At 39.0% G+C, this 71,845-nt stretch overlaps 5 protein-coding genes, 1 long non-coding RNA gene and 2 pseudogenes across 7 annotated transcripts; 4 read left to right on the plus strand and 4 right to left on the minus strand.

Moving 5' to 3' along the window:
* The first annotated feature begins 17,890 nt into the window (after positions 1-17,890).
* LOC122055239 (glutathione S-transferase T3-like) lies at positions 17,891-18,550 on the plus strand. The gene has a single exon (XM_042616609.1). It carries the CDS (start codon positions 17,891-17,893, stop codon positions 18,548-18,550), a length of 660 nt encoding a protein of 219 aa, XP_042472543.1.
* Positions 18,551-20,996: 2,446 nt separating this feature from the next.
* Positions 20,997-24,671, plus strand: LOC121967758 (protein trichome birefringence-like 11). The gene is made up of 4 exons (XM_042518179.1): positions 20,997-21,612; positions 21,730-22,119; positions 23,133-23,291; positions 23,475-24,671. The coding sequence occupies exons 1-4, from the start codon at positions 21,167-21,169 to the stop codon at positions 23,848-23,850; spliced, it is 1,371 nt and encodes a 456-aa protein (XP_042374113.1). The 5' UTR covers positions 20,997-21,166; the 3' UTR covers positions 23,851-24,671.
* Positions 24,672-24,899: 228 nt separating this feature from the next.
* On the minus strand, positions 24,900-29,361 carry LOC122055241 (annotated as a pseudogene).
* A 122-nt stretch (positions 29,362-29,483) lies between these two features.
* Positions 29,484-32,393, plus strand: LOC121967760. The gene is made up of 3 exons (XR_006107838.1): positions 29,484-29,848; positions 30,980-31,360; positions 31,434-32,393. It is a non-coding gene; the product is annotated as an uncharacterized LOC121967760 (long non-coding RNA).
* Positions 30,893-33,710, minus strand: LOC121967759 (ABC transporter G family member 12-like). The gene is made up of 8 exons (XM_042518180.1): positions 33,416-33,710; positions 33,244-33,323; positions 32,696-33,160; positions 32,508-32,633; positions 32,285-32,416; positions 31,639-32,196; positions 31,443-31,550; positions 30,893-31,347 (listed from the first exon to the last, which is right to left on the minus strand). Exons 1-8 carry the CDS (start codon positions 33,651-33,653, stop codon positions 30,991-30,993), a joined length of 2,064 nt encoding a protein of 687 aa, XP_042374114.1. The 5' UTR covers positions 33,654-33,710; the 3' UTR covers positions 30,893-30,990.
* A 21,508-nt stretch (positions 33,711-55,218) lies between these two features.
* LOC122055242 lies at positions 55,219-56,186 on the minus strand (annotated as a pseudogene).
* On the plus strand, positions 56,185-59,785 carry LOC122055243 (cell division control protein 48 homolog B-like). Its single transcript, XM_042616610.1, has 8 exons — positions 56,185-56,223; positions 56,344-56,394; positions 56,486-56,607; positions 57,006-57,135; positions 57,224-57,339; positions 59,006-59,099; positions 59,189-59,410; positions 59,669-59,785. Exons 1-8 carry the CDS (start codon positions 56,185-56,187, stop codon positions 59,783-59,785), a joined length of 891 nt encoding a protein of 296 aa, XP_042472544.1.
* Positions 59,786-64,937: 5,152 nt separating this feature from the next.
* Positions 64,938-68,616, minus strand: LOC121967761. 2 transcript variants are annotated; one of them, XM_042518181.1, is made up of 6 exons: positions 68,531-68,616; positions 67,928-68,206; positions 66,779-67,430; positions 66,483-66,682; positions 66,172-66,416; positions 64,938-66,088 (listed from the first exon to the last, which is right to left on the minus strand). In XM_042518181.1, exons 2-6 carry the CDS (start codon positions 68,197-68,199, stop codon positions 65,196-65,198), a joined length of 2,262 nt encoding a protein of 753 aa, XP_042374115.1. In that variant the 5' UTR covers positions 68,200-68,206; positions 68,531-68,616; the 3' UTR covers positions 64,938-65,195. The 2 variants fall into 2 exon arrangements, with proteins under 2 accessions (XP_042374115.1, XP_042374116.1); XM_042518182.1 differs by having other exon boundaries at positions 68,399-68,541.
* Between the last annotated feature and the right edge of the window lie 3,229 nt (positions 68,617-71,845).

The raw sequence follows: 71,845 nt of genomic DNA on the forward strand, positions 1-71,845 counted from the left end.
TCCTAATACCAGATGTCCGATCATCCTTGATCCATCTGGATTTTCCCTTGCCTGGCTTCACTCACCAGGACTTTCACCTAGTTTCACTCACTAGGGTTTTCCATCTGCCTAGCTTCACTCACTAGGACTTTCCATCTGCCTAGCTTCACTCACTAGGACTTTCCATCTGCTTAGCTACACTCACTAGGACTTTCCAGTCAAGTATCCGGTCACTCCCTTGACCTACTTGACTCTTCTTCAATCAATATCTTATTGTCAAACATCTAAACTCAAACCAAGACTCAGCTTGGTCAACCAGGTCAACCTTGACCTGAGGGATGTTGCACCAACACCATCGACACCAGACATGTGCTGCCAGAAGATCGTACGATGGAAGCTTCCATTGTCACTTCAGAGATATGCTCGGTCCGTTAAGGTATTGTGTCAGGGATACTTTGCTGACAAGTCTTTTCAGGGAAAGGTTTGAGAAGCGTGCTCGCCTTGGGGAACATGCACACGCGCTACCGGAGTTCTATATAAAGGGGGTCCAAATATCAACGGAGGTATGCAATATTCACTGTTTGTGCTACAGTTCTTGTTGCTCCGCTTCATTCCTCATCGCCGGTGACTGACTTGAGCGTCGGAGGGACAATGCTGGGGACCCCTTCCTTGGCTCAGCACTGATGTAGTCTGTGTTGCAGGTCCGCGCGGAGTCCACAGGAGGTCATGGTGAATTGGCCATCCTCAGCTTTCCGTCTATTCAACTTTCGGACAGGATCATATTTGGCGCCGTCTATGGGAACGTCACTTGCATCCGAGCCGAAAAAATGGAGAACGCTAAACGACTTACCACCGTGACGCTCACTCACGAGGAGCTTGAGATGCTTGTTTAAGCCCGAGCAGTAAAAATGATCGAGTAACAACAACAACAAACGCTAGCCGATCAGTAAGCGCCGCAACCTGCAACATCGGCAGCCGACAGACGAGCTGGGCCGGAAGATCGAGCGGAGTAAATCTCCGTATGGGGACAAAATCGAAGGCCGACAGGCACACAGGGGGAAGCGTTGCCCATGCCGATCCCCTTCCATCGAGCTTTGTTCGAAACCCCATCGGAGATAGCCCAAGCGCATCAGGAGCAGGGATCATCTTCAGATAATGCTCCCATTCGGGATGCACGGAAAGGCAAGGCGTCACGAAGCAACGCATCTCCCGAACGGATCAACCGACAATTCTCAGAGGAGATCTTACAAGACCCTCTGCCTAGACACTACACTCCGCTGGCAATCGGGACGTACAACGGATTGACCGATCCAGATGATCATCTGGATCGGTTTGACAACGAGGCCACGCTACACCAGTATATTGACGGGGTGAAGTGCAGAATCTTTCTCACTACGCTCTTCGAATCGGCACAGTGTTGGTTCTGAAGATTGCCGGACAGCTCGATACGAAATTTCAAAGATTTTCGAGCCGTATTCCAGCATCATTTCTCCAGCAGCCGACACTGCCAGAAAACGAGCGTCAACCTCTTTGCCCTAAAGCAAGGGCCCAAAGAAGCGCTCTGAGTGTACATCCAGCGGTTCAACCAAGTTGTCATGGACATCCCTCGATCTCATCCGAGACCATGATAAACGCCTTCACCCAGGGGCTCGTCGAGGGAGATTTCTTTCTATCGCTCATCAGGAAGCCACTCAGGGACTTCGAGCATATGCTTAAGAAGACCAACAAGTATATAAACGTGGAAGAAGCCCAAGAGGCTAGAAGAAAAGAGACGTCGACCGAACACTCGGCACCGACTGAGCGACGACCATCAAGCAGCCACCAACCGCCCAAAGGGCCGAGGGCCGAAGGAACGCGACCATACCAGGAAACCAGGGCACATGCCGCACAACATGTAGTGTCCGATCGGCTGAAGGTGTCAAAAGGTAAAGTATGGACGTCGATGTTTTGCTCTTTCCACCATTCGGCGACCCACAATACGCGCGATTGCCGCGGTCTGACATCGATCGTCGGTTGATCGACTTCGTGTAGATACAGCCGTCAATCCCCCTCTCCTAATCGGCGTCAAAGGCACCGATCCGTTGAGCGACGGGAGGACGACAGAAGGACGCCCGAGCGGCACCACCAGCATTAGCGGAGGAATGACATTGATCTCTCCCGAGTCTTGGCCGAGCGAAATAGTGTTGGTTGCTACTGGGAATATCGTACCAATTCCCCTGTATACAATTTTTGTACAAGTCCTGAACCATTCCTAACAATCTATCGTGTTCTTTAGAAATTAAATTTGGAATCGCAAACAGAACTTAACATTATTAATTCCAAATTCAACTTATCTGTTCTTAGTGGTTTAGACTTGGATCGCAAACGATGCTTAACATTATTGATCCAAATCCACCCATGTTACAAATTTAATTAAATATTAATTCCAGAGATCGACTTCCAGGTTAAACATGGCGAGGCACTGTGCCTTATTGGGTATGAGAGCATCCACCACTTTCTAAACAAAGTCTTTCAACGAAATTCAATATTTAATTTCCTTATAGTAACCCTAGGTTTAACAAAAAAAAACAATCGAATCACAAGTTCGAAAAGCAAAAGAAACACAAAATCGAAAATATAAATTCGATAACCTAGATTCATTAGCCTTTTGTGTTTGATATTTCAAGATCTAAATAAAAGGATGAACTAGTTATGATGCGGAAACTAATAACCAGTTATACCTTTTATAGCTTATAGATCTCACGATCTTCTGTCGTATTCCTCTTTTTATCTCAGACGTCGTGTGGACGACGATCTACCGAGACGAGAATCCACCTAAGTTTCCTTCTTCTCCTTGCAAGTTTCGGCCAATCAACAAGCTCCTTGAGATGAAGAACTTCGGCCACCAACCAAGCTCCAAGGGATGCTAATAAACAAAGCCTCTTATCTCTCCTTCCTCTAGCAAAATCCGGCCACCACCAAGCTCCTTGAGATGAAGATGCCGCTGGCCAAAGAAGAAGAAAAGGAGGAGAGGATGAGGGCCGACCACACCAAGGAAGAGAGGAATAATAGAAGATAGGTTGTGTTAAGGTGAGACATCTCTACCCTCTCTTTTATATTCCTTGGTCTTGACAAATAAGGAAAGTTTAATTAAAACTTCCTTAATTTCCTTGCAAATGAAAGGAAAATTTAATTAAAATTTCCTTTTCTTGTTTCTATTGGCCGGCCACCTTAAATCCTCCAAACAAGGAAAGTTTTAAACACAAAATTAAAACTTCCTAATTTATTTCCGGAAAATTTTAAAATAAAATTTCTCTTTAAAAAATCCTCTCATGGTTGGTTATAAAAGGAAACTTTTATAAATTTAAATCTCTCTATTAAAACATGTGGATGATTATAATAAGAAAAGTTTTCTCCAAAATTAAAATCTTCCTTTCAATCTACAAATAAGGAAAGATTTCAATCCTTTCTTTTAATATTTTGTAGAAACTATAAAAGGAAAATTTTAATTTTAAAACTCTCTTTTAAATCATGGCTTACATATAAGGAAAGATTTTAAAAAATAAAATCCTTTTAATTTTATTGTGGCCGGCCACCAACTTGATCCATCAAGGCTTGAACTTGGCCAGCCCCTTGCTTAGGCTCCAAGTTTGACTTGGCCGACCACCTTAAGATGGGTAAGAAGGTAGGTATGGGTGGGTATAACACTTTATAAATAAAAGGCTACGACAGGGACCGATAGGAGGAATTGATTTTGGTCTCCCGATGAACTTGAGCTTCCCGTGTTCGCCCCGAACACCCAACTCGAGTTCATCAATAATAACTCATATCACTAAAGAGTTATTATTGAATTACCACACCAATCCCATATTACTATATGAGCTCCTTCTTATCATGAGTGTGTTAGTCTCCCTATGTTTAAGATTAAATGCTCACTAATTAAATGAGTTACTGACAACTCACTTTAATTAATATCTAGCTCCAAGAGTAGTATCACTCAACTTTATCGTCATGTCGGACTAAGTCCACCTGCAGGGTTTACATGACAATCCTTATGAGCTCCTCTTGGGGACATCATCAACCTAGATTCCTAGGACACAATTTCCTTCTATAATCAACAACACACACTATAAATAATATTATTTCCCAACTTATCGGGCCTATTGATTTATTGAACTAAATCGCACCATTTGATAAATTAAAGAAATAAATATTAAGTATATGTGCTTGTTATTATATTACAATTAAGAGCACACACTTCCATAATAACAGATCTTGTTTTTTTATTTAGTCAGTATAAAAAGAAGCTACCTCAAATGGTCCTGCTCAATACACTCATAGTGTACTAGTGTAATTTTATAGTTAAGATAAACTAATACCAAATTACACTACGGTTATTTCAATAGTTTGTTGCTATCCATCTTAGTCATGAGCTATTATTTATAATTTATAAAGAACTGATAACATGATCTTCTGTGTGTGACACCACACACCATGTTATCTACAATATAAATTAATTAAACAACTACACTTAACATATAAATGTAGACATTTGACCAATGTGATTCTTTTATTTCAAAAATAAATGTTTATAAAAAGTTAGATTTTTAGTATACACTCTAACAAATAGACCATCGGCTCGGGAAGAAGAAATAGGAACAACGCTTCCCGAGGAGAGATAGACATGATCGTCGGAGGGTCGACCAACGACGACTCCAACAGAGCCAGGAGGTAGTACGCTCGATGGTTGGAGATCCATGCCATGAGATCCAGCAAAGAGAAGGCCAAAGAGCCCCAGATCAGCTTCGGCCCCAACGACTTGGAAGGAGTAGAGATCCCTCATGATGACACGCTGATCATTCGAGCGGTAATTGTTAGCTACACAATTCACTGAACTTTTGTTGATACAGGGAGTTTGGTGAATATGATCTTCAAGAAGGCGTTCAATCAGTTACAAATTGATCGAAGTGAGTTGCTGCCCATGAGGACCCCGATGTACGACTTCATGGGCAATGAAGTACTGCCGCTCAGACAGACTCGATTAGCAATCTCACTCGGGGAAGAGCCACTGAGGAGAATCAAGACCACCAACTTCATCGTGGTGAACGCGTCGTCGACCTACAATGTCATACTGGGCCGACCCGCCCTCAACGAATTCCGGGCAGTAGTATCTACTTACTGCCAGAAAATCAAATTCATGGTGGACGACCGGGTGGGAGAAGTCAAGAGTGATCAACTGGCCACTCGGCAATGCTACGTCGAGATGGTCAAGTCCGAGGCTAGGAGCGCTCGAAAGACTCCTCGACTAGAAGTAAACGCGATCACTGAAAAACCCCCTACCTTGGTATACAAAGAAAAGGAGGAGGTCCAGATCCACCCCAACTGAGCGGAGGCAACAACCTTCATCGTCGCCGACCTGGAGGAGGAGAAGAAGGCATAACTGGTCGCCTGCCTTAAACAAAATCACGATGTGTTCGCCTGGTCGACCCATGAGCTTCCTGGTATCTCCCCGAGCGTGGCTCAGCACGAGCTTCATGTCCGACCGGACGCTCGGCCGGTGAAGCAAAGAAAACGAGACTTCAACACGAAGCAAAATATGATCATCTGGTGGAGAAAGAGAAACTACTGGAGGCTAGCCATATTAGGAAAGTTTAATTCCCGAGTTGGCTAGCCAATGTTGTGTTAGTCTTCAAGCTGAGAAACAAATAGCGGGTTTGCATCGACTTCCGCGATCTGAACAAGACTTGCCCGAAGGACTTCTATCCCTTGCCCAGGATAGACCAGATGGTGGACTCGACGGTGGGCTCCGAGCTGATCTGCATGCTCGACGCGTACCAAGGATACCACCAAGTACCGCTTGCCCGAGAAGACCAGGAGAAGGTCAACTTCATTATGACCGACGGGACGTACTGCTACAATGTCATGTCGTTTGGACTCAAGAACGCCGAAGCCACTTGCCAAAGGCTGATGAATAAGGTGTTTCGACGAAAGATCAACCGTAATATGGAGGTATACATCGACAACATATTAATTAAATCCCTCCGAGCTGATGACCTATGCACAGATATCAACGAGACTTGCCGAACGCTGAGGACTTATGGGATCAAACTGAACCCTGGCAAGTATCTATTCGGCGCGAAGAGCAGCCGCTTCCTGAGCTATATCGTCACCGAGCGGGGCATTAAAGCCAATCCGAGCAAGGTCAAAGCTTTGCAAGACATGCCTCCGCCTTGGAATTTAAAGGAAGCTCAACAGTTGAGCGGTTGGATCATAACGCTGTCCAGATTCATATCCAAGTCACCCGATCGAAGCCTGTCATTCTTCAAAGTGATGCGCCGAGCTACGAAATTTCAATGGGACACCGAGTGCGACCGGGCACTGGAAGAGCTGAAGGAATATCTGAACTCACTGCCTGTATTAACCAAACCAGTTGTTAGTGAGCCACTTTGGATTTACCTATTATCCAACGAACATGTCATTGGATCAGCTTTGGTTAGGCAGAACGACCAAGAGCAGCATCCTGTATATTTTTGGAGCCATATATTGAAGGATGCAGAATCTTGCTATACCGGTCTCGAAAAACTAGCGTACGCTTTGATTCTCACCGCTTGAAGGCTTCGTCCGTACCTCTTAGCACATACAATCATCGTGCTAACTAACAGTTCCCTAGGACGAGTCCTTCTCGACCCGGTAGCGTAAGGAAGGCTAAGCGAATTCAACATTCAATATCAACCTCGAGCGGCGATCAAGGCTCAAGTCTTGACGGATTTCGTTATAGAAGTACAGAGTGACGAGCCGGCGACGACATGGAAGACATATGTGGATGGCTCGTCCACTCAGCAAGACAGCGAAATCGACATATTACTTATCTCACCTCAGTTGGACTGGATGCAGCTATCCGTTAGGCTGGACTATATAGCCACTAATAACGAAGCAGAGTATGAGGCACCGATAGACGGCCTACAGGCAGCTCGACATGTTGGAGCAGTTAAAGTCCTCATCCACTCGGACTCACAGCTACATTCGAGATAAGTAACGCTCGGCTAAGGCTCTATGCGGAGGCTTTCGAGAAGTTGAAGGTCAACTTCCAGGAGATCATTATACAGAAGATCCCCCGATCGGAGAACCAGGCGACAAATGAGTTAGCAAAACTAGCTAGCCAGTTCATTGATGCTGATCGTCATAGGTCAACCGATCGAACAAGTTTCGTTGGTGGTGCATATCGACCGAATGGAAGGAATAACCTTCCCGAATGACTGGAGGACAACTTTGGTAGAGTTTCTGCGTTCGGGAGTTACACCTATCGATCCGAAAGAAGCTCGCTTATTGAAGAAGAGGGTCAGACGGTTCACCTTGATTGGGGACCAGCTTTACAAGAGAGCCTTCTCCAGGACCCTCCTTAAGTGCGTCGGATCGGAAGACATCGAGTACATTATGAAGGAGGTGCACCAAGGCTCTTGCGGAGGTCATCCGGGCGACCGTGCATTAGCCCGAAAGATACTCTTGGTCGGATATTTTTGGCCGACCCTCTAGGAAGATGCTGCTCGGACGGTGGCCACCTGCCTGTCCTGCCAGAAGTATCACAACATGTCGTACCGATCAACCGAGGAAATGAAAGTGTTCACGGTATCATGCCCGTTCGACCAATGGGGCATGAATATCGTTGGACCTTTCCCCATGGAGACCGGTCAGCGAAAATGTTTGCTTGTCGCGGTCGACTATTTCTCTAAGTGGGTGGAAGTCGAGCCACTGACAAGAATCACCAAGCAGATGATCATTAAATTTATTTGACAGAACATCATTTGCTAGTTCGGCATCTCACGCCGACTCGTATCCGACAATGGGAGACAGTTTGCCGGCCAAAAGCTCAGAGAATGGTGTTAGGGCTATGGTATCCAGCAAGCCTTCACCTTGGTGGCCTACCCTCAAGGCAATGGGCAAGCCGAAATCACCAATTGGGAGATCCTCAGAGTTTTACGCGCTCAGCTCGACCACGTGGGAGGCAGCTGGATCGACGAACTCTCCGGCGTGTTATGGGCCCTCCGTATGATCCCGAAGGAGGTGACCGGTGTAACCCCCTTCCATTTGGTATACGGCGACGAGGCAGTCGTCCCTATGGATGTCGAAGTAGAATTCGATCGGGTGCAGCATTATGACGAGGGAAACGCTGAACGGAGGTTTATGGAGCTCGACTTGGTGAACGAAACGCGGGCAAAGGCAATGGAGCGGCTAACGGTATACCGACAACGAATGAAACAGACTACAATCAGAGGGTGATCCCGAGATCCTTCCAAGTCGGCGATCTTGTTTGGAAGAAAGTTAAGCCAGTCGGTGACGTCACCAAGCTAGAGGCCACATGGGCAGGGCCTTTCAAGGTCGTGCAGAAGCTTCGTTCAGGCGCTTACTATCTGGAGGATGAAGAGGGAAGATAGCTCGAGAGGCCATGGAGCGCGAATCACCTTCAACCCTACAGGGTTGGATGAAAGGTGCGCGAGTGAATACTGTACTTGTATTTTTTTTGTATGTATCCCAAACGCAAGGCGAAATTTGAATAAAAAGTGAAGGTCTCTTCAAGTGCATCTCCCTAACAGTCGAGCGACAACCTTAAACCCGAGTTTACACAATGGTCGAGCGACGAGCTTAAATCCGAGTGAACGTCAATAGTCGAGCGACGACCTTAAACTCGGGTCTACATCGAGTTTACATCAACGGTCGAGCGACGACCCTAAACACATGTCTCCATCAACGGTCGAGCAGCAACCCTAAACGTGTGTCTCTATCAACGGTCGAGTGGCGACCTTAAACGTGAGTCTCTGTCAATTGTCGAGCGGCGACCTTAAACGCGTGTCTCCATCGACGGTTGAGCGGTGACCTTAAACCCGAGATCACATTAACGGTCGAGCGACGACCTTAAACGCGTGTCTCCACCAATGGTCGAGCGATGACCTTAAACTTGGGTCTATCGAGTTTACATCAATGGTCGAGCAGCTACTTTAAACGTGTGTGCCCACCAAAGATCGAGCGGCGACTTTAAACACGCGTCTCCATCGACGGTCAAGCGGCGACCTTAAACCCTTATCTCCATCGACGACCGAGCGGTGACCTTAAACGCATGTCTCCATCAAGGTCGATCGACGACCTTAAACTCGAGTCGTCATCATTGGTCGAGCGGCGACCTTAAACTCTTGTCTCCATCGACGATTGAACGACGACCTTAAACCCGAGATCACATTAATGGTCGAGTGACGACCTTAAACCGAGGTCTACACTCTTCACTGGTCTCGAACCAGCATATTGGCTCTCCTATCTCCCTCGTTCGGGGTCGAGTAATCTTCACTAGTTTCTGGCTAGCATATCGGATCTCATATCTCTCCCGTTCGAGATCGAGCAATCTTAGCTAGTTTCAGACCAGCATATCAGATCCCGTATCTCCCCCATTCAGAGTCGAGCGGTCTTCAAAAAGCTTAAGTCTTTTAAATATAGTGATCGTTCGACACTATTCTTCGAAATGCTCCTAAGGTCGATCGGAAGTCTGCAGAATCATAATGGAACCCCGGATACACGAGGAGCGGTTGACTGAATAGACTAATTACGGATGATCGGAGTAACAGGGCTATGAGTTTGCACAATGCTCGAGGAAAAGGGGAGTCGAAGAAACATTCAAAGAGATAAAACTCGTCTGAGCGGACGAGCATTCATTAAGACTTCAAAAGTTTTACATTTTACAGGAACGCTCAACCTTACTCAAGATAGTCCAAGACATCGTCAGGCAGCGCGGCAGTGAGCTTATCCTGGCTGATGACGCTGCTGGTCAGAGCAGCCGACAGGTGGCCTCCCTCGCGGAGCTGATCGATAGTTCCATCGATGGCCAGGTCAAATAGGCGCAGAGCCCAATTGACGACCTTCTCATTAAAAACATCTGAACGGAGGTAATTTTTCTTCATGGCCTCAAAACGACTCTGCTCAGCTTCTTGGTAGGTAGTCAGGGCCGCTCGGGAGGCTTCCAGCTCACCCTTGGTGGTGGTTAGCGCATCGTCCTTGGAGGCGAGTTGGCTGCGGAGGGCAGCTTCTTCTGCCGACCGGCTTATCCGCTTGGCGACCAGGAAGTCCTTAGCTTCCTTGAGTTTTTGGGCAAGGGCCCAAGCCTCCTTATTCTTCTTCTTAAGGTCTGCGATGACCCGGTTCTTCCGCGCGTTGGTTGACTCGATCTTATTGTCAAAAGTGGTGACCTGCTCTAGCATCGTGGCTTGCTCGACGCTCTTGGCCCGTTCGGCCTCAAGCAGTTTGTTGTTCTTCTCCAGAGTAGCTCAAAGTTTGGCCACCTCGGCGCTTGTTTGTTCTTGAGCGGCGGAAGATTGGCCGCTCGACGCCTTTAGTTGCTTTACTTCCTCCTCCAAAAAAGCGAGCCTTTAGCACATGGCCAGACTCTCCACCCAGTACTACAAACAAAGCGAATATAAGCGCTGATCAGAAGCAAACTATGCAAAAGTAAGAGTTACCCCAGTGGACATTTGGGTGTGGCTATCCGCGAGTGCCCCCGGAGGCATCACCGCTGCACGAGCCCGGGCATCCTCCCATATCTTGGCGAGCGACCCTTGGATGATGATCTGGTGCTCCGGAGCTTGGGACTTGGCGCTAGATTCGCATCACTCCTTGGTCGGAAGATGCAAAATTGCCGTAATGTGACATTGGCCGCTCGGGGCTAACTGTGCAGAAGTGGCCCGCCCGGACGACCGTGATGAAGAAGCCGATCGAATGTCCAACTTCTTAGTCTTCGGCTTAGGTGGCAGGAAGGCCACCGGCGGCGCACAGACTGTCCCTGAGGCAGATCAGATAGAGAGGGCGCCTGATCCAACGACTCAAGGGCAATGGACTCTGGGGCTGGACCAAGGGTCGATGTCTCCACTCGTTCGGTAGAATGTACCCCGGAAGTGGCAGAGCACAAGGAAGACTCCGCCCGACACCTCTTGCGCCTGGTCAATGGCTCGTCCGAGGAAGCTGAGCCCGAATCCCCCTCAACTGGAATGATCGGACGCCGTTCAGAAGGGGGTTAGGAGTCATCGGTCGCCCCGCCACTTGCCAGGGCAGGAGCTGCCTCGCTCTCATCCTGAGGCTCCTCTTGTGAGCCGACCAGCTGTAGGACTCGGCTCCCCAGTTCTTCGACAAAAACCACATTGATCGCGACATCTGCGAGCTTCGCCTTGTCGGCCAGACGTGCATGCAACATGACTTCGCTGCACGAAAGGAAGAAAAATCAGTTAGAATCAAAGAAAGAAGTAAAGTGATCACATACCTAGGTTGAACGAGAGTCGGGTGCGGATCGGACTCAAGCCGAAGATGTACAGAACACTCTCCAACAGCAGCTTGTGGATGCCATATTTCTGACCGGTCAACATCGAAACTACTTTGAGGTAGTCCGATCGGCTCTTGTACTTCTTCGATGGAGGCTGGGCCGCCACATCGAGCTGCCACTGTGTTGGGAAATCTGACCGCTCGGGAAAGCACACAAAGAAGAAGTAATTCTTCCAGTGTTTGTTGGAAGTCGACATTTTATTAAAGAAAACCAAGCCTACTCGGACTTGGAAAAAGTCCCCGGCTCGGATGACTTGGGATAATAAAAATAATGGAAGAGCCGGAGAGTGAGTGGAATGTCGTGCAAGCGAAAAAGGACAACCACCCTGCATAACAACTGAAAGGAGTTCGACACTAGCTGATGGAGGGAGACTCGGAAATATTTACACACGGAAGAAAAGAAGAGGTGGATGGGAAACCACAGACCGGCGGTAAAATGGTCCCGATAGAAGATGATACAACCGGGTGACGAAGAATCCGACCGATCGGAAGGAGAAGGCAGGATGATTTCATAATCAGGAGGAAGCTCAAAAGCGGCTTTCAGACTCTCAGCATCGCCGGCGTCGAATCAGGACTCGGTAGAAGTATACCAAAGCCCCGGGATGTCGGTGGGAGGCTGCGATGAACTTGCCATTGCAAAACAAGAAAGCAAGAGAAGGAACTTGCCGACGGAATGGTCGCCGAAACACATAGGCGCCGAAAAAGATGAAGACGAAGAAACACAGAAGCCGGAAGATGCCAAAGCAAGAGATTGACGGAGGGAGTTTACTGAAAATGGGTCGCTGGTGAAACGACGAAGGAAGAAAAAAGCGTCGGAGAATAGTGGAGGAGAAAGATCGTCGGAGCACAAAGAGTTTGGCATCGAGGAGCACAAAGACGGAGTGTGCAAGTGTAGTGACACGCACGGGCTTATAAGTCTGGGGGTCGCCCGATCGGAGCCATCTGATCTAGGTTGCAGAAACCCAGGCAAAGATCGAATCGTTGAATTCAAATCGTCAAATGTCACATCAATACCTTGTCACGTCAGGCGTGCGGCGACAGCGGGCAGGACACATAGCGCCTCGCTACGGGTTGACATTTAATGACGGCATGGGAGCGCGCTCAGCCTTAATGTACAGAGATTTACATGATTTCCTAGAAATCTGGATGACATCAACCTGGCTCGCGCTCGCCCAAGACAGCCCAAGGAAAGATTTCACAAGTGCAAACCTTCGTCATACCGATCGGATCGAGGGAGCACACCTACGCCCGTACGACAAGCTTCAACAGGCCGGTCGACGAGGATCCATCTTATCTTAATCAGAAACCACACAGTGTAGGAGGCCGATCGGGAGGAAATTTACTCAGACAATTGTCCAATCAGTCGGACTTACAACCTCCTTCGACTAGACTTGAGGGGAAGGCTTGTGATGCGGTGATGATGAAGGCCCCACCCCGTTGCCACGGTGGAGGTCAAACGAGGTCAAAGTCAAGGCGTAGATGGCATCGGTCGGTCGGGCGAAGCATTCCCCGACCGGGAATAAGGCTCCGACCCGCCTTCGCCTTCAACACGGGGAGTAATCAAACAACCAACGTTCAAGAGAGACAATGTACAGAAGCCGAGCCGAGCATCTACCCCGCTCGGACAGACAGCAGAGCTTGATGTGTGCAGAGGCCAACTTCAGCCGAGCGGCTATCTCGCTCGGCCTGGTAACAGGTTTCGGCCGAGCGGCTACCCCGCTTGACCTAGCAGCAGGTTTCGACAATAACAAAGTGGACCTTCGGTCGAGCAGACACACTGAGGTACAGCGAGGTTCCGGTCGGCCAGACAGGGCACTAGGGCGGCGGAGTTCAGGCCGAGCAGCCAATCCGCTCGGCCTAGTAGTACACTCCTGATTATATCTAGCGACATCCTTTTGGGAGTTGGTGCCACCGACACCAGGCATGGGCTGCCAGAAGATCGTATAACGAAAGCTTCCACTGTCACTTCAGAGATATGCTCAGCCCGTTAAGGTACTGTGTCAGAGACACTTTACTGACAAGTCTTTTCAGGGAAAGCTTTGAGAAGCGTGCTTGTCTTGGAAAGCATGCACGTGCGCTACCGGAGCTCTATATAAAAGGGGGGGGGGGGTTCAAACATCAGCGGAGGTATGCAATATTCACTGTTTGTGCTACAGTTCTTGTTGCTCCGCTTCATTCCTCATCGCCGGTGACTGACTTGAGTGTCGGAGGGCCAATGCCGGGGGACCCCTTCCCTTGCTCGGCACTGACGTAGTATGTGTTGTAGGTTCGCGTGGAGTCCATAAGAGGTCAGCGTGAGCGCCACATCCCTAGCTTTCCGTCTCTTTGATTTTCAGATTGGATCATACACAAATCATTATTTTAGATACATAAATAATGAGTGACATCTAGCAATGCATAATTGCTACCAAACTGACGAAAATATCGAGATCCGACTTAACCTTTCTGTGTCTATCATTTTGTATAACTTAATTCTTCTATCCTTGATATCTAGATTGGTCAATGAGACATAGATTGTGTCATTCTCTTATCAATTTTTGTGTTTCATGATTTCAGAGTAGACAACACTCAAACAAATAAGTTCAATATCTCATATTGACTCATTTGAGTATGATCATGCATTCTTGTGTCATACTAATCAAGGGGCCTACAAATATCGCTTCCGTCATATGAAAGGAATATATATCTCATCTACATCACTCACATCCCTTCACACAATTTATTGCATACCCCGTGATCGACTTTATAGTCCACTTTGTTATAGGTGACATTTGTCGATACTAAAATATACAACTCCTTATGTAGGGAACCGTAGTGACTTCAAGTCTAAGGACTATTCACACTAATAGTTACTATGAGAATATTTATGACACTCATATAACGATCCATGAAACATTTTCATGACGGGTCATTCAATACATATTTTCTAATATATATCCATGTGTCAACCTGATATCTCATATCTATGACTTGTGAGATTAAATCATCCATTGCCCTACATACTAGTCTTAACACATTAATATTGTACTTATATATTAATGCTTGATTATTACTATTTAAAAGTAGTATCTATATATATCTATATCTCCCACTATCAATTCAACCAATTGATATATTGTACACTAGAACCTACTACCCTAGGACATTATTATATTGATTCATTTGACACAGATTTGAAGTACATATAATAATCATTGCCTTTTTATTAATAAAATATCATACAATATGTCCTAAGTCAATCAACTCATGATTGACTCTTAGGGTTACATTAATAATTTCCTTATGTCACTAGTGTTAATCACTGAAATATCTAATATCCATTGACCTAATGTGGTCATTATGCTTCCTCAGTGCCAAAGTCTTGGTCAAATGATCCATAATATTAACATCAATTGGTACTCTGCATATCCTTACATCTCCTCTATTGATGATCTCTCGAATGAGATAGAACTGTTGTAGTATCTGATCACTCGAATGAGATGAAACCACTATAGTATCTAATAACCAACACCACCATGTAAGTAAAATATATACCTTGACAGCAATTTGGAATCATCCTTGTCAGTTTGGAAGCTTACATCCTTGTAAACCTTTACAACGAGCTCTTCATCACCTCCAAATATCAAGAAATATTCTTTCGTTCATCTTAAGTATGTAAGAATATTCTTGACTATTGTCCAGTAACCTTCACCTGGATCTGACTGGTATTTTCTCATCATGCTTAATGCATACGAGACATAAGGATGAGTTTAAAGCATGACATATATGATAGACCCTATAGCAGATGCATAAGGAATTTGATTCATGCGGTTCATTTCTTCTTTAGAAGAGGGGGATTGAGTCTTCGAAAGGCTCAACCATGTGACATTGACAGAAATTTCTTCTTAGAATTCTATATAGCAAATCAATTAAGCATCCTGTCAACATATGCACTCTGACTTAGGTCAAACAATCTCTTAGATCTATCTCTAAAGATCTTGATGCCTAAAATGTAGGCTGCTTCACTTAAGTCTTTCATTGAAAAATAATTCCTAAGCCAAATTTTCACAAACTACAGTGTAGGGATATCATTTTCAATGAGAAACATGTCATCTACATACAATATGAAAAAGGTGATTGCACTCTCATTAACCCTTTTGTAGACACAAGGTTCATCTTCATTCTTGATGAAACCAAAAGCTTTGATTGCATTATTGAATCGAAGATTCTAACTTCTAGAAACTTGCTTTAATCCATAAATGGATTTTTGCAACTTAGATACCTTTTCAGCATCCTTTGGATATACAAAACCCTCAGGTCGTGTCATGTACACATCCTCGAATAGATTTCCATTCAAAAATGTAGTTTTGTCATCTATCTGCTAGATTTCATAATCATGGTAAGCAGCAATAACAAGTATAATCCGAATAGACTTAAGCATTACAACTAGTGAAAAGGTTTCATCATAGCCTATATCATGAATCTGCTTAAATCCTTTAGCAACCAATCACCCCTTATAGGTATGCATAAGACTATCCATGTCAGTCTTCACTTTGAAGACCTAGCTATACCCAATGGGCTTGATCCCTTCAAGTGGATCAACCAAAGTTCATACTGGTTAGTGTATATGAATTCCATTTCGGATCTCATGGCCTCTAACCATTTATCAGAATCTGGACCATGTACAACTTCTTGATAAGATGTAGGCTTATTGAAACTAGCAAGCATTATATCATCGTTGTCATACAAGAAAAAAGAATATCTCTTAGGTTGACGATGAGTCCTATCAGATCTGCATAGAGCTTGTTCTACTTGAACATATTGTTGCTCCACAACTTCTTGTGTTGTAATAAAATTATGATTCATAACATCTTGTGGTACAGGTTTAATTTCCATTAAGGCTTCGGTGCTAGTTTATGTATTTTAAATTTCTTCAAGATCGACTTTACTCCCATTAATTTTTCTAGAAATAAATTCTCTTTTTAGAAAGACACTATTTCTGGCAACAAACACTTTGCCTTATGTGGGATTATAAAAGTAATATCCCTCTGTTTCCTTGGGATATCCTACAAAATAGCACTTGTCTGATTTAAGTCGTAGTTTATCTGAGATTTATCGTCAAGCGTAAGTCTCATAACCCAAATCTTCATGAAATACATCTTGGGACTCTTCCCGGTCCATATCGTATATAGTGTCTTTATGACGACCTTAAATGGAACGCGATTCAGTATGAAAGCGACCGTCTCGAGAGCATGTTCCCAGAAGGAAGTAGGAAGATCTGTTTGACTCATCATCGATCGTACCATATCTAATAAAGTACGATTCCTTCTTTTTGATACACCATCCCACTATAGAGTTCTAGGTGGAGTAAGTTGAGATATGATCTCACACTCAACGAGATGGTTATGAAACTCTTGGCTAAGGTATTCCTTACCTCGATCTGATCGAAGCATCTTAATACGTTTTCCAAGTTGATTTTGTACTTCATTCTTGAATTCTTTGAACTTTCAAAAGATTCATACTTGTGTTTCATGAGATACACATGGTCATATTTATTGATATCACCAGTAAAAGTAATGAAGTAATGATAGTCTCCTCTAGTTGTTATTTTGAAAGGGTCACAAACATCAATATGTATGAGTTCTAACAAATCATTAGCTCTTTCGCTATGTCCACTAAATGAAATCTTTGTCATCTTGCCTTATAGGCAAGATTCACATACCTCATATGATTTAAAATCAAATGAGTCCAAAAGTTGAGTTGAGATTTCTAGGGCACCCTTGTGTTAAGAAATTGAGCAAATCTATGATTCTGGTGTTAAGAAATTGTAGGGTTATATCTGGTCCCTACAATGCAACTGTTCCCCTTGTGTTAGAGCATCTACAACGCGGCGTTAAACGTCGCGTTATAATGCTACTGTGCATTAACGCCGCGTTGCAGAATGCCAACGTGGCGTTCAAAAGCTTGAACGCGTTCAAGTGTTTGTGGGGTGGGCCAGGGCGAGCCCACCCCATGTGCAAAATTTTTTTTTTATTTTTTTTTACCAACGGCACATGCAACGGCTTGTTAATTTTTTTTTACCAACGACACATGCAACGCCATTTTTAAATATAAGTTTTTAAATAATGATTTTTTTAAATAACAAATTTACATTTAAAAATTAAAAATTAAATAACGGCTAGTTATTTAACGGTTACTTTTTAACAGCTAGTTAACGGCTAATTTGAAATTTCGACTATAAATATCCATTCATATGTGAACATATTTTCATTCCCACTCACTACTCTTTCAATTTTACTCTCTAAATTCTCTCCTCATCTACTTTTTCAAGTTCCTACCATCTTATTTTCTATCCGAAATAGATGAAAATAATAGGACATTTTTTACAAATTTCTTGAATTCTACAAACATGTTGCAAGAATATTCATCTTCCTAAAATCCACAAATTCCATCAAATTATCAATACCCACATCCATTTCCCAATATGCCGTTTCCTCCACAAAATCTTCAAAATGTCCAAGGTTTTGGAAATTCTATGAATCATCTGAATTATGCCCCTTGAGGTCCATATCAACTGCTTCCAACTGAATATTGGCAAAACATGAGCCATTCATATTTCACGCCGTCGGTTGTTCATGGATATGGTACCCCGCACACAACTGGTATGTCTTTCACTCTTTCGATGTCGAATGAACCTGCAACTCCGACTTTTGTCCCGGAGACTCAACTTTCCGACCGTGAATCCCCAATTGAGGTGGTCAATTTAGAAAAGACGATTTCAAATGCCGAGGGTACAAGAAAGCGTTCAAGTTGGACAAAGGTTGAAGATGAGGTCCTAGCGAGAAGTTTTGTCACTATCAGTGATGATCCAATAATCGACAATGATCAAAAGGCGGATGCTTTTTGGGAACGGGTTGCAAGCTACTACAATGAGAATCTTCCCCTAGGTTCAAACACCAGAAGTGCAAATGTTATACGGTCACATTGGCACAATACAATCCAAAAGAAGGTATATCGATTCAACGCAAATTACAATAGTATTTATAGTTCATATCGAAGTGGTCACAATGATGAAGATATATTGAGGTTTGCGTACGAAAAATATCTATCCAAAAATAATGGTGTTACATTCAATCTCGAACATGTGTGGAGAATTGTCAAAGACCGTCCAATGTTTACTCCACAGTCCGCTGATCACTTTGTGGCCACAAAGAAGACGAGGACCTCAGAGTCGGGAGCAAGCAACACCTCCTCCAACTAAGATGTGAGTATAGACCTGGATTATGAAGATACTCGTCCAATGGGGCAAAAGACAACAAAAAGAAAGGGAAAAGCCAAAGTAAAATCGAACATGGAGGATCTGACAGTAAACTACAACAATATTATCACAAAGTTCACTGAGTACACAAGCGTGAAGAAGTCCGAAGCCGATTTGAAACAAAAACAACTTGAAGTAGAGGAGATTAAGGCAAAAGCTGCATTGTTCAAATCTGAAGCTAAGAATCGTCGCTTGAAGTTGAAGGAGTACGAAATATTGAACAAAAACACCTCGTAGATGACAAAGGAACAGCTTATCATACATGAATGTCGATGCAAGAATATTAAGTCAAGATGAAATATCTGAATTGTTACTTAACGTTCATTTTCTAGTATTATTATATTTTTGAATGATTGTAATGTTTAATTATATTATCTGAATTGTTTACTTAACATTGTAATTTCGTTTTTCTCACAAACATCTATTTTATTTAATAAATATATTTTAAAAATTAATATTATTTTTGAAAAATAATAATAATAATTTAAAATATTTTATTATAATTAATAATAAAATAAGATTATTAAACGTTTATTTTTTGAACAAACGTAAGATTATTATTTAAAATAATAATAATAATTTAAATATTTTAAAACATATATAAAACATATTTATTTAATATGCTATAATGTTAAAATGAGTGAGTGGATGGTGGGACCCATGAATAATGAGTATTAACGTTAAAAGGATTGTGGATGAAAGAAGTATATTGTTATAACGAGTATATGACAGTTGACCCCATGTTTTTTTGATGAAGTGGTAGGTGTTATAACGTTAGAGCATTGTGGATGCTCTTAAGAAATTTGGCCCTGCCTTGGTTCATGCTGCAAGGAGGAAGGCATAGGTGTAACTATTCGGCTATGTATCTTCTCTCCCTCCCCTACTTCTCGTTCTATTGTAGATGTATACGGACCTCCCTAGCATATCACCACGAAAACTTGCCCTGATCATTTGGTTGCAGAGGGTGGTATTTGGTTCCAGAAAATGGTTAAACACTAGAGATGCATAGGATATGTTCCCAGATATAATGCAGCAGGAGAGAAGTTTCGTGATGAGTACATTTTTGTAGAAGAAGCCATTAACAACCAATTTTGCATGCAACCGACTAAGTTGTTGCATGCTCTTGCAATGTTGAAGTCTGTAGGTCCTCGAGTATGGTTTAGAAGATCGTAGGGCAGGCAAGTAGAGCATCTCATTTGAAAAGTACTCCTTGGACATTTAAACATTGATATTTTCTGTTCTGCTATGCAATATGCCTTCAAGGAAATGACTTCGCGAAACAACTCAAAACTGTACAAGTCAATGTGTTTAATCTAGTATATTCTACTTGAAGAGTTATTACCGGGCGGCGGGCAATACAAAATTGATGTTGGGAAATTCTCATTGCTGGATGTTACTATCTATGTGTGCCACCAGATCAACAAACAAACTGGGCAGTGCGGCCTTTTTGGAACCTGAAGCAGGTAAATTTGCAGTAGGAACAAGCAAAAGGACAGTAACTAGGCGAATAGGAACAAGCAAACAGTAACAATGGTTCTAGTTTCAAGCTCCAGTCATTGAGCATAATAAAATCACAAACAGACGCAAGGCAATCAGTTCCAAGAACAGGCGATGACTAGTCGCTCTAAAAATTTTAGGAGCACATAACAAAATGGCTGACTTGATTCGCGAGGAAAGCAAATAACTTGACGGAGAGATCACCTGACGGCGAAAATCGACGAAAACGCCGACTGTTCCTATCAGTCCATGGAATCCCCTTGAAAAACTGACGAAAGAGGTAGATGAAACGGAATACAAGCGGCCAGCCGTGCTCAAATGAACGGTCATGATTCTGGCGCTGCTTCTTCAACAGACAGATTTCATCGAAGAAACCCTACTCCATTCAGGGAAGTGATATGGATTAGGGCTTCTGCTCGGCTACATATTTACATATTCGGCAATTTATCAAAAAAAAAAACGAAAAATTAATTTTTCTTCTGGTTTAATTTATGATGGTAATGGAAGAAAAACAAAATTAGGAGAAAGAAAGAGATTATCGACGAGGGATTCACTAAAAATATATATTTTTTCGTATATAGTATGTATGTATAAAAATCATATTAATTTAATATTAATACATTATATTAAAATTTTTTAATATAAATATTATATTAATATTAATATCAAAAAATTTAATACGATATATCATATATATTTTTTTTAATATACTAAAATAAACTCAGTACCCTGTTACCTTAATTTCTATAGATCCAGACATCCAGTAGATGGAAAATTCAACGACACTTACCGTCCCTACTCGAGAACTAGCACTTGTTTCACTACCACCGCCTCGCCGCTAGCTTCGCTGCCCGACAAAAGCGACAAAACCCTGCCTTTCTGGCAGCCACAAAGTCTCTTTGTAAGGCAACACAGTCCACACAGCTAAATTAATACAGTGAAGAAGCGAGCTTTTATTTTCAGAGCGGAGCAGCGAGAAGACGTAACCCCCCTTCCCTTTGTTCCACTGGCAGATTGCGAGCTCTGCCTCATCTACTGGGGCTATTCTCGCTCTTTTTCCCCATGTCCTCTCCCAGGTGGAGGGCCGGGGATGGCGGAGGCGCCGTCGAACCGGCTGAGGAAGGCATGGAGTCACTTCGGCGGCTGGTGAGACGAGTGAAGCCCTTCGAGCACGTCGGCCTTCTAGTTTTCTTTCTCTTAACCGCCCTCCTGTTCGTTTTTCTGCTCTGCTTCGTCCATTTGGAATACGGCTGGTGGTGGAGCGGCCGGGATGGGAGTGGAGCGTGGAGATCGGTGAAGGTGGTTGCCAACGGGCAGAGAGGGAGGAGCCTCGACGGCCGGGAATGCGATTGGTTCGAGGGGGAGTGGGTGTGGGACGAGAGGTACCCGCTGTACGAGTCCAGGGATTGCGGTTTCATGGACGTGGGTTTCCGTTGCTCCGAGAACGGCAGGCCCGATCAGTTCTACACCAAGTGGCGGTGGCAGCCCGCCCGCTGCAATCTCCTCAGGTTTTTCCAATTTCTGTCTTTGTTTTCCTTTTATCATCATCTTCTTCTTCTCATTCTTCGTTTGTTCAGATGTTGCGAAGATTTTATTGGTTCATACTGATCTTCGATCGCATTTAGGTTTGATCCCAAGAAGATGCTAAAGTGGTTAAGGAACAGAAGGTTGGCGTTTGTTGGTGATTCCATTGGGAGGAACCAGTGGGAGTCCCTCCTCTGTATGCTTTCCATGGCAGTTTCCAACAAGACCTCGATTTATGAAGTTAATGGCAACCCAATTACAAAGCATATGGGCTTCTTAGTGTTTAAATTTGAAGAGTACAATTGCACGGTTGAGTATTATAGGGCACCATTTCTGGTTCTCCAGAGCCGCGCTCCGCCGGGTTTACCAAAGCAAATTAAGACTACACTCAGATTAGATGCCCTCGATTGGACGTCTTCTCGGTGGAGAGATGCCGATGTGCTTGTTTTTAATACTGGGCACTGGTGGAACTACGAGAAGACTCTCAGAAGGTAAAGGTCATGTTATGTGTATTTTCTTCTTGCTTGAATAGTCCTCTCTAGGGTTTAGGGTTTTAGAGTTTCAGATTTTAAGCTGTAAAATATATGAAATTTAAGTTTAACAATATTAGACATAATAATATAATTCTTAAGATAGGAGATAAACAAGTTATTTGGAACTAGGAGCTTTAAGTATTAGGATCTTTTTTGCAGAAGGATGGAGGAATTGAAAGATGTCTTATATAGAATACAAGCAAGTTGGTTGAAATGGAAGAGATCGTGGAATGTTCTATGTGATTGCTAAACTTAAAGGGAAGTTTTACAAAATGACGTTTAGATCTGTTATATTATATGAAGTTGAATGTTGGACTATGATTTGAGCACATGAGCAAAATATGAGAGTTATATAAATAAGGATGTTAAGGTGGATGTGTGGATATACAAAATAAGAAAAGAAAATATTAATGAGACAGTCGGGATTGATGTGAAATAATGACAAATATGCACATCAGAGACCCAAAAAAAAGACGTATTAACAATAATAAAATAAGATAAAATTTATTTAAATATAGATGATGATATAGTAGGGAGATAGAATCCAATGGCATAGAAGGATCTATATAGCCGACCCCATCTAATGGGATAAGGCTTGGTTGTTGTTATTGTTAAATAATTCTCTCTAGGTTCTAGAGTAATTATAGTGATTTTAGTCTACATAGAACTAAATTGTTAAAAGGAATTTACTATGTTGTCTGTATCTTTTCTTTTCTTATAACTTAGAAGAAAAATGAAGCCAATTAAGTTAAGTCCTTAAACCTATCTACCATTCATCAATTTATTTGTCTTTTTTCTTGAAAACAAAGGACGGCACCTTATAAATCAATCTATTTACTTATTTAGTTCAAGGTTTTTAAATTTTTGTGAATAAAAGAATACTAGAATAGCATTTATTATATCTTTCCTGAGATTATTAACTGTGAATACTCAAATATTATTTCACTTAATTACCTGCTCTTCTTGTTTAGTGGTTGCTATTTCCAAGAAGGGAATGATGTAAGGATGGAAATTAGTGTCGACGATGCATATCGGAGATCAATACAGACATTGTTTGAATGGATTCATAAAGAAATTGATAGGAGCAAGACTCATGTTATCTTTCGCACTTATGCTCCTGTTCATTTCAGGTTTGTGCAGATCTACTATTTTTCTTAGGATCAGTTTCCTACTCCAGCCCTCTTATGTATCGTACCAGATAACAATTGATGAAAAATGGAGGTTCTAGAGGTTCTTTACCTTGTATTTATTATATATAACAATTATCTACTCGATGTGAAGGTTCTAAGTAGTCTTAATGTGGATGATTGTAGAGGCGGCGACTGGAGAAATGGAGGGAATTGCCACTCAGAAACATTTCCTGATCTAGTTTCACCTATGATCCCAGAAGCAGCATGGGCACATTTGTTGGAACCATTCAAAAACTTTCCATTGAAAAATTCATACCCAACTCAGGATTTTGAGTTGGATCTGCTGAATGTAACTCAGATGACTGCTCGAAGAAAAGATGGCCATCTTTCCGTATTTTATTACGGCCCCTCGAGGACTGCCCCTCGCTACAAACAAGATTGCAGCCATTGGTGCCTGCCAGGTGTTCCAGACACATGGAACGAGCTACTCTTTACGCTCATCCTGAAACGGGATTCTACACTTGGTCGAAATACCACTGCTTTCAGCACGGCTGCCTAACTTGGTTGTTATTCATCCAGGAAAGGTAAAGCTCTGCCATTCTGTTTTGTAGGTCCAAACATGGTTAGATACTCGCGCCATCGGCTACATAACCAACTGGCTTGCAATACAAAGGGCTTGCTGATTAACTAACTAGCTATGACTTCATCATTCTACAACCTATTTTGTAACTGTGATTGCCGTTCTGATTGTAAGGCAACAACACTACATTATACAGATGGACATAATACAAATTAGGTTATATTCTTAGCAAAAGGGCAAATTGGAAAGACATTGAAGTTCCTCTTTGTGACAACACTGCCAGATGTTGTCGATGGATCTACTACGATCCACAAGCTGTTTCTGAGGCTTCTGATTTCATTTAGAAAGAATAAGGATGCTGGATTAGATGATGAGGAAGATAGATGCACCAGCATCTCCTTGGAGACAAATCTCAACATGGAAACTGAAGCTGAAAGTGAATGCATGCCTCAAGATGAAAAGAGTCTCTGGTGCTGGGGGTGAAATTTCAGTGTCATTTTACAGATGAAACGAGTAAAATCATGCAATCAAAATTAGAGATGGATGAGCCAGTGCCTTTACCTACAACATCAAAGTATTTATTTGTGCTAGTGTTAGCAGAGCAGAATGTTGGAACTATATGACACTAATCTTCTGAACAAAGTTAACCAGAGATCTACGAGTTTTGTGTTTTTCTGATAAGATCTCAACATTCGTGTACTTTGTATCCATGCTTTAAAGCATTCCTTTTGTACCAGATACATAAAAAACAAGCTCGAGACATTAGTAGAATTTCCTATTCGCAATCTGTATTTAACAAACTACATTGCTGGTACACCAAAACAAATATCTAACAACTGGTTTTTTCCTCGTGACACAAGGCATTGTGAAAGGACGCCAGCATTTTGTAAACCAAAACACCCAATTTTGATTTGATAATTTGATTCATTCAAAACAAGCTATACAATCTAGTTACCGCAAATACTATGGCACAAGGGATGGCAGAGTTCACTGGAAATTTATCTTTTCATTCTTCCTTTCTTTACTGAAAAATGATTTCAATCCTTTGAATCCATCATCTCCATTTTCCACATAAACCAACAAATGCCTAATCACACGAGTTGACAAGGATGATGAAATTAATAAAATATAACTATCGTTCGAACATGCAACAACATCAACCCAATTTTCCACTAATGTTAAATCAATGAATCAATCTCAATGATGGCTTGGAGTTGTTTTCCAAGACGTGAATCAGAAACCAAAACAAGAGTGTGCTCGTCGAATGGTCGAACAGTCATCGTTGAATGGGCAAGTCGTGAATGATAGGCAGGGATGATCTGTTCGATAAACTGAGATATCATTTTGACCCCCTAGGGCATCGACTAGCCATGCTTGAGTTTTTTCTTCATTTTCCTTTGTCTTTCCCGCTTTTCTTCTTCTTCAATTTGGCGAAGCTGCTCTTCATCTTCCTTTTTAGCAATCTTGGAGCTGTAGACATTGTCGAAAGGGATTGTTGGCAAATCAGTGGGATAAGCATGACCTGCACTAATCCAAATGAAGAGTAAGGAAATGTATACCTTCTTTGCTCTTCTTTTTGTATCATATCGAAACCAACTTCCATATCACTGTCATCTTCATCATCCCCTGCATACCTGTCAGGGTTATACCTGCATAAAAAATGAGAATAGAGTTATTGCACAGCCAGAGAACTCGATACTGCTTCTCAATTAGCAAGTAGCAGACTAAAGAAAACAACAACCACATCCTGCAGCAACACAATAAAGCAGCAAAAGTACTTGATTTTTTTTTTCCAATTATTTACCTAAACATTCCCCTGATGAGACTTCGATAATCAAGCTCTTCATCGTTGCTTAAACTCCTTGGTGCAGGTCTCTTTTTTGGGCGTTTATCATAGTTGCCATGAGACAAGTTTTGTTTAGCATGCTGCATCAAATCAAAAATGCCGCCAGGAATGAACAAGCACACAACAAAGCCAAAATACATCATTAAAAGTTATAAGTCCGCATGTATTTATTGTCAAGAGGGCATGAGAAGCCAATTATGAGACTGTCGATAAGGAAGACTTGTGCCCTTTCACATTTTGTGCTAATTGAAGTGGTCAAAGAGAATAGAACCTGAGGTCTTGGATGAGGCATTGGCCGCTTCACTATTTTTCCAACTTGATCAGTTCCTTGTGTAGGTCTTCTCTGTTCAGGATGATGCTTTTGGGATGGAAGTTGTTGCTTTACAGTTGAAATGCCCTTCTTTAATCTTGGATCATTTGCTACCTTGCTAGGGGGCCTATTTGAACCTACAACTTGTGCAAGCCTATTTGAACCTACAACTTGTGCAAGCCTATTTGAACCTACAACTTGCGCAAGCCTATTTGAACTGACAACCTCTGCAGACCTATTTGAACCGACAACCTGCATGGCAACCTTACGCTGCATCATATTATTCCCTACAGACTTGCCAGAAGCATTTCTGACTGTGCCTGTCTTAGATTCTGCTGAATCTGGCTCTGCTGGAGCTGGATTTGGTCGGTTGCTGGAGCTTCCCTTGTCGGCCAAGTTTTTCTTTGCATAATCTGTTTGCTTGGATCTGCTTTCCTCAATCCATTGGAAATGGAGGCTGAGTTAGCAGATTTGTATATTGGCAACTTGCTCTGCACTGGTGGCAGTCGTTCAACAGACTGGCTATCTGCCATTGAAACAGAATGCATTGAGTACACATCATTCACCAATGAAAGTGCTCCTCCATAAGTCGACCTAAACAGTGTTCATACTAGCTTTTGGAGCTGAACTCCTAGGTCTAATCTCCTCTTTTGCATCAGGAAGATCAGCATCATGAGACAAAAGAAAATAGTAATCACGCATGTCTTTTAGCACTTGTGCTTTCCTTTTGATCTGCAAAATAGATGTTTTAGCATATATAACGAGAACTTGTTGGTGATACATATAGCATACAACAAGGTTAAGTCAAATTGCTGCTACCTCATTTACAACTTTTGGTTGTTGGCAATGTTGATGATTTGATATAGTTGCCGCTGAGGACAGGCCTTCTCTTTTCGGCTGCAGAAACAAGGATCATATTAATCTTTTACTGATACTATTAGTCCTTATTCTACTTAAAGCAAACTAATGCCTTGACAGTCAGATGGAAAGAAGAGAACAAAAAAAATAAGGTCGCAACTTACAATAACAGAACTTGACCTATTCGCAACAATATGCTTTGTCTCTCTAATGGACTTGCTTTCCTCAATAACTCTTGAAGCAATAACAGGCCACGAAGGGTCAAAGAAGGAGCCAGATCTAGAGAAATATGACATTGACAAAAATAATAATAATGTCAAAACTATTCAATTTCATAATAGACTAGATTCTAATGACTAAAGTGGAAATAAATAAGCATGGAAGATTAAAACTTAGATGTTAACAGAAAAGTATTTTCCAGATCAAATTACAGAGGTCAGGTATTACAATATGCATAAGAATGAATTTTCTTAAGTCTAAAACATAAATTATGTAAGACGTACTTGATCAAGAATAAATATGGAATTACTCACTTGTTATCATCAGTTGTTCTTTTATTCTGTTGACTTTGAGATGACCACCAGATGCACTTGTATTTTGTTGTTTCAGTTTTTTTCTAATCTGGTCCTTCAGTTGTTCTCTCAATTTAAGAAAATTTTGTTCCTCCTTGGTGGGTTTCCGAGGTTTGGGCTCTTCTTCTCTTTCGTGTTCTGATGTTTCCTCATATTCATCGTAGTCTTCTTCATACTCATCATACCTTTCACTCCTATGATGAAAATGCTGCCAAATCATCAAGCGAATTAAAGAATTAGCAAATATCCAGTTCTGCATGAACACTATAAGGTAAACACTTGAGAGAAGCAATCAGCAAAGCAAAGCATTTTTCACAATTTTTTTTGAAGATTTAATAATGCTTTATAATTTGGTACACAATGATGGAACTTTAGGATTATTGGGGAATGTTTCTTTTCACCTGACCAAATTTTTGTCTTACTATTTTATTGAGAATCTAAACTTTTTACTAACTAACTCTCAATTAATTTAGTGAAACCCAAAATTAAATTATATAAATGTCCTTTTTCTTTTTTACACTGAAAATAATTTTAAGATTGTTAATAATTTTTACAAACGTATCAATCAGGGATTTAGAGCTCAAAACTCAACTGCGGTGTATTATTGAAAATTTTTCTTATTAATCAATTAGTCATCTAGAGTTTGAGACACAGTTGCGACGTATTATTAAGAATTTTTCTAATTAATCAATCAGGTATCTAGAGTTCGAAACTTAGCGACATATTATTGAAAATTTTTCTCATTAAAAATATATACTGTCATGGTTCTCTTTAGTCCCACATGTTAAGATTGACAACACTGCGAGCAGAGAAATTTCTAGAAAAATCTTAGGCCGGCGACGCTAGAAAACATAATTTTCTTGACTTTTTGATTAAGATCAAATATAATATTAAATTAATTTTTTATAAGGGAGAGAGTCTCTTAATGTAAATGCATACTCGAGAACCTAAATAATTTGGATTTTCAAAGAGACAGATACTTTAGTATTCATTAGTGTGTGCACGATAAAGTTAAAGTATTGAAAAATAACCAGAGATCGAATACAAAACTAAAAGACATCTTACCATAACAAAAGAGAGAGAGAATAGAATAGAAAACATTAGAAGAAAGACTCTACTAAGAATCACATCAAACAAAACAAAGTTTCTTACATCAAACATTAGTGTGTGCACCGGGAATTATATTTAGTAACACAGACATTATCACATGCTAAGACGAATCATGATATAAACATCAAATATACTCTGCAAGGGATGTGGTAGCATATTAAGAATTGTATAGTTTCTTACTCGCAATTTCTTCATATTTTTGTATTTCAACCATTATCATTTCTTAATTTTAACCAGGTGATACGTTTAACTATATTCTTCCTATAATCTCTTAACAAAATTGGAGACAAAATTTTTCCTTTTTCAAGTGTTTTTTAATATTTCATTTAGTGTCCCTTCGCACGCATCCTCTAAAATTTCAGAGAAATGTTACATCCATTTTGATAAAGATCAAGTTCATATTCCAGAAGGGGCCTAATCGTTCTATAACATGAAACGCCCAATTTTCTCAACAAAAACTTTCAATATTTAGCAATAAGCACAAGATCACGCATTAACAACGAGTTCAACCCTATCAATTCTACGAAAAATCGAATTGATCAAGAGAGCAGACCTGAAACGGAAAAGGGAAATTCCTAACCTGTTCCCTAGGCGCCGATCTATACATCGTCGAAGCAGAAGCGGAGTCCTACCGGAGGAAGAACTGGAGAAGGAAGGAGGCGATCGAGGGGAGGAGATCACGATTTACCGGAGCGAGGCGAGCAGTGGTCGAGGAACGCAGAGAAAGAAGAACAGGAAAGAGGCCAAGGTTCGCGTGGAAAGAGCTGTCAGATGTCAACGGACGGCCAGGATTTCTACTTACAGCAATGAGACGGTTAAGATATTGAAACGTGGAGGTTCAAATTAGTGCCCGACTTAACTAAAAAAGGGAAAATAGTTTGGTTGATTAATAATTATAATATTAAATGTAACATTATACTTTAATTTTAAATGCCCGCTTGCTTCTTCGTCGATCGCTCACTCCATCGAATCGATCACGGAGAGGAAACGAAGTGAGCGAAGAATCCGATCGAGAACGAGGAGCATGTAATCGAGATCGAACGGCGGCGATGCTGTTGATGGCTGGGCTGGCGGAGGCCGGCGACCACAACGGCGTTTTCGGCCCGTGCGACGACGCGATGGTCCGGCCGCAGGAGGGATTCACCCTTGGGATTCCCTTCTCCGACATCAGCAGGTTCTACCTCAACCAGTAATGGACCTTGCAGCTCTCCCCCTGCGATCTTCCGCCCAATGGTCGACGAGATCTCACTCTTCACCGTCAACAACACCACCAACCCTTCCGTAAGAACTCTAGTGTCCTCCCGCAGTTCAATTTTGTTCCGAGATTTCGCTAGGGATTTTACTTGGTTGGTAGCGTTTTGGATTGCCGGCATCCCTGATTAGTCAATAATTTCAACTTTAGGGTTTTACTTGCTTTCTACTTTCTGTGCTTGCGGCGTAGTTGAACCTTCATTCTGGGACATACTGTAGGAATCAGCGTGCTTTCTTTTGAGCTTCCCCTGCAAATTAGTACCTTGATGCCTTGGCTGTAGTAGCTAAACCAAGCAATTGACTTACCCTACACTAAATTGTATGTTGAATAATAGCTTTTGGTAAGGCAAGCTATATGAATGGCGTGAAGTTCAGAGGACCCTTTTTTGTGATTTGTAGCAGTCAACACAAGGACTACCCCTTTGCTCAAGAATCTGAGTCAGTCAGTGATGTTTGTTGCATTTGTAGCTGAGTAATATCCCTATAGATTAAGCACCAATAAGGAGAGTACGGCAGCAATGCAATGGAAAATAGTTGTACTAAAACATATTTCAAGTTGGTTGGAAATACATACCATTCCACTTGGAAGCCATTGAGGAGTTAAATTTTGAAGCACCAAAGCTCCTCATCATATGTTTGAGGTGGATGCAGCATATAGGTAGACATTGTTCCTCTTGTTGATGGAAGTCGTGAAAACAGTGAGTGTGTATTGTGCAGAAACTTTATAAGCTACATACGGTTATGCTTTTGGGGAATCAAAATCATTCATCCGGGGAAAAAGAAATGGCTTACCATGAGTTTATATGTGTAATGCTAATTTAAACTTTGTGATCTGCGTTACATGTGTTCTCGATGATACCGTGAACCAAAAAAAAAAAAAACAAGGATATGGAAGATTTTGTTAGACTGACTTGTTACAACTAATTTCAAAGAGACATTGGGAGTGTATGTGGATAAACAAGGATATCGATGTTTGTTGTAATGTTTGTTTCATAAACAGAAACCAAGACCCATATGACTACGTTGAACAACTTTGCTCAGACAATTAAATTGCATGACCTTGAAAGTTTATGATAATATATAAGAGTTGCACATTGAAAGTAATCGTATCATTCAGTCTGTTTCATACAATTTGATTATAGTGTCTTACATTTGTTTTAGTTATCAACTTATCATGGCAGAGGAGAGCTGAGACCTTCCTGTAAAGCCATGGGATGCTGTGGTTGGTACCTTGATGACACTGAACTCAGCCTCTTCCTTAAGGAAGGTTTCTTTATCACCTGCTTTACAGTAGCTCTTGCATACATCATCTGAAAGAGTGGAGATGCCTTCTCTCTCAGCTTCAGAATGAGAAAGAAGATGGTTCTGTATGAAATGAGCAGCACAAACAAAGCCATCAAATCTAGCCACTTGGAATGCTTCAAACTGACCCCGAGCATGTGTTCGATTATGTATGTTCCTCTCAGTTTGGGGCTTCCAGGTACTAACGGGTCAAACTCGAGTCCGATCAGATCATTCTTGAGGTTTCCCTACGCACAGAAGGTTAGATGAATGTGGTGAGTACATGAACCTGCAGACTCTTCCACTCTAAGCACTAACTATAATACAATGGCAGGTTTCTCACTTGCAATGCCCATGATCCGTAGCTGAAAATTGAAACAGGATATCGCCAAACAATCTTGGGAAGCTCCGGCAGTAATCGAAAAAAGCCTGCAGTCATCATCATAATTCCCTGAAATTTAGAATGCAAAATCAAAGTGGTTACACAATGTGCATAAATATATGATCCTTCCCCAAATGCCTGTAAAAGAGTTGCTTACAATGAGGCCAGCTCCAGTTATGATACCCATCAAATAATTAGGCACAAGTGATGCCACAATCATCATTAGGCTCTCTATGTCAGCAATGCCAGCATAGAGAGTGAGAGTATAGTAAGCAAAGTGAGAGAAGCCCGTCCTAAACTTCACCATGTAGTATGTTATTGAACCACTGGAGAGAGCTATGGCCCCCAAGAAAGGTGCTGAAGACAGAAAATTGGAGAGTGTGTACACTGCAACTCCATAATGGCCATTGCGCCTTTCACGTTTGAAGACCTTCATCTCTTCAATGAAGGATGGGAAGCCGCCGATGGACATGAATGTGAGGAAGCCTGAAACGAAGCCCCCGCAAGAAGATCTTGCTAGAATGGCTGTGTAGCTCGTGCCAACATCAAAGAAAATGGTGCCCACGCACACAGAGACCAGCATATAAACGATGATCCTTAGCCAATAGTATCCAATGTCCCTGGACATGTTCACAGAGGATCTCTTTGTGAGAATTGTGAGCTGCTTCCACCAAGTGGCCTGGCTACCTTTCTCTGATTCAACTGTGAGTCCTTCCTTCAATGAAAGAAAAATACAAGAAAATGTTTTTATTTGTTTACAGCTACGAAAAAAGGTGAATTTGAGTTATAAATAAGAAGCTTACAATCTTGCATATCTCTTGAATCTGCTTTTTGGTATCCATGGCATACTCTGAGCATTTGTATGCATCAATGAGGATTCCTTTAATCTGTGCAGTAGCTAATTTTGACAAAGGATCTGAAGATGTTTCTGCTTCCTTGATGAACATAAGAACAAAACACCAAAATGATTATGTAAGATTTTTCAGAAAAGGAAGTGCATGGTGATGTAGAAATCAATATTCATACCCCATGTAACTTCAATGAGACTTTAATTGTGGCATTTACGTGATCAAAATCAGAGTTTATACATCTGAGGAAGTGATCTGAAGGATTTCTTCTTGTAGGGCAGGGAAATCCAACATCTGCAAAGAACTACAAACACCAAATCCGTTAAATTTCTACAACTTATTCTCTCTGAGTTTGACAGTATTCACCTGGGTGGCTAACTTAGAGTCTCCAAAGAAGACGGTCTCTCCGGAGGACAAGAGGCAGAGGTCATCGAGGAGGCCAAAGACCTCGCTGCTGGGCTGGTGGATGGAGGAGATGATGGCCTTGTTTCCGTCCACCGCCATCTGCTTCAGCGTCTGCATCACAAAGAAGGCGGCAGCGCTGTCAAGTCCGGTTGTGGGCTCGTCCAGGAAGAGGAGCCTCGGCCGTGTCAGAATCTCCAGCGCGATGCTCAGCCTCTTCTTCTCCCCGCCGCTAATACCCCTCAGATGCCAGTTCCCGATCGTCCGATCGGCGCACTCCTGCAGCCCCATCTCATGTATCGTTGCCTCCACCACCTCCGCCACTTTCGCCTTCCTCATGTGCCCCGGCAGCCGAAGGTGGGCCGAGTACGCGATGGTTTCTCGGACGGTGAGGGTCCCCAGGAACACGTTCTCTTGTGTCACATATGCCTGCCAGTGTCAATTAATACTTCATTGAATTCACCAAAATAAAGCGAATCTAACAACAATCACATGCAGCTAGCAGAACTTACCACTGCGCCGTAATCCAACCTTCTCTTCTTCCCATTGAGCAGCACACTGCCATGCAAAACAACGTTGTTTCCGAGCCTCCCTGGAGCCCAAACAGATCGATCGTACTAGAAAATTAATTAACTAACCAAATCTAAAAAGCAGCAATTGCTATAATTGGTTGGGGCACCTGACCTGCTAACGAATCTAGAAGAGTCGACTTGCCGGAGCCGGAAGGCCCCATGATGCCCAGTATCCGGCCGGGCACCGCATAGCCGCTCAAGTCCCGTATCAGTTTCTTCACTGGCCGGCCGCTGCCGTAGTTAGGCAGCACCGCCGTCAGGTCCTCCCACACCAAGTAGGCCGTCTCTGCGTCGGCAGCCGGCGACTGCCGTGGAACCTCCCTGGACAAGGCCCGTACTTCTATCTCCATCGATTCTCTCTTGATCTCCTTGCCAATGTAATAAATGAGTTTGTTGAGCGGGAGCAACATGGATCGCAAATATATTGGTACATAGGCGATGGAGAGTTAGATATGGAGAGACGGACAGCATTAATGAGGGTAGCTAGTTGGTGGAATTTGCATTATCCCGGAAATTTTTTTTTTATGGATCTAATTAATTATCATAATCAATAAAAGATTATAAGGTTAATTATCATAATATTAATGATACTGATTATAATAAACGGATTTAGGAAGTGATTTGGTGGTTGAGATTAAGCTGATCTAGTAGTCAAAGTTAAGGTGATGTGGTAGTCAAAATAAAGACAGGAATGTATTTCCTATCTAGTTAACAGGAGTGTATTTCCTATCTAGTTTCGTGGTCGACTTAGTATCAGGATTTTTGGATTAGCCCGAGCGGTCTACACTTGGGAGGATGAAGTATCGATTAGGCTTAATGTACTTAGCTTTATAAATCTACATGCACCGGGCCATATGAAAGATCGGTTAGACCTAATGCACTTAGCTTCGTAAATCTATATGTGCCCTGCCGAATCTAATACACTTAGCTTCATAAATCTACATGCACCTGGCCGGATGAAAGATCGACCAGACCTAATGCACTTAGCTTTATAAATCTACATGCACTCAGTCGGATGAAAGATCAGCCGGACCTAAAGCACTTAGCCTCATAAATCTATATGTGCCCGGCTGGATGAAAGACCGACTGGACTTGAGTCACTTTATCTTATAAATCTCTCTGTGTGTGCTCAACAAAATGACAAATCGGCCAGGCTCAAGGCTTATAGCCTCATAGTTATTTCCATATATGCATGGCCAGATGAAATGCCAGCTGGGTTCGAGGGAGTTAACTTCGTAAAGTCCTTCACGTACGACCGACCATAAAGCCACTCAGAGTTAAGAGACTTAGTTGCATATCTACTTCCAAATGAATCTTTAGTGCACATAGTTTTATCGAATGATTGATTAAACAGACTTTTAGCATGCTCAATGCGTCACATGGATTTCTGACCGAACTTATGACAATATTCAATGCATGATAAAGCAGTTTAATACTGTTGGTACGGTTAGCACTAACGGTCTAATCTAGATTTTGATGAATGATAAAGTAGGTTAAGTTAGTTTTATTGTGATCTAAACACTTTAACTATATGTGCAGGAGAAGCCCAAACTGGTTGACGGACTGACCAGATGTCTGACATGAAGTCCAGCTAGGTCGATGGACTGACCTGATAGCTGGCACGAAGTCAAGACAGGTCGACGGGCTGACCGAACGTCTGGCATGAAGTCTAATTAGGTCGACGGACTGACCTGATAGCTGACACAAAGTCCAGACAGATCGATGGTCTGACCGGACGTCTAGCAGGTAAGTTAAGGTAAGTCACTGGAGGAGAGTGACTTGGTGAGGACGCGTTCCCGATTAGGAAACGTAGGCGCTGATCCAACTTAGAATTATTTCGGAACTCTAAGTTGAGATCTTGACTAGATTCCGGTCTCAATGAGACAGAATCTAATTAATACTATGTTTGATTATTATAACTGTGCTAACACTTTATTTTGCAGGGTAATATAATTTACATTGTGTTTCGAACTAACATTTTCTTGCAGGGAGTTGAAGCTGCTGAAAAATGGGGTCCGAGAGCCCAGAGTACAAACTTTATCCTCCTCGTTGCTTCACCACGTGGAGCTCTACGGTTGGCTGAGCTACGCCACACTCTAGGCGCCCGGAGCCTCCTATATAAGAAGGGTGAGCCCTGGAGCAATATATAACTCACAACAACGTCTTCCAATGTTTGCTCTACTGCGCTGTGCTCCTGCGACGCTACGAAGTTTCTCCGACAATGTGCTGCTCTCTCTTTACTTAATTGTTGTCGGTATTTTATTTCTATGTATTTATGTACTTTCATTTGTAATATCATTTTCAAACTGCTAGTGGATTGTCCAACGAAAGTATATAACGAGTGCAGGCCTTGGAGTAGGAGTCGACAAAGGCTCCGAACCAAGTAAAACGGTTCTTGTTAGCGTTATGATTTTACTTTTCCGTTGCTTACTCTAAATGAATTTTTAAATCGCTATTCACCCCCCTCTAGTGAATTTCTCGATCCAACAAGTGGTATCAGAGCAGGTACCACTCTGATTTGGTGCAACCACCAATCAGATAAGGGGGTGAAATTCTTTTTCAATTTTTTTTTCGATTTTCAGTTTTACGTTATAATCCAAACTGGTATCGTTACCTTTTTAGAAATTTTCTCGTAGTAATTAATCTGAATTATTGCAACACTAATTCAGTCTTAAATACTTTTTTATTTAAATACCACACTACTAATCTAAGACCAAGTCTTGGGACTTCTTGTTTTTTTGTGTGTGCAAGGTAAAAACTGTCTCAAATCGAAGGCTTCATCACAGTCCGTCCTCTGCTATTCAATGGGGACGACTTTCCCTACTGGAAGAAGCGAATGGAGGTCTACTTGAAGATCGATTTCGACCAGTGGTTCAGCGTCACCAGAGGCTACAAGGCGTCGGTCAACAACTCCGGAAATCCACTGGACCCAGAACAGTGAACACGGGACATGAAAAAGAAAGTCTTGATGGACTTCAAAGCTCTCAACATATTGCAATGTGGGATGACGAGGGAAGAGCTGAACCGAGTGGGTCCACACCAAAATACGAAGGAATTATGGGACAAGCTGGTCGAACTACACGAAGGAACGAGCGACGCCAAGGTAACTAAGCGTGATCTCTTTCTAAATAAGTTATTTAATATTAAAATGTAGGAAGGAGAAACGACAAGTCAACTTCATGTGAGGATCAAAGACATCCTCAACGGACTGCACGCGATAGGCCATCAAATGGAGAATCACGACTTAATCAGGTACGCCTTAAACGCGTTTCCGCAAAATACATTGTGGGCATCCATCATGGATGCCTACAAGATTTCAAAGAACCTTTCTAAATTAAAATTAGACGAGTTATTTTGTGAACTTGAATTACACAAGCAGACTAACGCCAGAACCGAGAAAGGTATTGCTTTGTTTGCAGGTTCCTCCAAGGAAAGGACAAAAACCAAGCTTGAACCTGAAGACGAGCCCAACCAAGATTCTGAAGACGAAGAGTACTTGGTGAACCTGGTAAGGAAGATGTTCACTAGGAGGAAGAAGAACTTCAACAAAAAGGACCTGCAGAAGATCAACTCCCCAACTGAACCAAGAAGCATGACTTGCTTCGGGTGCAACAAGAAAGGCCACTACAAGAACGAGTGTCCAAAGTTGAAGAGCGACAAGTCGAAGACAACCAAGAAGAAGGCTCTCAAAGCAACATGGGACAACTCATTTTCAGAAGAATCGGAGGCCGAAGATCAGAAGCATCAAAGCTACCTCCCGTTGATGGCTCGTGAAGAAAAATCGGAGGACGAATTGGAAGACGGGTCCGAACCTGAATCAAGCCACGAGTCCGTACTCGTTTCCGAAGGTCCCGAAGAGGTATACCGTAGCTTAAATAAGGAATTTTTTAAAATTATTGCTTGTTTGGATAAAAAATTAACTGCAATTGAAAATGAAAATAAATTGCTCCTTGAGGAAACCCAGAACCTCAAGGAACAAATTACAAATTATAATCCAACTCAAGATTTAACACTTGAGGAGGAAAATTCCACACTAAAAATATAAATTAATAAATTAAAAGGACTTTTAGAAAAATTTATAAATGACTTTTTGTTGTACAAAGATAAAATATATACCCAAAGATAAAATATATTATGTAAAATTAAATAAACCAAATCAAAAGCCAAAACCCAAACTTAGACCAACTGAAATAAAAACAAACTATTTTAGAATGTATCAAAAATCAGATTATCATCAAGTTAAATATAATTATAAAAGTAATCAACATAAATCCAAAACTAAAACCTAAATCTGATCAATATTTAGGGGGAGACTCCAAAATAGCTGGCACCTCCAAAACTAATCTACCCGACAAGGTAACCAAAAATTACCTACCCAACAGGGTAACTAGGATTAGTTTAAAAAGAGATAACAGTTTAACTTGACCAATGGTACTGGTGAAATTTTGGATGATAGTACGTTAGGGAAACTTTTTCTATGCATATCTAGGAAGATATGACTTCGACCTGGTGCATTTGGCTTAGTGGAACTAACCGAAACTACCCTTTACGGATCCTAACCAATTAGACTAAGGTTTTGTATTAAATTCAATGGATAGGATTATTCGAAAAACCTCGAAGGTATGGTTACTCTACTGATGTCCAAGTGACTTACCATAGCCCAGAAGTTTATCTGAAGAATGCCTGTTTGTTGAGCCCAAAGCTAAACCTGAATCTAACACAAAGTTAAACCAAATCCTAAATATCGAATTTAACTCATTTCACAAAATTATAGGATTCCCTGATTAAAAATTTAGATCGGGTGATATGACTAAGGACCAAAATCAAAATTAAATTAAATTAATTAAAACTGAAAATTTAATTTCAGATTAACTTTAAAATTCGCTTAAAATTAATTTAACTTAAAATTTAATTTAGTAATTATCTTAAATTAATTCAACTTAAAAATTACTTTGCAAAATTAATTTAACTTAAAAATTAATTCTTTTAACTTAAAAATTATTCTTAACCAAACAATTATTTCAAGTAAAATCAAACTCAGACTAACCTTAACTCCTACCTATTGTAGGAAATCAAGTGGATCTTGGACAGTGGTTGCTCCAAACATATGACTGGAGATCACACCAAATCCACTCAACTTACCTACAAAAGCTTAGGAATAGTTGCCTTTGGGAACAACGACAAACTCAAGGTAATCGACATAGGTAATATTGAACTTAAAACTAACTTTATTATTACAAATGTGTTACTTGTTGAAAATTTCAAGTATAACCTTCTCAGTATTAGTCAATTATGTGACACTGGATATAAGGTTAGGTTCCTATCTTCGGAATGCTTAATCAAGCACTTAGATAACCCCATAATAAGTCTAAAAGGGTTTAGAAAAGACAACATCTATGTAATTAACCTAACCACTTCTTCACTTAAGTGTTACTTAACACAAAAAGAAGAAACTTGGTTATGACATAGAAGATTGTCACACACAAACTTCAGGAATATAAACAAATTAAATGGATTAGTTAGAGGATTACCAAAATTACCCAACTTAGACTCAACAGTCTGTAATGCTTGTCAATAAGGAAAGCAAACAAAATTCACTGACAAACCAACTAATCTGTTGGGACTGAAAATGTAGCTAGAGGGGGTGGGGGTGAATAGCTCGGCGCAATCTCGTGCTCGTCGTTGCTCATTTCTTCAATGATGTGCAACGGAAAATACAAGAAAACAAATACAACAACGCTAACTCGAGGATTTACTTGGTATCTACCTCAAGAAGAGGTGACTAATCCAAGGATCCACACACTCACACACCTTTCAGTATAAAAACACTCCTTTACGGTAACTACCGAAGGTGGAGAAGCCTTACAACACTCTCAATACAACAAGAAATAAAGAGAAGCAAATACAAGGGAAAAGCTTACAAGATTTACACAATAAACCCTAACCCTAGCTTCTTCTTCTTGTTGTAACTCGCCTCTTGACTTGGACGTGCCTCCAAGATCCTTCAAGAACTGGCATGAGAGTGGAAAAGAAAGCTGTGGAGAAATCACCTGTGTCGCTCGTGGAGTGGAATCGAAGAAGTGCTGAGAAAAACGTTCGCCAACGTCTTTATCTACGCCAACGGTCGAATCCCAATCGATTGGATTGCTCCCAATCGATTGGAGAGGCTTTGGATCGATCGATCGATCGATCCAGAGCGCCTCTGTGCTCTTGGGAAATGCCTGGATCGATCGGCTGATCGATCCAGAGCTTATCGCGCAGAAGCAAAGCTCCCAATCGATCGGCCGATCGATTAGAGGCTCTGAATCGATCGGCCGATCGATCCAGAGCTGTTCTGTGCGATCATAAGCTTCTCCCAATCGATTGGGAGGAGGTTTTTCACGAGGACTCACCCAATCGATCAACCGATCGATTGGGCATGAGCCAATTGATCGGTTGATCGATCCAGCTCATGGTTTTTGCCAAAAACCAAGTCCAAAGTCCCCTAAACCAACATCCGGTCAACCATGACCTGTTGGTACATCATGCCTAGCATCCGATCACCCTTGACCTGCTAGGACTCCTTCACCAAGTGTTCGGTCAATCTCTTTGACCCACTTGGACTTCTACCAGCCCATCTGGATTTCCTCGTACCAAGTATCCGGTCAATCCCTTTGACCCACTTGGACTTATCTCCACCAGGTGTCCGATCAACCTTGATCCACCTGGATTTCTCATGCCTGACTTTACTCACAAAGACTTCCTTTCTGCCTAGCTTCACTCACTAGGACTTCACATCTGCCTGGCTTCACTCACCAGGACTTTCCTTCTGCCTAGCTTCACTCACTAGGACTTCACATCTGCCTAGCTTCACTCACTAGGACTTCACATCTGCCTGACTTCACTCACCAGGACTTTCCTTCTGCCTAGCTTCACTCACTAGGACTTCACATCTGCCTGGCTTCACTCACCAGGACTTTCCTTCTGCCTAGCTTCACTCACTAGAACTTCACATCTGCCTGGCTTCACTCACCAGGACTTTCCTTCTGCCTAGCTTCACTCACTAGAACTTCACATCTGCCTGGCTTCACTCACCAAGACTTTCCTTCTGCCTAGCTTCACTCACCAGGACTTCTCATCTGCCTGGCTTCACTCACCAGGACTTCTTATCTGCCTGGCTTCACTCACCAAGACTTTCCTTTTGCCTAGCTTTACTCACTAGGGCTTCTCATCTGCCTGGCTTCACTCATCAGGACTTCTCATCTGCCTGGCTTCACTCACCAGGACTTTCCTTCTGCCCAACCTCCCAGTTAGGACTTTCACCTGGCTTCACTCACCACGATTTTCCATCTCAAGTATCCAGTCAACCTTGACTTATTTGACTCTCCTTCACAATCTCAACTGGTCAATCTTGACCAAAAGAGAATTGTACCAACAATCTCCCCACATGAACAATTACACCTGCAATCTTCATGTCTTATCTCCATGTATTGTCAAACATCGAAACTCAAACATCAAGACTCGAGCTTGAACTAATTCAAGCTCAGTCAGCCTGGTCAACCTTGACCCTAGGGAATATTGCACTAACAATCTCCTCATTTTTGATATTTGACAATACCTTTAAGTTAGGCTAATCCCATAGCCTCAACTCCCTTCATGCCAATATATGAATGATGGTTTCCTTCATTCTTCCCCTTTCCTAGAGGGCAAACTCCCTCTTAGGTAATGAAGGCTTAACTTAAATCCTACATTCTCCCCCTATTGGCACACATAAAAAACTCTCCCTCTGAAGAGTTACCTAACGTTGTTTACAACTTCACTCGTTGTTCACAACACAATAACGAAGGTCCCATACCCTTCATTATTCTTAACGCTCATCCTTGAGCATACACCACTTGGTATATTCACACACGATTCAAATGAAGGTCTCATACCATTCATTGTCATCAAATGCTCATCCGTGAGCATACACCACTTGAATAATGAAGATATCCACTCTCCATTACATTCAAATGCTCAACCTTGAGCATTTTCGCTAAAGAAGGTTAACCACCTTCCAAGATGTATGGAAAATAGATTTTCATGTCCTTAAAGAGTAACTCCCCCTAAAGACATGCATGTTACTTCTGTTATTGCACCAACAATGACTTGGAATCCCTAAACATATAGGAAACCCAAATTTAGAAGTTTTGAGGTTCAAAAATTCAATATTGAAACCAAACCTCAACCTAAACCTCTACTTACTCTTCCTTAACCAATCCATCCTTGTTTTCATCATGAAAACTCCCCCTAAATGTATACAAATGTGTTTTGAGGGGATAGGAATGGTTTTATAGACTAAAGGTGGTTCGAAATGCTGAAATCAGGCTTTCCCAGCCAAAATTAGCTTTCCCAATCGATTGGAGTTGGGTTCCAATAGATTGAACCCATTTGAATCGATCCACTTATCGATTCAGACTGCGTGGATCGATCGGTGGATCGATCCAGTGAGCTTCTGTTTGTGAGAAGCTCACTCTCAATCGATCGTCCGATCGATTAAGACCCTTCAATCGATCGGGTGATCGATTGAAGGTCTGAAGTTGCTGAAATTTCATTTCAGTCAACTTCAGAAACCCCTAGAAAATTCTACAAAATTCAAAAAATTATGAAAATTCATGTAGACACTACTTAGGGTATATATTATCAAGGAAAAATAGTTTTCTATGAAATTACTTTCTATTTTCCAATACTAACACAAACTTGAAAACTTGTAAAAATTTTAGTGTTTTCTTCTAGTTTGTGTCTAACTTTTCAATGATGATTACTATCAAAAGATAGTCTTCATCAAGGTTTTCTAAAAGCATTTTAAAATCATTTTCAAAACCAATATCTAACCATGTTCTTTGGGCTCAATGTACATGGTTTGTACACTAGCTTTCCCAATGATTGAAAAACACATAACTATGTGTTTTGATGAACCTAAAACTCATAAAAATGCACTAAATCAACATCTTGAGTTTTGTTCATCATCCTAACATCTCACTTGCATCTAATGTGTATAAAAACACATACAAGTCACCTTATAGTTCTTTAGTGAGATGTAAAATTTGGTTTTGCCCTAAACTAGGGATCATGCATATCTATCTAGGCATTTTGAATTATGAACATCCACTAAGGATGTAACTTGTTAATAAATGTCATTTGCCCTCAATTGCAAGGAATTAAGCATAATGCATGATATGTTATGACATACATCAAAAAGAAATAATTTTCAAAAGAAAATTTCCTATAACTATATGATGTATGTATGACATGACATGGTATTTTTGTGCTTTTTCATAATAAGGCATGAGTGCAAGAATAAATATGATGTCATGACATATAATGGGCAAACAAAGCATGACAACTTAGCATAAATAAAATACCTAGAATGACTATCTAAGTATCCTTAAACCTTAGCTAACTTAAAGTTTAAATCCTAGATTTGCCCATTATTTCCCAAGAAAATGCTAACACCCAATTTGACATTTCTTTTGCTTTTATAAATTTTGTGCCAATTTAAATTAAGCATATTCCTCAAATTTTGGCACAATTTACTCTTTCAAAAGTAACCAAATAACACAAGGCTTAGATTTACTTTTAACTTCCCAATAAAATGCCAAAATCCCAACTTGGCATTTCTTTACGCTTGATTTCTTGTGCCATTTAAAAATTATATCCAAATACTCAAATTATGGCACATTTTACTCCTTCCAAGAGTAAATCAATAATCCTTATAATTTTCAAAGGTTAACAATAACCTTGAAGATGCTCTTAGAGTGCCAATTTTATCATGATTGGGCTAACTACCCTTTTAATTTGAGTTGACACTCTCTATACCATCTAAGGAGTAGAGAAAATGCTCCTAGGAACCCAAAACCTATTGGTGCTCCTTAGATGCTCTAGGTACTCACTAGGGATAACCTCCCTAGATACTTTCCTAGTGACCTTGTTAGACTTCTTAGAAGCCTTGGTCACATTTCCTAAGTCAACTCTAGGAATTTCTTCCCTTGTGACCTTCTTTGTGACTTTCTTGAACTTCTTAGAAGTCTTAGTCTCGTTTGTTGCAAAAATACTTTTAGGGATAACTTCCCTTGTATTTTTGAGTTGACCACTAGGCTTAGGGTTAGTTCCATAACTATATGGAACTCTATGTTAAGAGGGCACATCTTTTTTGATTTTAGGTTTGTATCTCAAACCTCTATGACCCTTGGATGACCCTTGTTATCCTAAACCTAGATTTTGCTCATTTTGCTCTTTTAGGATATTTTCCATCCTTTTTAGGATCTTTTCTAATTTATCAAGTCTTGTCCTCAAGACTTGATTTTCTCTCATTAAATCCTTAGTTTTTGTTTTTCCATTTAATTCTTGAGCAATTTTATTTTTAGACTTGTAACTAAAATCCTTAGAATTCTTGCCTAAATTTTTATCTACCTTCCTAGACCTAAGTGTGGTAGTTTTAGCATGAAGAGCTATATGTTTTTCCTTAATGCTATCATGCTTCCTATTTTTATGGTAAATTGAATTAAAATGATATAAATTAGAACTAGCATGCATTTTACCATTATTTAAAGGGGTAGACTCAACAAATGATCCTTGCGTTTTACCTTGGAGGCTCCCCCTTGAGTTGTGCTTCCTCCTTGAGCCTTGACCACTTTCTCTCCCTTGGGACATTGACTACGATAGTGTCCCTTTTGATTGTAAAAAAAGCACACAATGCGCTCCTTGCTCTTCTTTGTTCCGGGAGCGGTCTCCTTGGGCTTCTCCTTGCCCTTTGGTGCCACTTGGCCCTTCTTCTTGGCCAATTTAGGGCACTTGCTTTTGTAGTGCCTATGTTCCCTACATTCAAAACATATGATATGATCTTTATTTTTAAATGAAATATTTATACCTTCACATGTAGGGATGACACTTGATCCTCCATTTGATGTCTCTTGATTTTTGGAGGATACATCATCTTCTTCTCCTTTTGACCCGGATGTAGAAGCTTCTCCTTTTTCTTGATCCGGTGTCACCGAAAGTCGCTCCCCCTCAATCCTAGAGGTGGAGACTTCTTCATCTTCATATTGTATATGGAACAAAGAGAATGCTCCCTCTTTGTCCTCTTCATTGTATTCCTTTGAAGATAAGGCTTCTTGGACTTCTTCTTCTTCGGAAGTTGAGCATCTCTCAACTTCGGAGTCATCTTGCTCTTGGTCTTGCTCCAATGAGTTGTCCTCTTTGGATTTATCTTAGTTTGGTACAGTGGAGGGTTCTTTATGAAGTTTGGCAACTTACTCCACAATTCCTTTGCATCTTCAAATTCTCCAATTTTGCAAAGAATGGTGCTTGGCAATAAATTAACCAATAATTTGGTTACTTTGTCATTCGCCTCGCACCTTTGAATTTGTTCTTGGCTCCACTTACTCCTCTTGAGAATTTTTTCCTTTGAATTTGTTGGAGCTTCGAAGCCTTCCATTAGAGCAAACCATTGCTCTATCTCCACCATCAAGAAATTTTCGATCCTTGACTTCCAAAGATCGAAGCTCATCATTGTGAATGGTGGAGGCACCCTCGTATCGAATCCAAGTCTATCTTGGAATTCCATTTGAAGTTGAGCTTGATGATGAAGTCTTTGACTTGATAGAATTTGCTCCAACTTCTACACCCTCTAGCCTTGTTGCCCCTTCTGGCGATGATTCCGGTGAAGAGCGGCCTCGCTCTGATACCACTTGTTGGGACCGAAAATGTAGCTAGAGGGGGGGGGGGGTGAATAGCTCGGTGCGATCTCGTGCTCGTCGTTGCTCGTTTCTTCAATGATGTGTAACGGAAACTACAAGAAAACAAATACAACAATGCTAATTTGAGGATTTACTTGGTATTCACCTCAAGAAGAGGTGACTAATCCAAGGATCCACACACTCACACACCCTCCACTATAAAAACACTCCTTTACAGTAACTACTGAAGGCGGAGAAGCCTTACAACACTCTCAATACAACAAGAAATAAAGAGAAGCAAATACAAGGGAACAACTTACAAGATTTACACAATAAACCCTAACCCTAGCTTCTTCTTCTTGTTGTAACTTGCCTCTTGACTTGGACGTGCCTCCAAGATCCTTCAAGAACTGGCGTGAGAGTGGAAAAGAAAGCTGTGGAGAAATCGTCTGTGTCGCTCGTGGAGTGGAATTGAAGAAGTGCTGAGAAAAACGTTCGCCAACGTCTTTATTTGAGCCAACGGTCAAATCCCAATCGATTGGATTGCTCCCAATCGATTGGGGAGGCTTTGGATCGATCGACCAATCAATCCAGAGCGCCTCTGTGCTCTTGGGAAATGCCTGGATCGATCGGCTGATCGATCCAGAGCTTATCGCGCAGAAGCGAAGCTCCCAATCGATTGGTCGATCGATTGGAGGCTCTGAATCGATCGGTCGATCAATTGGAGGCTCTGAATCGATCGGTCGATTGATCTAGAGCTGTTCTGTGCGATCGTAAGCTTCTCCCAATCGATCCACTGATCGATTGAGATGAGGCTTTTCGTGAGGACTCACCCAATCGATCAGCCGATCGATTGGGCATGAGCCAATCGATCGGCTGATCGATCCAGCTCATGATTTTTGCCCAAAACCAAATTTAAAGTCCCCTAAACCAACATCCGGTCAACCATGACCTGTTGGTACATCATGCCTAGCATCCAATCACGCTTGACCTGCTAGGACTCCTTCATCAAGTGTCTGGTCAATCCCTTTGCCCCACTTGGACTTCTACCAGATGTCTGGTCAACCTTGACCCATCTGGATTTCCTCGTGCCAAGTATCCAGTCAATCTCTTTGACCCACTTGGACTTATCTCTACCAGGTGTCCGATCAACCTTGATCCACCGGGATTTCCCATGCCCGACTTTACTTACCAGGACTTCCCTTCTGCCTATCTTCACTCACTAGGACTTCACATCTGCCTGGCTTCACTCACCAAGACTTTCCTTCTGCCTAGATTCACTCACTAGGACTTCTCATCTGCCTGACTTCACTCACCAGGACTTTCCTTCTGCCTAACCTCCCAGTTAGGATTTTCACCTGACTTCACTCACCAGGATTTTCCATCTCAAGTATTCAGTCAACCTTGACCTACTTGACTCTCCTTCACAATCTCAACTGGTCAATCTTGACCAAAGGGAATTATACCAACAATCTCCTCACATGAACAATTGTACCTGCAATCTCCATGTCTTGTCTCCATGTATTTCAAACATCAAAACTCAAACATCAAGACTCGAGCTTGAACCAATTCAAGTTCAGTCAGTCTGGTCAACGTTGACCCTAGGAAATATTGCACTAACATAATCAACTTCAAACAAACTCTATATTAGAACTTTTATACTTAGACTTATTTGACTCCTATGGGATCAAATCCATAAATGGAAGTTTATATTGTCTAATAATAATAAACAACTACTCTAAGTCTACCTGGGTAAAATTTTTAAAAAATAAGGATGAAACTTTTGAAATTTTTATAAATTTTTGCAAGCAAGTTGAAAATGAAAAAGGCCTTAAAATTAAAATAATTAGAAGTGACAATGGGGGTGAATTTAAAAATCACAATTTTAACAAATTTTGTCTTGAAAATAGATATCATCACGAATTTTCGTGTCCTAAAATACCTCAACAAAATGGAATTCGAGAAAGAAAAAATAGAACTCTACTTGAAGCCTCTAGGACAATGTTAAATAAATATAATCTACCTAAATACTTTTGGACAGAAGCTGTTAGTACAACCTGTTATGTACAAAATAGAACAACACTAAATAAAACACATAACAAAATCTTCTTCGAAATATATTATAATAAAAAACCTAATATAAAATACTTTAGTGTATTTGGGTGCCCAGCCTTCATACTAAACACAAGAGAACACTTAGAAAAAGTTTCCTCTAAAATTGAAAATAAAATTTTTGTAGGATATTCACTGAACAGTAGAGGTTATAAAATATATAATAAAGTTACACTAAGGATTGAAGAAACCTCAAATGTAAAATTTAAGGAATCCAACCAAAACCTTGAACAAGTCTAAATTCAACCAATTAAGTTTATTCAAGGCAACAATAATCAAGAAGGAACTAATGAATATTTAAATCATGAAGAGGAAGAAGAATCTCAAGAAAATCAATCTCCTAGAACCATAAGAGTCAACCTAAATCATCCAATTGACCAAATAATTGGTGATCATGACCTAAGGGTGCAGACTAGGTCATCCTTTAGAAACCTAAGTCAAATATCTCTGATTTTAAAAATTAAACTTAAAACCATAGCTGAATCTTTACTTGACCCAGACTGGGTCATAGCTATGCAAGAGGAACTAACTTAATTTGAGAGAAATGAAGTTTGAGACTTAGTACCACCACCCAAAAATAAGAAGATAATAGAAACAAAATGGGTGTTTAGAAATAAATTAAGTGAAACTGGGGAAATTACTAGAAACAAAGTTAGGCTAGTTGCTAAAGGATTTAATGAAGTAGAGGGACTTGATTATGATGAAACTTATGCCCCAGTAGCTAGATTAGAGTTCATTAGAATGCTACTCAGTTATGTAGCCCACAAATGTTCAAACTGTATCAAATGGATGTCAAATCCGCCTATCTAAATGGACTAATAAAAGAAGGAGTCTATGTAGGACATCCACTTGGATTTGAAAATCTAAACCACCCTGACTATGTCTTTAAGTTAAAGAAAGCCTTATACGGATTTAAACAAACACCTAAGGCATGGTATGAAAGGTTAATCTCTTACCTAATATCCAAAGGGTTCAACCAATGTTAAATCGACCCAACCTTATTTGTTAAATCAATAAAAGAGGATATCTTTATAGCCCAAATATATGTAGATGACATAGTTTTTGGTTCAACCAACTCAGAATTTTTAGAAGAATTTACGAATCTAATGGAACAAGAATTTGAAATGAGTCTAGTAGGGAAATTAACTTATTTTTTAGGATTACAAATCAAATAAACAAATGAGGGTAATTACATCTATCAATAAAAATAAACCAAAGAATTACTTAAAAAATTCGGGATGAAAAATACTAAAGAAATAAAGACACCTATGACAGTTAACACAATTCTAGATGACGACCCTAATGGAAAACCAATTGACTTAAAATACTATAGGAGTGCCATAAGTAGTCTACTGTACTTAACTGCAAGTCGACCCGATATTTTATTTGCAGTTAGTATGTGTGCTAGATATCAAACTTGTGCTAAAGAATCTCATTTGACTCAAGTCAAAAGAATCTTTAGATACCTTAAAGGAATGTCAAATGTAGGAATTTGGTATCCTAGAACTAACAATTTTGAGTTAATAGGCTATTCTGACTCAGATATGTAAATTAGACAGTAAAAGTATAAGTGATGGATGTCAACTACTAGGTATATCACTTGTCAGCTGGTTTAGTAGAAAGCAATACTGTGTTACTCTATCTACAACTGAGTCAGAGTATATAGCTATAGGAGGTGGGTCGCACAACTACTATGGATGATGCACACCTTAAAAGATTTTAATTTAAATCTTACAAATGTAAAAGTATTAATTGATAATATTAGCTCAATTAACTTAACAAAAAATCCTGTGCATCATTCAAGAACCAAACACATTGAAATTAGGCACAACTTTATTAGGGATCATGTCACTAAAGGAGATATTGAACTCAAATACATTTAGTCCAAGTCTAATTTAGCTGACATATTTACAAAACCCCTTTCTGAAAGTGAATTTAGCAATCTACGTCGGAAATTAGTAATGTGTTTAATAGACTAGGATTTTTTTAAATTTCAAAATTATTTTAAAAAATGTTTTTATTAAATTCTAGGATAAAACTTTTATGTTTTCAAAATTTTTCATTTTTAGAATTTTCAAAAATCAGCTTTAGCTTTAGAATAGATCAATCCCTTAGAAAGTATGCTCCTATAGATCTAAGGTTTGAGCATCTCACCAACACACTAAGGCTAACTTGTTTATGTATTTATGAACTCAGAAAGGGGTGAGATATATAGGCAGATTGTTTAGACTTAAGATACTTATTTCAGTGTATCGACATAAGTCTGAGCGTTAAATACAAAACATATATCAGTCAAGTTAAGTTATTTAGCTTAGTTAAATACTAACTGATTGCAATTAACTTAATCTGACTTACCAAGTGAAAGCTGCTATCATCTGATAGTTACCGAGTAACTAATCAGTTAGACAGTTGTTTTGATGTCAAATTCAGGGGGAGAATTATTTCATACTTAGTATCAAAATTATTTTCTCCACTTTGAAAATATCTTTATTTCCTTAAAAATATCCTTTTTTAAATCTGACCTTATTTTTGCAAATCTAATTCAATAAATCTATTTTTGAAAACTAGTTTTTATAAAACTAAGTCTTTGAAAATTAGAATCTTATGTTTCTTAAAAAATTGACATTTATATAAAACTTATATACAAACCTAATTTTGAAAATTCAATTTTACAAACTTAGTTTTCAAAATTAGATATATTTGAAAGTTCGATTTTACAAACTTGGCTTTTGTTAATCTTACTTTTGTAAAGTAAGTATATTTAAAAATTAGCCTTTATAAAAATTTATGTTTTTAAATCTTTTTAAAAGGCTAGTAGATAAAAATTTAAATTTTGTAAAGTTGATTTTCTAAGTTAGCTTTTTTTTTCAAACTTAGCTATTTTTGAAAAGCTAAAAGATAAAGTTTAAATTAAATTTTCTATATTTTCTACTTTAAACTCCCCTAAGTCAATCTGACTTTAGTTCAAATTCACAATTTTGGTTTTTTTTTCTCTCTCTCTGACTTAACCTTTCTATACTCTTTTTTGATAATGTCAAAGGGGGAGGGGAGGGTTAGGTGGGTTTAAGTTAGTTAACAAACAAAATACAAAATATCAACTCCTAAATCCTAACCTAAAAACCATCTTAATTGATTGCTTACTTTTTGCATATGTTTTCACTAACTTAACCTGAGTTGTCATTGCATCAAAAAGGGGGAGTGTTGGTGCGGTTAGTACTAACGGTCTAACCCGGATTTTGATGAATGACAAAGTAGGTTAAGTTAGTTTTATTATGATCTAAACACTTTAACTAAGTGTGCAGGAGAAGCCCAGACTGGTTGACGGACTGACCGGATGTCTGGCACGAAGTCTAGCTAGGTCGACGGGCTGATATGATATTTGACACGAAGTCCAGACGGGTTGACAGGCTGACCGGACGTCTGGCACGAAGTCCAGCTAGGTCGACGGGCTGACCTGAAAGCTGGCACGAAGTCTAGACGGGTCGACGGGCTGTCTGGATGTCTGGCAGGTAAGTTAAGGTAAGTCACTAGAGGGGAGTGACTTGGTGAGGACGCGTTCCCAGTTAGGGAACTTAGATGCCGATCCAATTTAGAACCATTTTGGAACTCTAAGTTGAAATCTTGACTAGATTTCGGTCTCGGTGAGACGAAATCTAATTAATACTCTATTTGATTATTATAACTGTACTAACATTTTGTTTTGCAAGGTAATATAATTTACATTGTGCTTCGGACTAACATTTTCTTGTAAGGAGTTGAAGCTGCTGGAAAATGGGGTCCGAGCGCCCGGAAGGCATTCAGGCGCCCGGAGGTCCGAGCGCCCGGAAGGGGTTCGGGTGCTCGGAGTGCAAACTTTATCCTCCTCGCTGCTTCGCCACGTGGAGCTCTACGGTTGGCTGGGTTGCGTCACACTCCAGGCGCCCGGAGCCTCCTATATAAGGAGGGTGAGCCCTGGAGCAAAATATAAATCATAACAACGTCTTCCAACGCTTGCTCTACTGCGCTGTGCTCCTGCGACGCTACGAAGCTTCTTCGACAATGTGCTGCTCTCTCTTTACTTAATTGTTGTCGGTATTTTATTTCTATGCATTTCTGTACTTTCATTTGTAATATCATTTTCGAACTGCTAGTAGATTGTCCAACGAAAGCACTCAACGAGTGCGGGTCTTGGAGTAGGAGTCGACAAAGGCTCCGAATTAAGTAAAACGGTTCTTGTTACCGTTGTGATTTTACTTTTCCGCTGCTTACTCTAAACGAATTTTTAAATCATTATTCACCCCCTCCCCCCCTCTAGCGAATTCCTCGATCTAACAATACTCAGGATAAGCAATAAAGAACATTTTAACAACCTGTCAGGATTATCGGGGAATATTCCTTTGACAACTCCTTCAGAGGTTATCCTGTTTCCGATTGGGCGACCATTTATAATAGCATATATATCTCTGTAACAACTTCATTAAAGGACTAATCTATAAACGACAAAAGAGGTACATCTGTGGATAATAAAAGATTTCTTGTATACTTATTACACAACAAACTAGCAAATTCCGATGCTCAACGCCATCTTATGATTACAGAAGTTATGATAGGTGGTATATAAAGGGAGGTTCCTCTCCGTGGGCAAGGTATGCAATTTTACATCATCCGAACCCTATTCTCGTGTGACTACTCTTTCTTCAATTCCTTCATCCAGGACTGTATTAACTTGAGCGCCGAATGATCTTGACAGGGATTCTCTTCCTTGATTTTTGATTACTAATTTTCTATTGGATCATCAACGTATGTGCAAGATCACAAGGTCTCTCTAAGAAGAGAAAAATCCTTCTCCAGTCAATTATTCAACTATCGTGACTAGTATATCATCTTTTCAACTTTAAGATTAGATGAATTAATATCATAATTTTTTATAGTATAATTTTATAATTTTAAAGATTACTTAAACTCTCTTTGAAGATTTTATGTTATATAGCTTGAAAAATATAAAGGTTTTTAAAGTCATTGCAGAATACTAAAAACATTTATTGCATGCTCTTCTCGTTCAAAAAGTCAAGGTGAGAAATACTTTAACTCTATTTTACTTTGGATTATTTTATTTTATTTTTCTTATTCTATTTCAGAAATGGAGGTACACTAAGAAAATATTTTTACCCTCTCAAAAATTGTATTAAAATTTACAGTAGGAATGATTTTAATCAAAATGTCTGAAAGGTTTGGAGTTGGTCCCTTGTAAGCATTTAACCATATTTTTCAATCGTCATTATCAAATTTAATTCATTAACTACTCTAAACCAAAAGGAAACTTAATTGTTTCTCATTAATACTTAACGATAAAGCCGTGAGAGTAGCATAAATTGACTAAACTATTGAAGTAATAAATTGATTAAATTATTTGTTAGTCTAATTGGATGTTGAAGTTAATTTTTAATGGTTATAAAATATTTTATTAAGTCTCTAATCTTCTTCGTATAAAAGATCTTTGTATTAAGATAAATGTTTATCTCATTTCAAAAAAATATAAAGTCACCATAGAAGAGACACTAAAATAATTATTCCAATAAATTGACTAAACTATTGGAGCAATATTATAGTAAAATAATAGTAAAATGTAATTATGTTTATCCTAGGTATCCTTGGTAATTCATTTATAGATTAAATGAAGGGATATAAATCATAGAATCAATTTATAATCCATCTTTAAATAATTGAGTGGAAAAAAATTTTCTTCAAGTATGTGCATCGGTAAAAAGTTGACTAAACTCATGACGGCAAAAGACGATTATTACGAGTAGTTACTAGTCTTTGGAATAGTGACTAACGCATGAGGGAGACATTTACCTCAGTTATGTCGAGTTTCGAATATCAAATCTTATGATAATAGTATCTTATATACTAATCACTAGATCGTCCCGAAAAAACACTAAGTTGACTAAACACGGTGGTAAAAGACGAATACGCTCTCCCCAACGCCCCCGCTAACCCGTCTCAGGGCTAACACGAAGGAGGTAAATCACGGGTGGCTACTAGTCTTTGAAATAGTGATAGCACATAAAGAAGACATTTACTTTGGCTTTACCGATATTCGAACCCCAAATCTCATGATGATAATATTTCATATGTTAATCACTAGATCTCATCCGAGGAGACACTAAGTTGACTAAACACGCAACATAGTAGAGGAGCGTTCATCAATTAAATTAAGTGGACCAATGTTAGCTATCAAGCACCTAAAAATCTGAAAAACAAATATATTGATTATTTAATATAAAATCGTTTGAGATAAATATCAATAGTTTGTTTGGTTTAGAGTAGTTAATGAATTAAATTTGATAATGACGATTGAATAATATTTATAAATAAAGTTCAATAAAATTCTTATCAGATATAGTAAAAAAATCAATAAATTTTCAAAATCAAGTTTACTAACTAAATAAATTTAAAAATATAAAAGCTTTTAAACAAGCAAATTTAATGAGAGTTAATTAAATTCAAGTTTTTAAAATATTAAATTAATTTTGATAATTATTTTAACTTTAGTTTAAAATATATATATATATATATATACACACACAAGACATTCAACTAATTAGCGTTGAATTATACACCCAAGATAAAATCAAACCTAACAAATAATTTAAGAAATCAAGATAAAGAAAATGATAGATATCAATCAAGAACAGAGCACTCAATGAACATGCCAATTTCCTGGAATTTTTGGCACTTGAAAAGACAGCAATATATATAATTTTCAAAATATAAAGCATCAATTATTAATTATACATTATGGCTAGTCTTTTTCTTGCACGTGTAAAAATTATGGCCACAGATCTACTTTATATATTTGACATCTAACAACTTCATTAATGGGTATCAAGCTATTAATTCAACTCCCACATCTGAACATTTCATTGGACCTCATGTGCTTCCTATTTAGAACTGACCATTTAAATTATAGCCATCAGATTAATTCATCCTGCTAAATAATTTAAATAGATTAAATTAAAATTTTATTAATTCAATTCTATCATGGACTGACCAATCTAGGCCTGCTACTTATGTGGATTAGCCCACAATAAGTTTGGATTAGTCCGTAAATAGAAAAACACATGCAAACTAAATTTTATTTCAATTTATTATAATTTTAAAATAAAAATAATATTTTTCATTGAATGTGAATATTCTTTTGTGTCCATTTGTGTTTAAAATACTTCTTTCTAAATATATTTGATTGATGAAATCAGAAGATATGAAACTTTTTATAATTTTTTTTAAAAAAATTTGATGGGCATGTGGAATGACCTGCCTAACCCACAACCCGCCTTAGATTTAATTAAGTTGGGGATTTCCCAATCCGCCAAGATGATGGTCGGCACACCTCACCAAATGGCTACGAGTTTGCCCGTCTAACCGTTTTATTTTTATCAAGTAGCAATTTAACCCCACCCTTAATATTTAAAAAATAATACTTAATCCCTTGGCATGAAGTAAAAAAGAGAAAAAGATATTAAATGACTAAAATAACTCATTACTTTGTTAACCTAAATTTTAATTCTGAATGTTTAAATTATTCTAACTGAAACATTTTTACTGAAAAGTAACTGGACTTCTAGATAAAAAAAAAAGTAAAAATAAAAAATCTCAGATGATCGTTGAAAACTTAACCTTAACAGTTTTAAGCCATCGGTGGAACAACAACAGTTTTAAGCAAAAACTGATGTCTTTGAGTATTTTACACCGGTTTTTCCAAAAACCGGTGTCTATGAGTGCATATTTTCGCTCATAGACATCGGTTTTTTAGGCGATGTCTATGAGCGCCTTTTTTTTCGTTAATAGACATCGATTTTAACAGCGGTTTTTAAAATTCGATGTCTATGATAAAATAAAATAATTTAATTTTTCCACCCATACTTAGCCGAAATTTGCAACACTTCACTCTTCCCTCCAAACCTAAACCTATATCGCACCGTCCACCCATACTTAGCCCTAAACCTATATCGTCGCTACGGCACCACCACTTTCCTCCGGCCATCTCTTTCATCCCCTCATCTCCCTCTTCTCCTTCTAGCGTACCTGCCTCTCCCGATCAGGATCAAAACCACCTGCTTCGGTCCTAAGCAAAACCGCAGCATAAATGATAGATGCAATTCCCCCCTTCGAAGAGCACACCGGCCTTCCCGTCGGTGACCCTCTGCACGATCCCACTGTACATGTGGAAAGGGTTCTTGGGGTTCTTCTGATAGGAACCAGGGGCCTATCACGTGAAAAAATCGAAAGAGAAAGGGAAAAGGGGAATAGGGTGATCGCTTCGAGGGGATCGACCTCCAATAATCAAATGAAATTGATTAATTAAAAGGGAAATTACTTGTCCTCCATAATTACATAACGTCTCTTTAAATAGAGACCTAAACTACCTTTTCAAAAGAAAAGGTATAAAAGAAAAATAAAATAAAAATATTTTTTTAAAAGAAAATGTCTTATTAAAACTTATATAGAAGGAAAAAGAAAAAGTCTAAAACTTATTTTAAAAAAAAAATAAAATTTTTTAAAATAAAGTTAAAGGATCTATTAGATCCATTAAAGATCTTATCATCTTCACAATCACGATCATCCCGGGCAGGAAAAGGGGAAGCTCGGGGAGCTTCGGCTTCGCCCGCGCCAGCAACACCGCGATGCTCTCCTCGCCCCCGCCCTTGCCTTTGCCTCGGAAGGAGAGGGGTTCCGCTGGATGAAAACTTTGAGGCCCTTTTCGCCGCCTGGGAAGCCTCTGGTGAGGCCGAAGAGCTCCTTTTCGAAAGCGTCTTCGTCCACGCCGACGGCAGAAGGCGGGGCAGGAGCGGGTGGGGAGGCGAGAGGAGGCGAAGGCGGCTGTTCCATGGTGGTCCGCTGGAGCTCGTGGCGGATGCCTCGCTCGCCGTTGCAGAGGCCGCGACCACCCATGGTCTCCGAGAGGTCGAGCTTGGCGGAGGGGGTGAAAGTGAAAGCGGAGCGGGTCAGAGGGGTGGCCTGCTGGAGGAAGGTGGAGTTGCGAGAGAGAAGGCGAGGGTTGAGTGTAGTGTGGATGGGAATCGAAGTCGCCATGGATGGATGGAAGGAAGGAAGGAAGGAAGGAGATCAGGTGATTCGTCGAGTCGAGCAGGAATGATCGCGAAGGCTGCTGGTTGGAGGAGGTTTCCAGACCACAAAATACTCAATCGCATCGAATGTTTAGGGTAATTGCATTTTTTGATCTAACAAGTTAACCTATATCGTCGCTCGCTTCGCCGTCGACGAGCACAACAAGAAACAGGTCTCGCGCTCCTCCTAATTACTATTTTTTTTCTCTCCCAAAATTGGGGCTTTTTCTCTAGACCAATGTTTTTCGATCTGTCGATGCCCAGAATGCACTTCTGGAGTTTGCATGTGTTGTGAAGGCGAGGGAGCAGGTTGTCGCTGGAACTCTGCATCACTTGACGGTGGCGGCAGTTGAGGGAGGGGAGAAGAAGTTGTACGAGGCCAAAGTGTGGGTGAAGCCATGGCTTAATTTCAAACAGGTTGAAGAATTCAAGCATGTTGGCGAACAAGGTAAATCTAGCGTCACTTTACTAAACGCATTCTTAGTTTTCTTGTACACTGTTGAAGTGAAAAACACAGTGAACATGAAGATGGTAAAGATTCAAACTAAAAAACGCAAGGTCAAAAATATACGAATTTTTCATGGTCTCTTGCAGAGATACCTATTAAGTTGTCATTACACTTACATCACACCACATCATAACTCCATTAGATTATCTTTCCTTTTATAAACAAGGAGTCTAAGGATACAAGTATATCGAGCGTCTAGATAAGTGAGATTAGATCGGTCAATATAACACTAGTAAGATTAACACAAATGCATGAACATGATGTTGCTGTTTTCAGTACTGATTGTAATACTGAGTCATCTGCTCACACAATAAATGTGCCCAAATCTGGGAAACTGAAGGACCTTATTCAGGTTCTAGGTGTTGCTTCTTCATTGAGAGACGATGAGAGTCTATTGATTGCTGAGGCATGTTTTTTTAAAACAAAAAAATGTTATATTCAATCAATGAACTTTTGCTTTAGTAATGAATTAACCATTATTGAAGCATCCACAGGTTTATGCTAATTGCATTATCCGTATTCTGGATGAACCATCAGATTCAATATCCCTTATACCAAAAGATGCTGAAAAATCTCTAGTTGTGATTTTTGCACACCAAAGATTGGAAGAGTGAGCTTTATAATCTCTATTTGTTTTTGCTCCGCGTGTTTTGAAGTTATTGTTTTCCTATCAAAATCAAATTTCATGTCTGGATATTCTTTCAAGATATTAAGTTTGCAGTAATGCATACAAGACTTTTAGAACTTAAGCTAGTTTCTTGAGGAGAGTAGTTCCACATTGTTTCTATTATTGCATTATTACTCTAACTGACGATGACTGATGGTAACTTACCATTACTTTTGCATACAGGGCCTTACAAACATCAAGCTTTATCAATATTTGCTTATTTGGCTACAAACATCAAGCTTTATCAATATTTGCTTATTTGGCTATACTAGACTGACATAGTAAGTTTGATAAGTGGAAGGGATTTTCCCTTTCTTCCTCAGTGGTTTCCCAGATTCTTCCATGCATTTGTGTTCAACTCCTGTTGATGTTGAGTAATTTGCTTTATCAATGTTAGTTGTGACCTTTTCTGCTCGTAAGATATTTTTGGAGGCATTTAGTTTGCAAAAATCTACTCCATCCAATTAAATGCTATTACTAGAAACAATAATAGAATGCAGATCATCATGAGAAAATACGATCAGAAATAATAAAGATCTAACTAACACGTCTAATCTTGACCTCAGATATTTGGATTCTTAACCTTTCTTTGTACCCATGTTGGACAGCCAACATCTGATATATATTCCTATTGATCATGTGTAAAAGTATTTAGAAATTACCTTGTCGAAGACTTAGATATTGGCCAAAGTGTTAATACTTCACCAACATCTAGAATGTGATTTCTTTAGTTGAGATACATATTTGTGAATAGAGTTTGATGCTACTTTATACGTATATGTTTGTTTGACTTTTGCAAATACTTTCTGGAGTTTTTTTGTTGTACCTCTATATTTGTACTTGTTCAGAAAAATGAAAAACAGTACTAGACATGATTTTTGTTTAAAAATTCATGCGGGCTATGAAGAATGCTCCTAAACAAGGAGACAACAATGTTGAACAAACATGTTAACAACATTTTTCATTTATTGATTTAAGTTACTGGTTTGATCAAATTTGGATTTATTATATAGTTGTTTGGGTTTTGTAATCCAACTAATCAAGCTACCTGTCATTGCTTGAAGCTTTCTGACAATCAGTTATGCTTTTATCTTTTTTTTTTATTTCATCTATAAATTATTTAATTCATGTATCTATTATGATTATAAATGTTCTTAATAATCACTTTTCTACTTGCAAATGCTGAAATGTTGTAGCAGTATTTTTCTCTTGTAAATATTCAATGTTTTCATGAGCTCACATTGATGGTTGTAATTGGAGTGGATCATAGTTCCTGTAATTTGATTCAACATATGCTAGTTCCATGTCTCGTTTATGCATGAGTGACTGGTTTCACTCATTTGGTTTATGTTAGCTACATCTATCTTGTTTGGTTCAGTCTTGATTAGTTCCTAATCGTTTCTTCCATAAGTAATCTCATGAATATATACCAGTGCATTTCAACTCTATGTTAGGGTTTTGATTTACTGGTGCATTTATGCATACCAGTGCATTTCAACTCTCAACTGTTGACACTGATGGATGGGTTGAAGTCTCGTGCTCATGTAATTGTCATTGGGGCTACGAACATGCCAAACACTATTGATCCAGCTCTTAGATGATTCGGTAGGTTTGACAGAGAAATTGACATTGGTGTTCCTGATGAGGTTGGCCGATTGGAGGTTCTTCGCATCCATACTAAGAACATGAAGCTATCTGATGATGTATGTGAACATTACCAATTGTTGTTACCTTGTTAATAGATATCTTGCAGTGAATGTCCAAGTTATGAAATTTGATTTATTCAATGCAGATTGATTTGGAAAGGATTGCTAAGGATACTCATGGCTATGTTGGGGCTGACCTTGCTGCTTTATGCACTGAAGCTGCTCTCCAGTGTATCCGTGAAAAGATGGACATAATCGATCTAGAAGATGAATCAATTGATGCTGAGATTCTCAATTCTATGTCTGCTACAAAGGAACACTTTAAGACTGCTTTGGGATCTAGTAACCCATCTGCCCTCCGTGAAACTGTAAGTCTTTGCTTTGGTAATTGTAATCATTTTCAGTTAGTTTTTTTCCTTCTAAATATGATTATCTACATGAATTTTTAAAATAAATTGTTGCTGCAAGAATTGAAAATGAGAAATTTGACATTGGTGTTCAACTCAAGAAATTAAACTTGTGTCTGGTTTGTAACTTGTGTTTACTGTCATATGTTGATGAATGGCCTAAAAACCACTTCTATTTCTACCTTGAGATATGCTGATAGTTTGTTGGGTTTTGATCAGGTTGTTGAAGTACCAAATGTCAACTGGGATGATATTGGTGGGCTGGAAAATGTCAAGAGGGAACTGCAAGAGGTAGTTTGTTGGATATGTTTGAGTTTTTATGTCCACAAAGTGTGATTTTTTCTTTCTGATGGTGATATTCTAGGACTTCTATAGCATGTATATTTCTTCTATTTTTGTTCTTTGCTGTAGTTAAGTAGACCAAATGATACTTTTGTTTGACAGATTAGAACAGTGGATGTTTTAACTCAGAAAACTAGGCATTTGAAGGTGAAAAGTGGTGAGATTAGGGAAATGAAAGGCGCAAGAAGAATGGAGCAGTATAGCAAGTTGAACAGATTCTGATTCTCAAAATTTAATGTAGCCTCAGCTTGATTTTTGACTCACGATGCTCTACCTTGATGTGTACAATATCTATTAGCTTTTGATGTAAAAAGAATATTTGTGTATTTTATGGATACTGTTGTAAGAAGAATATTTATATAATTTGTGAATATTTGTGTATTTTATGGATACTGATGGAAGAAGAATATTTGTGTAATTTATGAATATTTGTGTATTTTCTTGGATACTGACGGTTTTTCACTGTTTCGGAAATCGAATTTGTGTCGTTAAACAATACTGATATTACATCGATTTTCCACCGCTGTAAAACCGGTGTCATTAACTAATATTACATCGGTTGTATACCGCTGCCAAAACTGGTGTTATTAACGTATAATATTACATCAGTTTTACACCCGATGTCGTTAAGTGATACTACACCGGTTTTAACCCGATGTCTAAAATGGCAGACCTTTTACATCGCCTTCATAGACATCGGTCGAAAATGTAATAGACACCGGTGGAAAATCGATGTCTATGAGGGTTTTTGTTGTAGTGTCTCTTTACTTAATTGTTGTCGGTATTTTATTTTTATGCATTTCTGTACTTTCATTTGTAATATCATTTTCGAATTGCTAGTCGATTACCTAATGAAAGCACTCGACGAGTGCGGGTCTTGGAGTAGGAGTCGGCGAAGGCTCCGAATCAAGTAAAACGGTTCTTGTTACCGTTGTGATTTTACTTTTCCGCTGCTTACTCTAAACGAATTTTTAAATCGCTATTCACCCCCCCTCCCCCCTCTAGCGAATTCCTCGATCCAACAATACAAGAGCAGGTATAAAGACAGTCAGCTTTGTTAGCCGATCGAGATATATTCAGCAGATAAGCAATAAACAACATTTTAACAACCTGTCAGGATTATCGGGGAATATTCCTTTGAGAACTCCTTCAGAGGTTATCCTGTTTCCGATTGGGCGATCATTTATGATAGCATATCTCTGTAACAACTTCATTAAAGGACTAAGCCATAAAAGACAAAAGAGGTACATCTGTGGGTAATAAAAGATTTCTTGTATACTTATTACACAACAAATTAGCAAACTCCGATGCTCGATGCCATCTTATGATTACAGAAGTTATGATAGGTGGTATATAAAGGGAGGTTCCTCTCCGTAGGCAAGGTATGCAATTTTACATCATCCGAACCCTATTCTCGCGCGACTACTCTCTCTTCAATTCCTTCATCTAGGACCGTACTAAATTGAGCACCGAATAATCTTACCAGAGATTCTCTTCCTTGATTTTTGATCGCTAATCTTCTATCGGATCGTCGACGTATGTGCAAGTTCACAAGGTCTCTCTAAAAAGAGAAAAATCCTTCTCCAGTCAATTATTCAACTATCGTGACTAGTATGTCATCTTTTCAACTTTAAGATTAGATGAATTAATATCATAATTTTTTATAGTATAATTTTGTAATTTTAAAGATTTCTTAAAGTCTCTTTGAAGATTTTATGTTATACAGCTTGAAAAATAAAAGGTTTTTAAAGTCATTGCAGAATACTAAAAACATTTATTGCATGCTCTTCTCGTTCAAAAAGTCAAGGTGAGAAATACTTCAACTCTATTTTACTTTAGATTATTTTATTTTTCTTATTCTATTTCAGAAATGGAGGTACACTAAGAAAATATTTTCACCCTCTCAAAAATTGTATTAAAAATTTACAGTAGGAATGATTATAATCAAAATGTCTGAAAGGTTTGGAGTTGGTCCCTTGTAAGCATTTAACCATATTTTTCAATCGTCATTATCAAATTTAATTCATTAACTACTTCTAAACCAAAAAAAAAAACTTAATTGTTTCTCATTAATACTTAACGATAAAGCCGTGAGTGTCGCATAAATTGACTAAACTATTGAAGTAATAAATTGAATAAATTATTAGTTAGTTTAATCGATCTTAAGTTAATTTTTAATGGTTATAAAATATTTTATTAAGTGTCTAATCTTCCTCATATAAAAAGTCTTTGTATTAAGATAAATGTCTTTATAATTTACCTTCTTTAAGAAAATATAAAACCGCCATAGAAGAGCCATTAAAAAAATTAATTCAATAAATTCACTAAACTATTGGAACAATATTGTAGTAAAATTATAATAAAAAGTAATTATGTTTATCCTAGATATCCTTGATAATTCATTTCTAGGTTGAGTGAAGGAATATAAATCATAGGATTAATTTATAGTCAATCTTTAAATAATTAAAAAGTGGAAAAAAAATTTCTTCAAGTATTTACATATGTAATAAGTTGACTAAATTCATGTTGGCAAAAGATGACTATACTCGTCTCCGTCAACTCGTCTTAAGGTCAATACGAAGGAAATAAATTATGAGTGATTACTAGTTTTTGGAATAATGACTAACATATGAGAAAAGTATTTCCCTCGACTATGTCAATTTTATAATAACAGTACCTTATATACTAACTACAAGACCATCCAAAAAAAACACTAAGTTGACCAAACTCTTAACAAAATAGAGGAGTGTTCATCAATTAAATTAAGTGGACCAATGTTAGCTATCAAGCACCTAAAAATCTGAAAAACAAATATATTGATTATTTAATATAAAGTCGTTTGAGATAAATATCAATAGTTTTTTTTGGTTTAGAGTAGTTAATGAATTAAATTTGATAATGACCATTGAATAATATTTATAAATAAAGTTCAATAAAATTCTTATCAGATATAGTAAAAAAACAATAAATTTTCAAAATCAAGTTTTCTAACTAAATAAATATAAAAACTTTTAAACAAACAAATTTAATGAGAGTTAATTAAACTCAAGTTTTTAAAAATATTAAATTAATTTTGATAATTATTTTAACTTTAGTTCAAAATATATATATATATATATATATAACAAATAATTTAAGAAATCAAGATAAAGAAAATGATAGATATCAATCAAGAACAGAGCACTCAATGAACATGCCAATTTCCTGGAATTTTTGGCACTTGAAAAGACAGCAATATATATAATTTTCAAAATATAAAGCATCAATTATTAATTATACATTATGGCTAGTCTTTTTCTTGCACGTGTAAAAATTATGGCCACAGATCTACTTTATATATTTGACATCTAACAACTTAATTTATGGGTATCAAGCTATTAATTCAACTCCCGGACCCACATCTGAGCATTTCATTGGACCTCATGTGCTTCCTATTTAGAACTGACAATTTAAATTATAGCCATCAGATTAATTGATCCTGCTAAATAATTTAAATAGATTAAATTAAAATGTTATTAATTCAATTCTATCATGGACTGACCAACCTAGGCCTGCAACTCATGTGGATTAGCCCACAATAAGTTTGGATTAGTCCATAAATAGAGAAACACAGACAAACTAAATTTTATTTCAATTTATTATAATTTTAAAATAAAAATAATATTTTTCATTGAATGTGAGTACTCTTTGTGTCCATTTGCATTTAAAATACTTCTTTCTAAATATATTTGATTGATGAAATCTGAAGATATGAAACTTTTTATAAATTTTTTTAAAAAAATTTGATGGGCATGTGGATTGACTTGCCTAACTCACAACCCGCCTTAGATTGAATTAGGTTGGGGATTTCCCAATCCGCCAAGATGATGGTTGGCACACCTCACCAAATGACTACGAGTTTGCCCGTCTAACCGTTTTATTTCTATAAAGTAGCAATTTAACCTCACCTTTAATATTTAAAAAATAATACTTAATCCCTTGGCATGAAGTAAAAAAGAAAAAAAAATATTAAATGACTAAAATAACTCATTACTTTGTTAACCTAAATTTTAATTCTGAATGTTTAAATTATTCTAACTGAAACATTTTTACTGAAAAGTAACTAGACTTCTAGATAAAAAAAAAAAGTAAAAATAAAAAATCTCATATGATCGTTGAAAACTTAACCTTAACCTGAATTTTTTGGAAGGTGAAGCTGTTGAAGTATTATGTTTCATTTTCTATTTCATCCATCGATCGGAAGAACCTACATCCACTATTTTTCTATTTGCAAATAGTAGTTGACATCCATCATATGTTTGTGGTTTTGCTTTTATATGATATATTAAGATATTTGAACACTAATTTTATGAGCACTAAACTTCCTTCTTAAATTTTATAATGTCTTTGATGTGCGTATTCGTTCAATTTTGTAATACCAACATTTCACTCTTATTTTATTATATGTCACATTTGATGATGAAGAGAAGATTTTTAATGATAAACTTTATTTCATTGTCAATTTAAAATTCTCTTTTTTTTGGTTTAGTGAGCGTGGTAGAATGATTTTTTGGATAATTATCCTTTTTAGAGTTGCTATTTTTATATTGTTTATGCTGATATATGTATAAATTTTGTTAATTTTTTTCCAAGAACAACTGAAAATTTTATCTATATATATATATCAGATTTGGTTAAGATTAAGTACGATCATATGAAATTTTTTATTTTTACTTTTATATTTTTGTCTAGAAGTATGAGGTTATTATTTTTTAAGAATAATTCAGTCAGAATAATTTTAATGTTTAGAATTAGAATTTAGATCAATAAAATAATGGATTATTTTAATGATTTATTATTATTTTTCTTCTTGATTTCATGCCAAAAGGGGTTAAAATTATTTTTTAAATACAAGAACAAACTATTAATTGATAGAACACAAAATGGACTTTAAGTTATTTAGCCTTTCTTTAATATCAGAATGCTTTCACAAGTTTAATTTTATTGTTCAAATGCCGCCATCAAACTTTATATATATATATATATATATATATATTAAGGGGCATTTTAGAAATCACCATCTATGTATCAATGGACCATACTTATTTGTCAACTTCAATTCCAACCCATTTTTTCTACAAGAAATTTCAAATCATTTAATGAGATCTTGCCCTCAACAATTGAATTAAACTAGTTGGATGTGAATTTTGTCTCTACACCATGCTTATTCAATTGCCACCTTTAATCCCAACACATTTTTTGTATTCTGACTCATAGAAAAAAGATAGCAAATACAAATGAGAAACAATTAACTACAATTACTGAAAAAGCAGATGTTCATCATATTCTGTTGAACCACCAAATTGTTGACTCACATCTAAAATCACTGACCAACTAACAGTATCAGTTAAACAAATGTGCTACTTCAACCTGCATAATCACAGTCTATAGGGCCTGAAGTAACCAACTCTTTCTTTGGTTGCAGGCCACCTGAATTTGCCTCAGATTTCATACAAGCATCTCCTCTATCAATAGAAGTTTCCAGTGCAGTGTTTTCAGTACTACCCAAAGTGTCTCTTGTGTCATTGGAAACTGACAGACACATGGTACTTACATCATCAGCATTTTTAGAATTTTCAACATTGGACAATAACGTATCATCGGCTATCTGCTGGACCCGGGTAACCTCATTGTTAAGAACTGCACTATTATTTTTCAGGACAATGAGTGAGTTTAGTTGTGTTTGAACAGAGAGAGCCAAAGCCACTGCATGATCACGCATCACAGAATCATGTGGTGGACAATGTAAAATACTTGCTAAAATCCGGTTAAACTCATTGAGGCTTGATGATGGTGCAGCCAATCCTCTATCACGAAGGAACTTAGTTAGTTTGATAGCGTGCTCACAGAGGTTCCCCATTCTAGACCAGTCACAATCACATATCACAAACTCAGAACCAGGATTGCATACTTCATGCAGCTTCTCTCGGTTTTTCTGATTCACTACTTTGGCACATTTGCCATCAATGAGAACATCAGAATCAGGAATCCTGAGTGCCTGCTGCCAAGATGTGAATCCGCTTCTCCATTCATCTTTCCAGTAGCGGGTGAAACTTTCTTTCTCAGAATATTCATCCAGCCAGTAGTATGAATGTACTTTGGTTCCCAACTTATCTATCAGCCAATCTGCACGCTGGTAAACACTCGAGTCCAACTCATTTAGGAGCCTGAGCTTCAGCAGATGATGATATGATTCAATAGCTGCTGAAGCTTCTGAACTAGCCAATGGAAGAAATTTTAAAGCAGCAATCCAAGCACCTGTTTTTTTAGAAAGAGAGAAAGATCAGCAATAAGAACCACGAAGATTTTAATTGATATTTTCTGATCAAATCTGCACCAACCAAGTCTAGGAAACCAAGTAGCACTAAAGTAGTCCAAGAACTCTCGGCAATCAACAAAATCTTCCATGAATGCTTCAAAAAGATCCATGCCGCCATGCCCTTTGCAAATGCTGGACAATGCTTCTCCAAGACGTTTTGACATCATAGCTCGGACCTCTCTCTCAAAACATTTATTAATCAAGCTTTTACGAAATGCATGCAAAACACGCCAATAGCTAATTATTACAGAACAGTTGAATATTTCCCTGAACACAGATCAAATGCATTAATTTACATAACAGATCATTCTGTATTAGGAGAATACTAAATACCTGATAGACATCACATCAGCTAATGGATCATCAACAATAAAACCACCCAACTGCCATGTTGGATCTTTAGAATGAACTCTATCATAAAGGGCTCCCATCCATCTAAATATTTCCCGACTTGCAAAGTTTGGGGCAATGACCCAAGCAACTGGAATAGCATTATTGTTTGAGTCAAAGACGAGGAGACTGTGTACCGGATGCTAAAGCAAAAAAAAAAAAAAAAAAAAAAAAATGAGAATTCAACTTGTAGGATGAAGTTAACAAGTTTTGGTGGAAAGTGTACAAACCATTCATACTTTTAATTTGTGAGTGCCAAGCCTTGAATCAGATGCTAGAATACTGTGGTTGCCAAATTGAATCATTTGTTGAAGTTGCCACTCTGTCTGAATGCCTAAAATAAAAGGATCTGAACTTGAGAAATTTTCATAATAGAAAATGTGATCCCTATGGCTTTCGATCCATAAGCCAATGCTAACATCATCATCTGGATCCAGCTCAAAGGCTGAACGCCTAATCTTTCTCTCCAACCTTCGCACATACCTATGGGTGAGAAGATCATCTCGAGTACATGGTCCACCCTGCTTCTGGACCATTTGAGTATGCCTCTGCATTATGGTTTCAACAGGAACCCCAACATAGAGTAGTGAGATAATTTCAAGACGAAGTTCATCAGAAATGTAAGGTGCAAACATTGCTCGTGTCCCAGCAGCTTTCTTGTCAAGAGGACCATGGCAAGGTAACCCTTTTTTGTCAACATGTTTATCTTGATTGTATATGATAAGAGCAAGAGAAGGTTCAGCTATTAACCTCTTTACAATAAAATGACATACACAACCTCTCTTTGTGTTTGGTCGTCCAGCAGGAGATTTCCTCTTCGTAGTATAATGCCTGCTAGGGCGAACTACACCACCTTTCCTATGGTCATCTGGCCCAAACGAACACCAATATCTGCATCATGGTAAAACCATTATGTATATAGAAATATGTCTGTAATAGGTAATCAACAGTTCCAATATCTACAATAGAATTCTATGCTTAGAAATAGATCAATAAAAGAAACTAAAGTCCAAACAATCGACAATGCATCTGCTCATACAAATGTAAATAGGTGTCCTTGATCCAGGGTACAAAGGATACATAAACTTGAACTAAGATATCAGTAAGTCAGTGCCACAGGAATTATTTGTGTAAAAATGGCTGTAGTTTAAAAATCAAATGATGGCAAAGCTGCACAAACTTAAAACAACTATCATGAGAGACAATCAATAATCACCCAGATAATAGTCATTTTTGTCAGAGAAGAAGGATATCCCTGCATATCATAATAATCATAGCAAATATACTAAACAGTATGGCCCTGGTCAATAAGTCCAGGTTTTCCTTTCTATCTGCCACAATCACAGAAGAGGCCAACTGCAGTATACTAGTTCTGGATTACCACTTACAGAATATACTCAAGAATCCCATCGACTTTTGGTTTGTATGCCATCTGAGGAGGGCGCCTCCTACGTGCTTCAACATGGAACCTGGTTGGGCATTCCTTGTTATTGGATTCACCTCGTACAAAATCATTCACCCTTGAGAAGGGAATAAGCGCAAGCCGATCCATTTTGTCTCTCCATCCTTCCACTCTTGACCACACAATATCTGCAGCAGAGAACTCCAAAGTTTGTGGGTTCTGCACTGGGAGCGTCAAAATCTCATCCCATCGAGCCATTAAGAATCTACAAAATATCATTTTGAAAAAGGAAAAAAAAAATCAGTTCTATCACAAAACCTCAGAGAAATTATGTGATGGAGTACAGGTGATAGATACGAAAAAGTAAGAAGAGGTTCCAGTTGAACTGAATACAATGGTATATGCCATACAAAATCTACATATAGAAGATAAAGAAGACTTTCTCACTGACACTGACCGCCTAGAACTTCTCCTTCTGTGGTATCAATACCCAGGGCTATTAACTGGTACAGATATGAATCGAAAGACTCCAAGCAGTCGCACTCGCCGGAAAAAGAAAGAGGATCAAGAGATCCAAGAAGAAACTTACCTAGGGCATCGCAGCAGCGGTCGTCGCGGGTGGAGATGAAGAAGAAAAGAGGATGGAAAACGTTGCGGGGGACCGGAGAGAACGAAAGACGCGGAAGAGGTTTTAGGGATTATATCTGGGAAGATTTTAAAACGACTCCTATGATTTTTCGAATTTACAAAATAGTCCAAAAAGTATTATTTTTTGCGAATTTTACAACTATTTTTCTTGGAATATAATTTATCGCTTTAGACAGCTAAATTTTGAATATATTGCATGACGAATATCTTTAATCGAAAATTTAATAATGATAGATGATACAGTCAGTATCTAACTGCTCCAAGTGTCCAAGCGATACACGTCTACCCCGAGTTGCCTAGTTAACCTATATTGGTCCGAGCTCATCCGAGATTTAACTTGTCAAACGAGTTGCTAAGTAATTAGGCCGAGCCTGTCAGGCCATTCGAGTTTTTATTGTTGGATTTTACGTGGGTTTAATTATAATTTGTATATGTTAATATGATCTGAATTTATTTAAGTGATTTAACTTAAAATTATTAGATTTTTGAATGATTGAATATGAATTTTATATGTATAAAACTCATTAATTACTAGTATTGATTATTATCTACGGGTTGATAATGGATATACACTTTATAATGGGTTGGTCTCAGATGATTAGGATATTTTTTGAGACGTCTCTTTATTTCCCATTGATAAAGAGGATTTGGTGCCATCAACCCTAACTCCTCTGGAAGACCAATCTTCTTCTCCTTCTTCTTCCACCGAATTATCGGATCAATGAGCTCTACACGAAGAATAATGGCAATTCCGCTGCATGCAGGTTCTTCGTAATTACAGTATTTCATATTTAGTTGTTATGCTAAGTTTAAGAATGAAACTAGATTCTTGTTCTTATTTTTTTCCTGTTCGAATTCTTATTTCGATTGTCTAGAATTCATGCGGCATAGGTTTTATAAAAACTAACAATTGGTATCAGAGCTAAGTTTCTGTTTCGTTATTTTTATTGGCAATAAAGTTTAAATTTTTCATCGATTTGTTGTTTGTATACTAGATTAAGTTTTTTTAGTATAATATAATTTTTTTTATCGTTGAAAATCTTGTAAGAGAAAATTAGGATAAGCCTGAAGGTAAGAAGCCCGTTAGTTGTAAATGAATATTTAAAATCAAGTGAGATTCAAGAGGCAATGTTGAAAAGTATAAGACTCGTCTTTTTACCAGGGATTCACTCAGAAAGAAGACATTGATTACAAGGAGACTTTCTCACCTGTGTCCACTAAAGACTCCCTTAGGGTAATTATGACACTTGTAGCTCATTATGATTTGGAGCTACATCAAATGGATGTAAATACTGCATTCCTCAGTGAAGACATAAAGAAGTTTATATATATTGTGCAACCAGAGAACTTTGATTCTAAGGACTCAAAGCACCTAGTATGCAGATTAAAGAAGTCCATTTATGGTTTAAAGCAGACGTCCTGTCAGTGATATTAGAAATTTGATCAAGTGGTTATCTCATTTAAATTTAAAGAAAATCCTGTTTATCAGTGCAAATATGTCAAATTCAGTGGGAGAACAATAGAGGTCTCAAAAGATGACCTAGTTTCATGTGTAAATTTAGGAATCATAAGGTTTAGATCATAATTTGCTATTACAGTTTAGCATACGGTATTTGCAAATATGATCAAACTCTTTTGGGTCACTTAGGACTAGTTGAAAATTGATATGTGTTAATCACATTTCATGTAATTTATATCTACACATCCACATCCTGATCTATGTCATTAATGACATTGATATTGTGATTATTGTTGGAGCTTGTTACGATCATATACAGTAGCTATGCTCTCTTTAGTCCTATACCAATGAAGTTAATAAACCAAATTGTTAATAGGGGTACTATATACCCATAAAGTTTGATATCAACTAAAGTTTACTTGTATATCTTATGCAAAGCACAAATAGCCCAAGTGGGAGATTATTGGATTTTATCTCTATTACGTGGGTTTAATTGCAATTTGTATATGCTAATACGATCTGAACCCATTTAAGTGATTAACTTAAAGTTATTGGGTTTTCAGGCTATTGGATATGGATCTCATATGTGTAAAACTCATTACCTGCATCCATTATCATCTATGGGCTAATAATGGATGTGTACTTTATAATGAGTTGGTCCCTAGAGGATTAGGTCATCTTTTGAAACCTCTCTTCATTCCCCATTGACGAAGAACATTCGATGTCGTCAACCCTTACTCCTCCGGAAGAAAACTTTCTCCTCCTTCTTCTTCCGCAGAATTGTCAGATCGACGAACTCTATACGACGAACAATGACAATTCCCCTGCATTCAGATTCTTTGTAATTATAGAATTTCGTATTTAATTGTTATGCCAAATTTACAAATGAAACTAGATTCTTGTTCTTATTTTTTTTCTATTCGAATTCTTATTTCGATTGTCTAGAATCCATGCAGCGTAGACTTTATAAAAACTAATACTTTTAGCCAAGGTGGGCAAACCACCAGCACAAATGGGTCACGAACCTCACTTTCAGACTTTCTCATAATTTTTTCCCTACCTTTCTACGATATTCATAGGTGTCTACTGTTGGTCCCTTTGGAGGCCAGCAAGAGGGGATGGGTGAATTGCCCTACAAAAAAACACACCTTTCTTGGATATTTAACTAATTCAAAAGAACTTGTAATCAAAATAAAGAGACTAATAAAATGCAAATCAGACACAGAGGGTTTACTTGATTTGCAATCAGTGGATTGCTAATCCAAGGCAAAGATGACGCACTATCTGATTCTCCTCTGGGCGGAGTAGCCTCTTACAGCATTGACAACACAAATAAAAGAAACAGAAATGAAAGCACAGAGAAAACTGATTACAAGTGAGATGATTTAACTGTGCAGATCAATGCTATATTTATAGCACTGGTCGGGGCGCCCCGAAGGGGTTCCGGGTGCCCTGGGGGGATAAAATTTTATCCCCCAACGATCAGATCGCGTTTGACGCGATCCTGGTCAAAATCCAGGTCCGGGCGCTCGGAAGGGTTCCGGGCGCCCCGGGCTGTTCAGGGCGCCCCGGACTGCTTAGTTGACTTTTTCAGCTCTGGTTCAGCTCGTCTCGGTCCGGGTCTTGTTCGCTCCGGCTCCGGTAGCTTGGGTGATCTCGGCCATCCGGAATAGGGCTCACCCGAACCCAAGTTCCGGCCTTCTCCTCGAGCAGCCTTCCTTCCCGGTTTCTCATCCCTCGAACACCGCGCACGTTCTTCTCGTCTACCGGTGTACTCTTCCGCGGTCACCTCATCCC

Source organism: Zingiber officinale, chromosome 3B (genome assembly GCF_018446385.1).
Source record: "Zingiber officinale cultivar Zhangliang chromosome 3B, Zo_v1.1, whole genome shotgun sequence".
Lineage (NCBI taxonomy): Eukaryota > Viridiplantae > Streptophyta > Magnoliopsida > Zingiberales > Zingiberaceae > Zingiber > Zingiber officinale.

Excerpts from the sequence above, each read along its gene's own strand:
- LOC121967758 (XM_042518179.1), top strand. The coding sequence starts at position 21,167 with ATGTCCTCTCCCAGGTGGAGGGCCGGGGATGGCGGAGGCGCCGTCGAA. Across the intron at positions 21,613-21,729 it reads GCCCGCTGCAATCTCCTCAG|GTTTGATCCCAAGAAGATGC; the intron begins GTTTTTCCAATT and ends GATCGCATTTAG. Across the intron at positions 23,292-23,474 it reads TATGCTCCTGTTCATTTCAG|AGGCGGCGACTGGAGAAATG; the intron begins GTTTGTGCAGAT and ends GGATGATTGTAG.
- LOC122055243 (XM_042616610.1), top strand. The coding sequence starts at position 56,185 with ATGGATGGATGGAAGGAAGGAAGGAAGGAAGGAGATCAG. Across the intron at positions 56,224-56,343 it reads GAAGGAAGGAAGGAGATCAG|TTAACCTATATCGTCGCTCG; the intron begins GTGATTCGTCGA and ends TGATCTAACAAG. Across the intron at positions 59,100-59,188 it reads ACATGAAGCTATCTGATGAT|ATTGATTTGGAAAGGATTGC; the intron begins GTATGTGAACAT and ends TATTCAATGCAG.
- LOC122055239 (XM_042616609.1), top strand. The coding sequence starts at position 17,891 with ATGAGCCATTCATATTTCACGCCGTCGGTTGTTCATGGATATGGTACC.
- LOC121967759 (XM_042518180.1), bottom strand. The coding sequence starts at position 33,653 with ATGGAGATAGAAGTACGGGCCTTGTCCAGGGAGGTTCCACGGCAGTCG. Across the intron at positions 32,634-32,695 it reads ACTCTAAGTTAGCCACCCAG|TTCTTTGCAGATGTTGGATT; the intron begins GTGAATACTGTC and ends TGGTGTTTGTAG. Across the intron at positions 32,417-32,507 it reads TCTCATTGAAGTTACATGGG|GAAGCAGAAACATCTTCAGA; the intron begins GTATGAATATTG and ends ATGTTCATCAAG.
- LOC121967761 (XM_042518181.1), bottom strand. The coding sequence starts at position 68,199 with ATGGCTCGATGGGATGAGATTTTGACGCTCCCAGTGCAGAACCCACAA. Across the intron at positions 67,431-67,927 it reads GGGATTCTTGAGTATATTCT|ATATTGGTGTTCGTTTGGGC; the intron begins GTAAGTGGTAAT and ends ACCATGATGCAG. Across the intron at positions 66,683-66,778 it reads TTGGCACTCACAAATTAAAA|CATCCGGTACACAGTCTCCT; the intron begins GTATGAATGGTT and ends TTTTTGCTTTAG.